At 41.4% G+C, this 72,089-nt stretch overlaps 1 protein-coding gene and 1 long non-coding RNA gene across 7 annotated transcripts; one reads left to right on the top strand and one right to left on the bottom strand.

The window, feature by feature from the left end:
- Positions 1-24,475: 24,475 nt before the first annotated feature.
- SPATA18 (spermatogenesis associated 18) lies at positions 24,476-68,457 on the bottom strand. 6 transcript variants are annotated; one of them, XM_061420143.1, is made up of 14 exons: positions 68,146-68,456; positions 63,543-63,575; positions 50,303-50,408; positions 50,055-50,170; positions 47,220-47,326; positions 43,573-43,668; positions 41,167-41,412; positions 39,228-39,546; positions 36,604-36,762; positions 34,463-34,638; positions 30,672-30,795; positions 27,305-27,388; positions 24,978-25,023; positions 24,476-24,655 (listed from the first exon to the last, which is right to left on the bottom strand). In XM_061420143.1, the coding sequence occupies exons 1-14, from the start codon at positions 68,230-68,232 to the stop codon at positions 24,648-24,650; spliced, it is 1,707 nt and encodes a 568-aa protein (XP_061276127.1). In that variant the 5' UTR covers positions 68,233-68,456; the 3' UTR covers positions 24,476-24,647. The 6 variants fall into 6 exon arrangements, 5 of the variants coding, with proteins under 5 accessions (XP_061276127.1, XP_061276131.1, XP_061276130.1 ...); XM_061420147.1 differs by lacking the exon at positions 43,573-43,668 and having other exon boundaries at positions 68,146-68,457; XM_061420146.1 differs by lacking the exon at positions 63,543-63,575 and having other exon boundaries at positions 68,146-68,454.
- Positions 68,458-68,558: 101 nt separating this feature from the next.
- LOC133249538 (uncharacterized) lies at positions 68,559-69,544 on the top strand. Its single transcript, XR_009737000.1, has 2 exons — positions 68,559-68,907; positions 69,422-69,544. It is a non-coding gene; the product is annotated as an uncharacterized LOC133249538 (long non-coding RNA).
- Positions 69,545-72,089: the final 2,545 nt, after the last annotated feature.

The following is a 72,089-nucleotide window of genomic DNA, read 5'->3' as shown; positions in this document are numbered from 1 at the left end:
CATCAATAATCATCATTCATTTTGACATTTTTTCCCATATATCTTCTCATCTCATCCCCAGTTTCCCCTTATTGTTAACATCTGACATTAGTGTGGTGCTTGTGTTACAACTGATGTGTTAATATTCAGTTCAGTTCAGTTCATTTCAGTCACTCAGTCATGTCCAACTCTTTGTGACCCCATGAACCACAGCACACCAGGCCTCCCTGTCCATCACCAACTCCCGGAGTTCACCCAAACCCATGTCCATTGAGTCGGTGATGCCATCCAACCATCTCATCCTCTGTCATCCCCTTCTCCTCCTGCCCTCAATCTTTCCCAGCATCAGGGTCTTTTCAAATGAGTCAGCTCTTCGCATCAGGTGGCCAAAGTATTGGAGTTTCAGCTTCAGCATCAGTCCTTCCAATGAATATTCAGGACTGATTTCCTTTAAGAGCTAATATTAATACATTATTATTAATTAAAATCCATAGTTACATTAAGATTCACTGCATTATACCTTCTACTAGTTTTGACAAATGTATGATGACATGTATTTCCCATTATAGTATCAAACAGAATAGTTTCACTGCCCTAAAAAGTCCCTGTGCTCCAATTCATCCCTCCTTTCCTCCCCCTGGTCTCTGGCAACCACTGACCTTTTTACAGTCTCCATAGTTTTGTCTTTTCCAGAATGTCATGTAGTTAGAATCATACAGTATGTAGCCTTTTCAGACAGACTCATTTTAGCATTTTCTATTTGTTTGCAATGTGCTACTTTTCCTAAATGATCTCATTTAACCCCATAGGGTGCTGTAATTATGCTTAGCTTACAGAGGAGAGAAGTGAATTCCTAAAAGACGTTAATTGGCCCAAGGACACGCAGCTAATGAGTGCTAAGTCTTGAGAAACTCTGGCCTTTCTAATTTTAGAGTCCAAACTCTTAATTATTACAGGAAAAGTTGCAAAGTGGTGATCCAAAGGTTGCATTCAGCCTGCAGTTTTGTTTCATTTGGCTCACCTGCTATTTTAAATACCAGAAAATTTCAGCTTTTCTTTTAAAAATTGTAGGATGTGGCAGTTTAAGTTCTCACACTGCAGTTGTCTTAGTCAACTTGGCTGTTATAACAAAATAGCAGGGACTGGGTGGTTTAAACAATGTTTATTTCTCACTGTTCTGGAGGCTAGAAGTCTCAGATCAAGGTGCTAATAAACTAAGAAGCAAGAGTTTACCTCCTTGAAAGGAGGATGGACTGGCTGAAGGAGTGATACTCTTAATGAAAAACACCATGATGGATTCTGATCCTGAGAAAGTGGGTCTGGAGGCACATTGAGAATAGAGGGTAGAGAGAACCAAGCTAGAGGAGTGTGGAGTCCCTGTAGGCAGCTCAGGACTTATGGGAGTCAAGGAAAAGAGGGGAGATTATGAGAGAAGAGCTAGCAAAGCGGCATGAAGCCTGGACGTTATACAATGTGGCAGGCTAGTGAGATATGCTGGTGGTGATAGGTGTCTTAAAACATCCAAGTGTTGGCAAGGATGGGGAGAAATTAAAACCTTTGCACACTTTAATGGGAACTCAGAATGTTGAAGTTACTATAGAAAGCAATATGGAAGTTCTCAAAAATATATAGAGACAACCCTAATGGCCAGATGAATATATAAAGAAAATGCGAGATACATATTTGTGTGTGTGTGTGTGTGTGTGTGTATGTGGGGGAGGGGGGTGGTGGCTTCCCAGGCAGCACTAGTGGTAAAGAACCCACCTGCCAAGACAGGAGAATAAGAGATGTGGGTTCAATCCCTGAGTCAGGAAGATTCCCTGGAAGAGGGCATGGCAACCCACTCCAACATCCTTATCTGGAGAATCCCATGGACAGAGGAGCCTGGTGGGCTACATTTCATAGGGTCGCAAAGAGTTGAGCATGACTAAAGAGAGAGAGAATACAAAATATCATTCAGCCTTTTATTTTTTTTTTTATTTTTATTTTTTTTGTGTAATAAAGTTTTATTAAAGTATAAAGGAGATAGAGAAAGCTTCTGACATAGGCATCAGAAGGGGGCAGAAAGAGTACCCGCTTGCGAGTGTTAACAATGAAGTTATATAATCCAAAGAATATCTGGAGGTTGTAAAGACCTCATCAGACCTACTCCCATAATTTACATTTTAAGATAACACTGTCCTTAGGCAAGATACATCCTTGTAAAGACCAGGTCTACTCCCATAATTAACATTTTAAGATAACAGAAGGTTGAATCCAAAGACTGTCCTTAGGCAGGATACATTATTGTTATATAATCCTAAGGAATGTGGAGAAAGAAAAAAGTTTGTCCTTTCTTCCTCCTTGAGAATTCCAGACCCCTCTCTCCTTGGGGACCCCTAGACTCCCTATCAACCTGCCTAGGAACTGACTCTCTCATTCCCCCTTTTCTTTTAGGAGAATTATGTTGCCTAGGGAAAGGGCGTCATTCTCGTTCCGTAACTACTTCCGAGCTGACAAGGGGCGTTGTCCCTAAATTGGTGAGGCAACATATTCTCCTAATCCTCATATTGAGGATATCTGATCCAGGGACCCCAAATAGTAGTTGGAGGAAACTACAGCAGTAGCAGGAGTTTGAGCAACCATTTGTAACTTAAAAGCTTTCATGCGGCTAGAAACAATTCCAGTTATACAATTATAGATGTAGGGAGCAAAGAGCAAAAACAAAACAATCAGAATCAAAATTAAAAGTCACATAAAAGGAAGATGGGATCAGAGTCATTTTGTTAGATGTATTCTTGAAGGACTTAGGCTGGCGCGTTCTAAGCCTTTAAACTATGGCAAATTGGCAGATATAGAACAGAAGGAGAAAGAAGCTCCTGGTAAATTCCTAGATAGACTGAGAGAAGGCCTTCGCAGATTCACTGAGACTGATCCCGAAAGTGAAGAGGGAAAAATGATCTTAAAGGATAGATTTCTCACTCAGTCGGATCCAGATGTCCACCGTAAGCTATTAATACAGGCGTATGGACCAAATCAGTCTTTAGATACTCTGTTACAACTGGCTCAGACAGTCTATTATGGTAGGGAATATGAGGAAAAGAAAGAAAGGCAAAAAAGGACAAAGGAAAAGGCGGAAGCCTTTGCCATGGCTATGAAAAATGTTTGTAAACAGCCTGAGAAAAATGCCCAGAGGGGCCCAGGTGAAAAGGGATGGGCTGGCTCTTACTGTGGAAAGGAGGGGCACCTCAAGCGGGATTGCCCTCAGGCATCTAAGCTGCCCCCGGCTCCATGTCCGGTCTGCAAAGGACCACACTGGAAGAGAGACTGCCCCCAGAGGTGTAGGTCTCCCGGGTCGGACTCTCAAGACAATCAGGACTGAAGGTGCCCGGGGGTCCCCACACAAACTCCCATCCTAAATACATTCAGCCTTTTAAAAAAGAGGAAATGCCATCATTTGTGACAACATGGATGAAACTAGAGGACATTACATTAAGTAAAACAAGGCAATCATAGGAAAAACGTGCACACCACCTAAATGAAAAGTGTTAGTCGCTCAGTCGTGTCGGACTCTTTGTGACCCTGTGGACTGTAGCCCACCTGGCTCCTCCGTCCATAGGATTCTCCAGACAAGAATACTAGAGTGGGTAGCCTATCCCTTCTTTAGGGGATCTTTCCAAGCCAGGAATCGAACACGTCTCCTGCATTGCAGGCGGATTCTCACCAGCTGAGCTACCAGGGAAGTCCCACCTAAATGAGGTATTTAAGAATAGTCAAACTCATAAATCAACTGTACTCCAAGAAAAAAAAAAAAATAAGAATATAAAATGGTAAAACTCATCGAAATCAAGAATAGGATGGTTGTTGCCAGGGGCTAGGGAAGAGGAAAATGGGGAGTTGTTTTTCAAAAGGTATAAAGTTTCTGTTACACAAGATGAATAAGTTCTAGAGATCTGCTGTATAATACAGTACCTATAGCTAACAACACGGTACCATGTACTTCAAAATATGTTAATAGGATAGATCTCATGAAGTGTTCTTACTGGAAAAAGCAAAATGCAAAAAGAACACAGGAAATTTTGGGAGGTAAGGTATATGTTTAGTACCTTGGAATGATATTACAGGTGTATGCATGTGTCCAAAGTCATCAAGATATGGACTTTGCTGCTGCTGCTGCTAAGTCGCTTCAGTTGTGTCCGACTCTGTGCGACCCTAGAGACAGCAGGTAGCCCACCAGGCTCCCCTGTCCCTGGGATTCTCCAGGCAAGAACACAGGAGTGGGTTGCCATTTCCTTCTCCAATGCATGAAAGTGAAAAGTGAAAGTGAAGTCGCTCAGTCGTGTCCGACTGTTAGCGACCCCATGGACTGCAGCCCACCAGGCTCCTCTGTCCATGGATTTTCCAGGCAAGAGTAGTGGATTGAGGTGCCATTGCCTTCTCTGAGATATAGACGTTAAATATATACAATTTTTGTGTATCAATTTATCTCAGTAAAGTTAGAAAAGAATAAAACTATTTGATATGCAATTGTACACTGATTACTGTGTTGTGTGGTGTTGTGAAGCTCTCACATACTAATTCATAGACCTTTAGTAGAAGTTCTACTACAGGACTTCCCTGAAGGGACAGTGGATAAGAATCTGCCTGCCAATTCAGGGGACATGGTTCAATCCCTGGTCCAGGAAGATTTCACATGCCTCAGGAAACTAAAGGTTGTGTGCCACAACTCCTGAGCCCCTATACCGCAATTACTGAAGCACGTGCCCCTACAGCCTGTGTTCCGCCACGAGAGGAGATAGCAGTGAGAAGCCCATGCACTGCGACTAGAGAGTAGCCCCAGTTCACAACTAGAGAAAGCCCTTGCACAGCATTGAAGATTCAGTGCAACCAAAAATAAATTTTTAAAAATTAAAAAAAAAAACTTTTACTATAGTTCACAGTTGTGTATTCACAAGTGTTTGGGAGAGCGCAATCAAGATGAAGATTCTACGTTTGGAGTAGTATGGGGCAGAGAAAATTGAAACACCACCAAGATTCAGAATGTAAAACAAGACCTCAGAGGACACAGGAAATGGCAATGAATTTCAGAATCTTGAGTGGACACTGAACTTAACTTGAGGTCTTTATTTGTAGGTTAGGCCACTCCTGTCTAGATCATAAGGGCTCAGGGGACCTCAGATGATATCTGAGTTACACAACCATTGTGTTTAATCAAGAATTTCCCACTGAAATCTCCCAGCTGGTTCCATTTGCCCTGCCCCAGGCAAACGCAAACCACAGGTATTTGACGCTAGTTGGGGAACAGGGTGTCCAGACAGAATGAATGTGTGGGCCTTGAGAGTGTACTTTCCCAACAACCTCTGCAATTAAAGGAATTTGTCACTCAAGATTTGAGTAAGTAGTTGTATGAGAGAAGATGGAATCTGTTTGAGGTTTCTACATGAAGTATAAATAACATAAATCCTTAAATTGCACTAAACTTTTTACGTTTAAAAGTATGTCTTCAGAGAACAGGGTATTTTGCCATCGTGACCTGGTGGAAATTTTTATCTCAAGCTCTTGATATTAAGAACTATTTCTCTATGTGATTTAATCAGCATGATATAAATATTGATAAATTTCCATAAACCATGTTTCAGAAAACATAATTGAGCCAACATAACAGAAATTATATTCAGCTGTGAGTAAACAGATACCTGGGAAAAAAATAGTATATTAATCACACAAGAATGAATTCTACTGTGTAAAAGAAGTCTAGAGTCAGGCTCTCCAGGTGTCATACTGTGAGGCAGAGTTTATCACTTCCATATAAATACAGGAGCTTGCTTTGCATATCAGATTAGGAAGAGGCCATCTGTGAATTCACTGGAACTGCTGAACACTTGAATAATCTAAGGGTCCAAGTGTTCTGCTTCCTTCCATAGTTGCTGTCTCATGTGAGTCTCACTCAAGGTAGTTCTGGAGACATTACCACCTCCTTTGCACATATCTGGAAAGATGGAAGATGTGGGTCATAAACCAGGAAGTGGCAGTTCTCTTTCCACTGAGCAAATGAATATGAAAAGCTCCAGATTCGCCACCAAAGACTGAAAAAAAAAGCTTTTCTGGGACAATGGTCTCTCTTCATGGGCACTGCTCTCTAGACACACTTGAGGTTTCTCACTTCGACCGAAGAGTAAGTCTCTGGGCAGAGAACCCTACGGTCACCACCACCAAGCAAGATCTGGGACAAACAACCCAGCTGCCCTCTGTTTCAGGGTTCTGTTTCTCCCTAAGCCTCCACAACTCTATTAAAACTCCAGACCCCACTTCTCATTTCATTGTGTGCCAAGAACAATTTATTTGTAGCTTTCTCAACTCCCACAAGGTCTCACTGGAGCTCTGTTCGTCTGATTTAATTAAAAGTCTTGAAAAAACTCATATACAGGACTTAATCTGTAACAATATTCATTATTCTCTCACTAAGTTGCTGGAAAACCCTTCGTAAACCCGGTGAACTCAACAGACTGCAGATCTAACCATATGACCATCCAAAAATTCCTTCTCATTTCCTAAACTAGCTCTATAGCCAGGTTCAGGGTCAAAGGAAACCCCAAAATCTCACGCAACTTTTCCAGGGCCCAAAGATGTGAGCCGTGTCTCCTTTAAGATGGACTGGAAACCTAGCCTGGAAATGATGTTTCTAAATCAGATTCTCTCAGTCTGTGGGATCCAGCTGCTCGGATTTCAAGAGGATGACTTCTTGGGGCCTTCAGATCTTATTTCACATCAAGCGAAGTCTGGTCTTGATTAACGTTGCAGCGAGGAAAGCATATGGCCATCAGAGGGGCAGAGGCTGGGTAATCAGCCCCTGCAGGTTCACACTGCAGAGAGTAAGAGGCATAAACTGTCTGCCGCTCACTGAAGCTGGGCTCCAAATGAAACACGAGCTCGCACTTTTCCTGTGTTTATATATTTGAGTTAATTGAGTTTTTAATTAGAAGAGTGAGTCGAGCCAGGAGAGGGATTTAGTGAGCTCAGTATTAAAATAACACATTGCTGAGGCCCATTTTCTCCAACTCCGACAGAATAAGTGTGGGGACGCTTTGCTGTCGTATATCTTAATAGAAAAGATGAGGGGTGGCGGGGGGAGGTGCTGGAGCTGAGACCGTTCACAAGTTACTAAGCGTTTGCATCTGCAGAGTGGAAGGAATGATGCCTTCAGCTCTCAAATTCCGTTAGGACTAGACAAAACACTGCTTCTAGGGAACACTGCAAGAACTAGCCGTACCAAGAGGAAATGGAGCCTCTCTTCCTTTCATCACAGCTCCAGACCAGACCAGAAATTACACTGGTTACTTCTACAGACATGGTACGGGGAGAGCCTTTGCGCAGAGGTCTCATTACAGAAGGAATCAGTTCACAGGTCTTGTCCTAAATGCTCAGACTTCTTTATGCTGCAGGAGAAAACCTTGAGGGGTAAAGTTCCCCAGATTCATAAATTCTTTGCTTTGTATTATAATGGTGTAGAATATGTCTATATAGTACGATAGGATTGCAGTGGGGTGCTCCTGTTATTTAAGATGTCTGCTTTTTTTCCTGCCAAAACAATGTGCTCTTCAGTCCCCTCTCTTATGCGCAATACTGAACTGCTATTTCTCAAAAATATTAAATCTTTCTAAAGAAACAGCAGTGATGTGTTTCCACCAAAGCTGGTAGGAGAACCAGGTCTGACCTGACCATCTATACACCCTACAGTGGGTTTTCCTTGGCTCAGTGTCCTGTCTTCACTGACAGCTTCTCACAAGTAAAGTCCAAGGATTCCTAGGAGTGTCCCTGCCTGATACCTGAAAACTAGAAATTCAGAACCTGGCAATCAGGGGAAAGGGCCACAGCACTGAGGAAGAAGGGACGGGGCTGGAGCAGGGTATAAGGAGACAGGATGCTGAGCATTGTCAGCAAGAGACAGCTTAACTTTTCCAGCTGCTTCTTCAATGTTCTATTGAGACTGGGGTTCTCAACACATTTATCTAGTACCTGTTCTGCTTTGTTTCAAATTTAGTTCTTATAAACCTCCCATTTTATCCATCAAAGTGAGTCTCTGGGAAGTTAAATGAATTGCCCGAGTTCACAAAGGAAACCACAGGCAGAGTAGGAATTCCCAGCCCCAAAGAACTGAAGCCTGGGCAGTAGTTCCACAGATCAAAGAGCCTGCTCAGAGGGTCAAGGGTTGGTTCAGGGCTCAGGCAGTTCTGGGGGACAAGGGGAAGGGGAGGAGACAAGAAGGAATGGACACTTTGGCTGCCGCCTCAGAGGGACCAGCAAACGATGAGACTTCCAGACTCACCCAGTAATCTGCCACTCCTCTGAGCCATGATTTTTATCCTACCAGTTTCACCCCTGTCCCGTGCCCCCCTTCACACACATCTCTTTTATCCACTCAAAGCGTTCTCTCCCTCGTCCTGGATCCCAAAGGGAACTCCCACCTGCTGGTTGGAAAGCCTTGTTGCAACAAAAGATTCTTCTTAGGCTGAAATCCCAGGAGAGAGAGAAGGGGGAAGATGGGAGAGGAGAGAAGATAAGGAACTCAGACCGATGCCATATTTCTTCAAGAGGGTGCCTCAACAGGGGCTACCATCTGGGGGTAACTCCTTGTCTTCCTTCTGTACCTTCTTGCTCCTGCTAGCTCTCCCTCCAAGGCCCTGCATTCCTCAACAGAAACCCAGCCCTGCAGAGTCCTAGCTAGTGTCTGTCCTGCAGCCCCAACATGAATGGAGGAGCAGCCACCTCGTGGATGAGACCATTCCTCTAACCCAGGGACATGCCCTGTGGGGCAATGGTGGAAGCTCTCACCCACCCAGTGTCTCCAGGGTGGAGACTCACAGCCTTGGGGGGAATGTCTCCCACTTCCCTGAGATATGGGGTTGAAAGCTAGAATACCCTCAAGCACTTCGCTTGACTTCAAGGGAGAAAACTCCTAAGATTTTTTTTTTCTGTTCCAGGCATCATTGTACCCCACTTTTGAAGTTCTGGACTGAGAATTATTTTAAAACTCGCATCAGCTCAATTTTCATGCTGTTCTACTTGAAGGCAAATATTTTACTTCATAAGGCATTAGTGATTGTTTTTTCAAAGACTCAGCCTGGAAAGAGTCTCCCTGGACCCTTCCTCTCTGAGGCAGAGTCCCAGCAGGCTGACTTTACATATTCAGAATAAAGCTGCCCAAGGCCAGGTCTCCAGCCTTCATCAGTATGTCTTTGCATGTGGTACAGAATGTGTGTCCGTGTGCTTGTGTGCAATACAGAGTCTCTCACTTGGGCTGGTTCTGGAATGCCCATCTGTTGGTCATATACTCGCAGAGAAAGGAGCCTAGTGCAAAAAAAAATCAGTGTCTACATGTCAGTCGTACCTCCCAACCCCCTCGGTAAACTCTAGCCCTGCATTTTGCACAGAGCGTCAGGAGTCTGCCTTGCTCAAAGCTGAGCCAGAGGGAAAGTGAGGGAGGAGATAACCCAGCTCTTTTCTCTCGGTAAAACCCAGAGAAGTGTTTTACTAACGGAAACAGTGCCATACGAGTCCCATTTAGTGTCCACATCGGTTGGTGCGGCTTCTTTACAGCTCAGAGACACCCTAAAGGAGCCACCTCTGTGGTTAAAATTCCCTCATTGGACACTGCTGTGGAGTTGGGGCGGGCACTGAAGTTAGGGCTCTGCTGGGAGTCCTGTTAAGCACGTTTCCACTGGTGGAGGGAATCATCACACCCACAACAAGGAGCAGGAGCAAAGGGAATCCTCCAGACATGAAGGACCTCTTTTCTAGTCAGAGTTTCTGGTAATAAAAGCAACCCCCTCATCAGGCGAGGTGGCTGACCGTCTTCTCTAAGAGCCTCAGTTGACAGACTGGCTTTGCATTTTGCACCTGTATGTGTGTGTTACTTTGCCTTCGAAGACCTTAAACTTGAAGAAATTATAATGCCACCCCCCCACCCTCATATAATTCAATATTTTTCACAGTCTAAAAACTTAAGGAACTTTAACAAAATTCTGATTTGTTTTCCCTAAAGCTAGTTATAGTATTTTTTGAAAATGACAGACACTAAATTGTTTTATTTGGGGGGTGACCTTGCTTTGCTGATATACCCTAGTTCATGTTCAGTGTGACTGACAGCAGCCCAGGGTTTGTCCTGGGCCTCTGCTTCAAGTTTAAAAATCATAACAGACTTTTATCTGTTATAAAAGGCCTCAGGGTTATAAGCATACATAGTTCTGCAGGTTCTTGGGAAGAAGGAAAAAATCAGCTTTATTTTGTTTTCAATAACTCTATTATCACAATTAAGAATATTTAGGAATTAACGAGTTCAGTTAAACATATTTCTGGCTCTTAGGAACGAGGTTTCCAAGAGAGAGGCTTAGTGGGGCATCAGTATTATCTGCGAAGTGGATGACTTTCCAGTTTGTTTCTATAGTTCTCATTGTTCTTCAAGGCAGAGATCACTCAAGTGCTGGTGTATACTGAAACATCCTGCAATTGCTGGAGGGCCATCTCTTCTCAAGGCAACTCTCCAGTACACAGAGACTAAAGTCAAATGAAATACATATTTCAGAATGTCCCATCAAAGAGCCGACAATGGAATTGCATCCAGTAACTAACTACACCCCCATCTGTGACTTTCAAAGAAATGTCTCTCTTCTTGACACAAGATGGTGAATATCAGAGATTCTGTTTTGCTCAAATAAAACTGTTCCTGTGTTACTAAATCTCTTTGCATTTTTATTCACAGTGCCCTTGATTAGAAATGCCTTTCAGGTCCACCCGTACAGGAGTCCACACATCAGACTGGCGCTTCCATCTTATTGTCCATGTTGGTCTGAAACAGTCCTAGAAATCAAAAGGAAGTTTATTGATTAGACCTGTGTAACACAGGTCACATGATCAGAAACCGAAGGTGGGCAAATCCTCATTATTTCTTAGATTTAGCATTTTTTTGTTTTTGTGGCTACAGAGGAAAGTTGCTGATAAATGCAGCTTCATGTGATACAAGAAACTTGCTACTTTTGGTCTTGTTTTGTTTCCAATCTGATTCATTGAAAAGAAACAGATTACAATGAGATTTAATCATCAAAGCCCAGAGATACTAGCCATATTGAATTAATTTGCAGACACTTCAGACAATTCAAATCATGGATTCAGAACCCATAAGAATGTATTATCAATATCATCCTGTCTTTATTTAAAAGGCAAACACTTTGCTCATCGTGGATTTTTCCCCTTAACTTTGACTTTTTTTTAATATTGCATTAAAATATTTTATTACTGAGTTTTTGGTACCTATTAATAGTACAACTGCTATCACTTGCCTCTCCCTAGTCCAGACCCTAGTGCATACTTTTCCTAAGAATCTCAGAAGGAAGACAGAAGCCCTGTTTGAAGAATATGGTTATATAAGGTTTATATCCTCCTCAATAGGGAAACAGCAAAAATGGTTCTGAAAATCTCTTAAATGAGACCTTCCAAGACTTTGAAGATGCCACTAAACCAATACTAAAGCCACCTTCTCTTGTGCAAGTTTACTGTAAGTTTCACTTTTGAGCAATGCACAGTTCTAGGGGACACCGTTCTGTTTTTTGTTTTTGTTTTGTCTACACTGGGTCTTCGCTGCTACATTCAGGTTTCTCTAGTTGTGGTGAGCAGGGGCTTCTCATTGCGGTGGCTTCTCTTGCTGCAAAGAACAGCAGCTCTGCAGCAGGTGGGATCTTTCTGGACCAGAAATCAAACCCATGTGCCCTGCACTGGCAGATGGATTCCTAACCACTGGACCACCAAGGAAGACCAGGTGCCACAGCTCTCATCATAGTCTAATCAGTGCTGCTCAGGACTGCTGCCAGTTCACAAGCTACTGATTTCAGGTCCATCATTAAATAACGAGCTTGCATCAAAATTTAAATCCACTGTGTCCCTAAGCATGCTGTTTAGTGCAGCTTTTTGGTTTGTTTTTTCCCTCAGCAATACTTTCTCAGTGAAGGAAAGTGCATTGATTTATATTCTGATCCCAGCTCCTTGTCAACTTGCACTTTGAATAGCAGTTATCCAAATGAGAGGGGCTCCCTGTGGATGTGAAAAGCCAAATCTGCGCAACTGAACATGGACGCTGTGTTTTCACCTCTCCTTGCCTTTTTATAGTTCTGGTAGCAAAACTAGGAACAAAGAGATGTCTTTGAAAACAGCCCCCTTTCAACCCTTCTTTAATCCTCACCCCTTTTCCCTACATCTTTAACATTCAAAACTTTCCCTTTCCCTTTCTAGGGCAAAGGTTCTATTACACTATTTTGGTTTAAGAGTGATAGGTACCTTTCCCACAAGGACTTCTGTCCTCCTGGGACCAAGCACAATGTCTATTTATTAAAAATTAAATACGGAGTAGACAGATGCTCTATTGTTAAAACTAAATACAGATAAGCTCTAGGCTCGCTGATGGCTTACAACATTAATTAACAGCATCCTTGTTATTGATAATAAACCCACAGCAAGGAAGAGTTTCTTTTCCCAGCCATCAGTGACAATATCCTAAAACCGCTATATCTCTGAGGATACTGGAAAATAGGGGATTGACCACTTTCCCCAAAAGTCTGACTGAGGTGATACAGAGCCGAAAGAATTGGATTGAAGTCTCGTAAAGGAAGAGGAAGTAGAAAGTCTGTCATCAAATTTTGCTTGGAGACTAGAATTTTAACCTAAACTTAGATGTGTGGCCATTGACAGAAGGGATAGTTCCCATAGTGAGACTTTCACTGACTGTAAAGATGTAAATTTTAAGATCAATGTTCTCTGAAAAATTGTTAAAAAATAAAGTAGAAAAAAAAAAACAAAACACAGTAGGTCTAGAGGCCAAAATGGAAGTTTACATTTGTTAAATTGAAATATAGTTAATTTACAATGTTGTAGTAGTTTCAAGCATATAGCATAGTGATTCAGTTATACATACATATATATATACACACATATTTTCATATTCTTTTCCATTATAAATTATTACAAAATAATGAGTACAGTTCCCTGTGCTGTACAGTAGGTCTTTGTTGTTTATCTATTTTATATATTAGATCAGATCAGATCAGTTGCTCAGTCATGTCCGACTCTTTGCGACCCCATGAATCACAGCACGCCAGGCCTCCCTGTCCATCACCAACTCCTGGAGTTCACTCAAACTCACGTCCATCGAGTCAGTAATGCCATCCAGCCATCTCATCCTCTGTCGTCCCCTTCTCCTCTTGCCCCCAATCCCTCCCAGCATCAGAGTCTTTTCCAATGAGTCAACTCTTCACATGACGTGGCCAAAGTACTGGAGTTTCAGCTTTAGCATCATTCCTTCCAAAGAAATCCCAGGGCTGATCTCCTTCAGAATGGACTGGTTGGATCTCCTTGCAGTCCAAGGGACTCTCAAGAGTCTTCTCCAAAACCACAGTTCAAAAGCATCAATTATTCGGCGCTCAGCCTTCTTCACAGTCCAACTCTCACATCCATACATGACCACAGGAAAAACCATAGCCTTGACTAGACGGACCTTAGTTGGCAAAGTAATGTCTCTGCTTTTGAACATGCTATCTAGGTTGGTCATAACTTTCCTTCCAAGGAGTAAGCGACTTTTAATTTCATGGCTGCAGTCACCATCTGTAGTGATTTTGGAGCCCAGAAAAATAAAGTCTGACACTGTTTGCACTGTTTCCCCATCTATTTCCCATGAAGTGATGGGACCAGATGCCATGATCTTCGTTTTCTGAATGTTGAGCTTTAAGCCAACTTTTTCACTCTCCACTTTCACTTTCATCAAGAGGCTTTTGAGTTCCTCTTCACTTTCTGCCATAAGGGTGGTGTCATCTGCATATCTGAGGTTATTGATATTTCTCCCAGCAATCTTGATTCCAGCTTGTGTTTCTTCCAGTCCAGCGTTTCTCATGATGTACTCTGCATAAAAGTTAAACAAACAGGGTGACAATATACAGCCTTGATGTACTCCTTTTCCTATTTGGAACCAGTCTGTTGTTCCATGTCCAGTTCTAACTGTTGCTTCCTGACCTGCATACAAATTTCTCAAGAGGCAGATCAGGTGGTCTGGTATTCCCTTCTCTTTCAGAATTTTCCACAGTTTATTGTGATCCACACAGTCAAAGGCTTTGGCATAGTCAATAAAGCAGAAATAGATGTTTTTCTGGAACTCTCTTGCTTTTTCCATGATCCAGCGGATGTTGGCAATTTGATCTCTGGTTCCTCTGCCTTTTCTTTTCTTTCTTTCTTTTTTTTTTTTTTGAATGTTAATTTTTTTTAATTTTATTTTATTTTTAAACTTTACATATTGTATTAGTTTTGCCAAATATCAAAATGAATCTGCCACAGGTATACATGTGTTCCCCATCCTGAACCCTCTGCCTTTTCTAAAACCAGCTTGAACATCTGGAAGTTCACAGTTCACGTATTGCTAAAGCCTGGCTTGGAGAATTTTGAGCATTACTTTACTAGCGTGTGAGATGAGTGCATTTGTGTGGTAGTTTGAGCATTCTTTGGCATTGCCTTTCTTTGGGATTGCAATGAAAACCGACCTTTTCCAGTCCTGTGGCCACTGCTGAGTTTTCCAAATTTGCTGGCATATTGAGTGCAGCACTTTCACAGCATCATCTTTCAGGATTTGGAATAGCTCAACTGGAATTCCATCACCTCCACTAGCTTTGTTCGTAGTGATGCTTTCTAAGGCCCACTTGATTTCACATTCCAGGATGTCTGGCTCTAGGTCAGTGATCACATCATCGTGATTATCTGGGTCGTGAAGATCTTCTTTGTACAGTTCTTCTGTGTATTCTTGCCATCTCTTCTTAATATCTTCTGTTTCTGTTAGGTCCATACCATTTCTGTCCTTTATCGAGCCCATCTTTGCATGAAATGTTCCTTTGGTATCTCTGATTTTCTTGAAGAGATCCCTAGTCTTTCCCATTCTGTTGTTTTCCTCTATTTCTTTGCATTGATCGCTGAAGAAGGCTTATATTTTAATCCCAAACTCCTAATTTATCTCCTTGCCCCTCACTCTGGAACTCTACATTTTTGACAGGAAACATTTCTGCTTCTGCAAAGATTTATTTTTTAATAAAGTTTTAATTAATGCTATAAAATTTTCTTCCTTTCATTGGGGAATTTTTCAAATGCTCACAATATTATTCTGGTGAGTTCCTGTAATTTTGTAGACAGTTTCTCAGCAATATTATTCTATCTTCCAGGTGAAAACTGAATTATTTGTTTGGAATAATCCTAAGGGTTTCTGAAACTGACCTCCCTGCTCAGGATGGACCTGGGGAGTTTGGACCATGGGAAAAGCTAACAGTTTGAGAAACCTTGGAGATCTTAAAGGATCATTAAACCTTCAGTTTCTCCTACTCCATGTTTAAGAGCAAAGAGCTATATGCTATATATAGTATAGCAAAGAGCTGTATTATATAAATATAATAAAAATATTTATTAAGGAATTGAATTATTTTAGTAAGAACTCCAAATTAACAAGATGATGGTGTTAGGTTGCATAAAGAAATTTTAAAGTCAACACAGAGAAAGCTTTGTTCTAGCACAGGAATTGCTTCTTGAGCCTTGGGGATCAAACGCATAAATCCTTCATTAGGTATAATGATAGCTATATAACACTTCACGTTTTCTATCACACTCTGTATTTTATGCCTGGCCATTCTCCATCAATTTAAGTTGTTCTCCAAATTTATGTACAGCAGTAAAACTAGTAACTAAATTACAGATTTTACCAAAGGAAAAGATTTTACTATTCTCTAGCGAGTCTTAGTACCGAGGACCAATAGCCTCTTATTTCTTAAGCAATGTTGCCATCTGGTGGCTACCTCTATACATATCCCAAACCTAACTGAACTAAGGAGACCTTGAGATTGGAATTGATTTATAGTGCAGAATTTCTTTTAATTGTGAATCAAATTGGTTAAAGAGGAGGCGATTATCTCTCCTCCCCAATTTTACATTGATTATTGTTTTTTTGTCTTTTGGCCACATTTGGCTATTCACTGAACAAAAGCTAAACCAAACAAGGAAAACATTAAGAAGAAAATTAATCATTATTTCCACCAAAGCACCATGTATTTCAAATATTGGCATGTTCAATTTGGCTCCGCTATATCAATTTTTTTCCTGGAGATTTTCAGAACTTTCTTTTCAACACTAAGACACCGAAGTGATGAGAGATGATATTGGGGCCTGAAAACAGAAAAAGTGCTTTAGTCTTTACAAATATAAACTGCTGCTGCTGCTGCTAAGTCGCTTCAGTCGTGTCCGATTCTGTGCGACCCCATAGAGGGCAGCCCACCAGGCTCCCCCGTCCCTGGGATTCTCTAGACAAGAACACTGGAGTGGGTTGCCATTTCCTTCTCCAGAATATAAACTGAGACAGGTTCATTTCTGATTTTCTCTTTGGGACATTTGGTGAGTAAACAGAAAAGGCCAAATTTGCCTCCTCTATTTAACATTTGGGAAAATTCCAGTTGAGGTGGGCCACCTGTGAGGTCTAAATGCTTGGATGTCAGTTTCACTCTCTTTTAGATTTTCTCTAGAGACTCATATGAATAATAATAAAGCTGTTCCTAAGTCTGACTCATCCAGGTGACTAGCTCCATTTGGCAGACAACGATGACTAGGTGAACTGTGGCCAACGGGGACCCGTTATTCTGTGACTCTTTCATAATACGCAGTGAACACGGGGTGGAAGGGAACGACTTATGAAATACACATTCTGACAGCTCAACAAAGAAGCCATCCAAATAAGAAGTGCAAGAGAGGACATTTTTAACCTCTAGGGAAGAAAAGTAAAATTTCTCTTCTCTTTTGTTCTCTTTTATTGAAAATCTAATTATATAGCAACATTTTTATATGTATGTATACAGATGAAGTGGAGAAGGCAATGGCACCCCACTCCAGTACTCTTGCCTGGAAAATCCCATGGACGGAGGAGCCTGGTAGGCTGCAGTCCATGGGGTCCATAAGAGTCGGACACGACTGAGTGGCTTCACTTTCACGTTTCACTTTCATGCATTGGAGAAGGAAATGGCAACCCACTCCAGTGTTCTTACCTGGAGAATCCCAGGGACGGGGAAGCCTGGTGGGCTGTCATCTCTGGGGTCGCGCAGAGTCAGACATGACTGAAGCGACTTAGCAGCAGCAGCATACAGATGAAGAGTGCATATACTAAATTGTCAGTAGGGCTTCCCTGGTGGCTCAGAGGTTAAAGCGTCTGCCTGCATTGTAGGAGACCTGGGTTCGATCCCTGGGTTGGGAAGATCCCCTGGAGAAGGAAATGGCAACCCACTCCAGTATTCTTACCTGGAGAATCCCATGGATGGAGGAGCCTGGTGGGCTACAGTCCACGGGGTCGCAAAGAGTTGGACACAACTGAGCAACCACTCACTCACTCACTACCTATTATTGGAGTACAGTAAATAATTTAATATTCTCAGAGGCTTTTAAATTAATTTATTATTTTCCATTTAGAAAGTAAAGGACAGCATAATACATGCAATAAATTATTTCTGTAATATTCTGCTTGTAAGTCATTAAGCCAGACCTAGACCAGTGTTTTTCAAACTTGTCTGCTGATGTTAAAATACAGATGCCCCTGGAGATTCTGATTCAGTGTGCATGGAGTGGCATCCAAGAATCTCTCCTTGACTAGTTTGCCAAGTGATTTTCATCATCAAACAAATTTGGAAAGTATTAGTCAACATTTTTACTGAAGTGACTAAAGATGTAAGCATAATCACTACTCAGACTTACTGGAAGTTGAGTATAATTTAAGAATTGTCATTTTTAATAACCCAAATATTCAAAACTTTAGAAAATAATTATTTAAAAGTTTTTACAAAATTCATGCTTTATATGAATAAGGATGCAAATTCATCTTTATAAGGAATGCAATTTGGTGTGTTCTAATTTTGAATAATATCCATTTGTCTCTTTCATCGATTCATAATTACATTAAAGTTTAGGTACCTGTTTGTAAGAAGTGTAAATGGATTTTCACTAGAGAGATTAACTTGGAAAACAAAAGCCTGAAAAAGAAAACAGAAGAGAACAAGAGAGAGAAAATAGAAGTGAAGGTTAAGGTATAACATGTAAGGGATTAAAGGAGAAACATGGAATGCTGGAAAAGCAACACTGACATAAACACTGAGTTCAAGGGAATCTTACTTTATGATACAATTTATAGAAGGGTGAAAAAAACAAGAGGAAAGGCTAAGCAAAAGTATAAAGATATAGACATAAATAAATAAGAGATTTCCATTCTGAGCCTTTTATTCCATAGTAAATTTATTGGGTGAAAAGTCTGTTTATCTGTGACAAGAGTCAGAATTCTTCCCTCCCTTGTAAAAGCTGATAAAACCTAACTCCTAGTGGTCACAGCATCTGTGATTCTAGAAAACAGTAGGTCTTAGGAAGCATTTCCTGAAATAGGTCTTTCAGAACAGCACCTCTTCAAGAACTCCATGAAGAAAAAGGCTTCCATGGAAAAATAAATTTGGAGAACCTACACGACATTCTCCTTGAAGTTCCCCACAAACAGTAGAAGAGTCAAGGCTCTGAAGAATCCCAGAGAGACGATTTGTGTGAAGACCAGGGAACACATTGCAGGGCTGGGTTCCCTGGTCTAAGAAGATGGAAGCAGCCCCAGCATTCCAACACCAGCAGTCATTGCAGAAGGGTCCACTTCATCCAGTGGCACTCAAGATCTTCTGACAACTACAACCTTTTCAAAAATATACTTCACATCACATTGCAAGACATTATTTTGGTTGTTTCACTAAAATTATAGCTTAAACTATACTGAAATGAAGCTTTAACATACTCATTTATCATATTTTTTGTTGCTCACCTAATAGGAGATGGAGTTAGCTGCCTGGCTGACATACTAATTGCCAGTGATATTATGGAAAGTATGATGTTCATTCTGGCAACATTAAGAGAAAATTTTTGAGGATGAAATTACCCAATCACATTACATTTGAAAGAAGAAAATTCATTCCTGCCTCATTTTCAAGGCCCCTATTCACTCACTGCGTTAAGGCTTCACCGCTTTGGTATTTAAATGGCATATATTGAATGTCACTTATCCATATGGCCCCTGGACTCATATTTCAATGATCTAATGCAGTTTGGAATACTAGTTTCTTAGAATCTCTATAACACATTACCCTTAATTGTAGGTATGATATTATTTAAAGTCACACTACTAAGAAGTCTTTCATTTGACTCAAAATGTATAGAATGCTATTGGCAGCAATCTGCCTCATGAAGGATCCACAGGGTGCCTAAAAGTGAATTATAATGGTCCGCAACTTGCCTCGTTTTTTAGGGATATAGTAGGTGGAACACAAAGTAGGGGAACAAGAAGTGTTAGACGGATCTCTGAGCCCCTCTCCCCACACTCATTTTATTGTTCATGATGATCTTAGGATTATAGTTTCAGTGTATACCTGTTAAAAGACTAATTCACCTGTGGATGACATAAACTGAGTTACATTCTCTCATGAAGTTCACCATGCTTCTCCTATTGTGGTAGGAGAAGTTCTTGCATAACTTTCTTGTATATAGATATTTGTCCTCAAATTAATTCAATTGATATGTAGCTCTCTTTTAAATTTACTCTACTGACTTATTTTTCTCTTTCTTCCATCATATATGCTATGACAGGAAAAACAAAGGAATGTAATTGAACATGACATTAAGCTCAGAAGAGCCAGAACCTTGTCTATCAGTGTATCCCTAGCAGTGTATACTGTATCTATCACCCAGGAGAAGCTCATTGAACTTGCGAGTGTATGAATGAAAGAACAAACAAACAAAGCAATAAACAAAAGAAATGATGCAGTAGACCATCGAGGAACAAAAGAAAACATGATGAACTATTATTTTGAAATAAAAAGCCTTGAAGGAAGACTGTATGGTGAACTTGATGAATGGTTTCCTTACCTTTTTTACAGTGTGGATCACAACAAACTGTGCAAAATTCTTAAAGAGATGGGAATACCAGACCACTCGACCTGTCTCCTGAGAAATCTGTATGCAGGTAAAGAAGCAACAGTTAAGACTGGGCATGGAACAACAGACTGGTTCCAAATCGGGAAAGGAGTACATCAAGGCTGTATATTGTCATCCTGCTTATTTAACTTATATGCAGAATACATCATGAGAAATGCAGGGCTGGATGAAGCACAAGCTGGAATCAAGATTGCTGGGAGAATTATCAATAACCTCAGATATGCAGATGACAGAAAGTGAAGAGGAACTAAAGAGCCTCTTGATGAAAGTGAAAGAGGAGAGTGAAAAAGTTGGCTTAAAACTCAACTTTCAGAAAACTAAGATCATGGCACCCAGTCTCATCATTTCATGGCAAATAGATGGGGAAACAATGGAAGCAGTGACAGACTTAATTTTTGGGGGCTCCAAAATCACTGCAGATGGTGACTGCGGCCATGAAATTAAAAGATGCTTGCTCCTTGGAAGAAAAGCTATGACCAACCTAGACAGCAAATTAAAAAACAGAACAAAGGTCCATCTAGTCAAAGCTATGGTTTTTCCAGTGGTCATGTATGGATGTGAGTTGGACTATAAAGAAAGCTGAGCGCAGAAGAACTGATGCTTTTGAACTATAGTGTTGGAGAAGACTCTTGAGTCCCTTGGGCTGTAAGGAGATCCAACCAGTCAATCCTAAAGGAAATCAGTCCTGAATATTCATTGGAAGGACTGATGCTGAAGCTGAAACTCCAATACTTTGGCCACCTGATGTGAAGAACTGACTGATTGGAAAAGACCCTGATGCTGGGGAAGATTGAAGGTGGGAAGAGAAGGGGACGACAGAGGATGAGATAGTTGGATGGCATCACTGACTCGATGGACATGAGTTTAAGTAAGCCCCAGGAGTTGGTGATGGACAGGGAAGCCTGGCGTGCTGCAGTCCATGGGGTTGCAAAGAGACAGACACCACTGAGAGACTGAACTGAACTGACACCTGGATTCCTTGTGGGGAGCAACTGAAATCATGTGCGTGAAAACTATAAAAACAGTATAGAACTACTCAGGAAGTGTGTCTCGAATATGAAGACAATGAATTGTGAATAAACTAAAGCTGACAATTAAGCTATAGCAAGAACTGCAGCATCACAGAGTCAACCCCAGAGCAGAGGTGCTGCTGATATTTTTTGAGGGCATTTGCAGCCATGGTTCAGGCCTCAGAGAAGGGAGGTAGATGAAGGGAATCTGCAAGGGGAGCATATCATTGCAAAGAACTTATAGGTACAGAATTTTTTTCTTGATTTTATTATTAGAGGTTAAACTGATAATACAATAACTAACATTTACCCAGGTTACAATAAAAGTTTATCATTTTTCAAAGTCACCAAGGTTAAGGTGCATGCCTTGATGAAATGAGTATAGGTCAGCCGCCTTCTGTTTTTGGACCCTTTCCACAAATTATTCTAGACTAACTGTCAGGCCCCGTGCAGTTACAGTTCAAATCAAAGACTTGGGAAATGGCAAGCGGCCTGACATGATACAGAGCAAATAAACTGAGTACATACAACATTTTTCCCAACCAGGTGCATTCCCACATTTCAGTCCTAAAAAAAATTCTGATACGTAGGCATTCTCATTACTTAGTGAGATTTTAGAAAAGACCTTTTAGCCCATAACACAAAGTAATTGATTTATGGTTTTAATATACACCAGCTTTGCCAGGCATGTATTTACTATGCAAATCAAGGCACTGCCGTAAGTTATTATTCAAGACTTCACCAAGAGTTGTTCACCATTTCAGAAAACCCCTGGCATCAGTGTTTCTGACGTCACCAATACAACACACACTGATCTGCATTTGTAGCTGGTAATTCTACATACAGGTGCAAGTGTCTGATGACTTCACTGTATCTTCTAGGATCATTATACCCAAGCCTTTTCGTTGAAATACATTCTTTTATTAAAATACATTATTAAAATACATTTATTGAAATACATTGTTTTATTAAAAATTTCCCTTTTTTCTGTTTATATTACAGCTTGAGTACTGTATCCACTGTTTAAAAGCATATATGCCTATAATCATACTAATTTTGAACTTCATTTCAAAATAGCCAGAATACATATTATGAAAGGAGGCACTGAGTCTGGGAGGGCTGACAGAACTACCGATCCCATCCACCTGCTTCAGTGAAACTGAGGCTCAGAGAGGTGCAGTAACTTGCTTCAGGCCACCAAGCAAGCTGAGGACCAAGTCAAAACTGGGTCTGCCTGGACACTGAGCTCTTCTATCAGCACTGGGCCCTGCCTCAAAATGATGACTACACAAATGCAGAGGGGAGAACAATTAAGCTTGCACTTCAGAATAAATTGGTGGCTCAGACTGTAAAGAATCTGCCTGCAACGTGGGAGACCCAGGTTTGATCCCTGGGTCAGGAAGATCCCCTGGAGGAGGGCATGGCAACCCACTCCAGTGTTCTTGCCTGGAGAATCCATGGACAGAGGAGCCTGGTGAGCTGCAGTCCATGGGGTCACAAAGAGTCGGACACGACTGAGTGACTAACACTTCCACTTTCACTTTCAGAATAAATTGGTGACCATTAGACCAAGGGGTGGAGGCTAAAGAGGTCTCTCCCTTGCCTGTGTCCCAACACAAGAGACAGATGCTTTAGAGAAGTTTTCCTTTTTGTTATCTGAGGGGGTTTTCGTTTTGTTTTTTATTTGTTTTCACCTAAATAGCCCCAGCTGCTGGTTCTGGCTGAACTTATGCGAACTGAGCTGTGACCAATTTGGCGCTTCTCTCTAAAAGGCACAAGGCAAAAGTTGCTGTTTTCGAAGCTTGCATTTAAAGACGGCATTAAAATGGACAAAAAAAAAAGCAAAAACAACATTACTTATCATTCCATCAAGAGCTTGAACTTCTTCAACAGTACTTCACAGTGAAGAAATCAAGGGAGAGACGTTCTATTTAAAAGCTACAAATGGTTCCCTTAGCTTTTAGCCTTGAGTTTCAGTTTCAGTCAGATGGAGTTCTTTTTTTCTTTTTAAGATTTAAAAAAAACTTTTTCTTCTTTAGTACATTTTTCTAAATTGAATTTTTCACACAGCAAAAATCAAAAATAGTGCTATTTTATTTTTTAATTGTTTAGCATAGCTAAATGTCATGTATTAATCAGCTATTCAATGAGAACTCTTCTGCATTTCAGGCATGTCCCTTTCTTTATTTTTTTAATGGAAACACATTTCATTTTAGATACAGCAGTGTGTACAAGTCAATCCCAAACTCCTAATCTATCCCTCCCCCTCCCCACCCTTCTCCCAGTGTAACCATAAATCTGTTCTGTAAGTCTGGTGAGTCTGTTTCTGCTTTGTAAATAAGTTCATTTGTATCATTTTTTAGGTTCCATGTGTAAGCAATATCACACAATGTTTATCTTTCTGTCTGACTTACCTCACTTAGCATATGGTAATCTGCAAGTCCACCCGTGTTACTACAAATGGCATTCGTTCATTCTTTTAATGCCTGGGTAGTATTCCATTGAATGTATGTACCAGTCTCCTTTACCCATTCATCTGTTGATGTATACTAAGGTTGCTTCCATGTCTTGGCTGTTGTAAATAGTGCTGCTATGAACACTGGGGTGCATGTGTCCTTTCGAATACATGTTTTTCACTGGTTGGATGCCTAAGAGTGGGATTGCTGGGTTATATCGGTAGCTCTATTTTTACTTTCTTAAGGAACCTCCATACTGTTCTCCATAGTGACTGCATCAGTCTACATTCCCATCATTGGTGTCAGATGGAGTTCTTAGGAGATCTGAGTTTATAACCAACTAAGAAGAATAGGTAAAAGATGTCAGAATGTCAGGTAACTTTTATATTTAACATGTACATTAAAACTGCATTCAGAAACATTCCCAGGAGATAAACACAAGGTAACTAACATAGTCTCCAAGTTAGCTCCTACCCAAATCACCACTCCACATTTATGAAGCAAGAGAACTCTCTCAAGTAGGTAGCTTCAACCAACAGTGCTCAACTAAACCAAACTGGGCACTTCACTTCGCAGTAGGAAAATAGAAGACAACCAATGAACTATACTTTCCTAAATCATCATGTACATGTAGCCTGACGTCCCTGTTATGCTATAAGTTCCCCAACTTGAGACTGGGGCTCTCTTCCAAGTCCCCAAAGAAAATAAAAACACCCCAGATTGTTTCCCAGCTAAATCTAAAACCGGCAATTATAATATTTATGATCACTCTGCAAATTGAAACGACTCTTCTTGTCTTTTGGACATAGCACAGTAAAAGTTTTTCACTTAAGTTGTTATAAAAGAGCCTTGTGTTTCAGATTGAGAATCCTGAACCTGTATAATGGACTTTGCTTCAAATGAATATGATCCTAAACACCTAGGCAATAGTTTTTATCAAATTAATGGAATCTGTATCTATAAAAATAAAATAAAATGCAATGTATCTGCAGTTACAAATGCACTAAGCCAAAACATTTAACTCTCTGTGTGAAGTGATACACAGAAGTGCCTTGTCACATTAGCTTAAGTGAGGTCTGAGGCAACACAGCAGGCAGGTGGAAGAGCTGGGTAAGCTGGCCATTGGAGTGTCCTGGGCAGAGGAAAATGGCTGGTGGTTTTAAAACCCTAGGGAGAAAAAGAAAGGACTCATTATTATGGTTGATTTTTTAGACTTTCTTTTAAGAAGACCTAAACAAAAGATGGGTGGTTAATCCAAGTTTGAAAGTGAAAATGTTAGTCGCTCAGTCGTGTCCAACTCTTTGGGACCCTATGGACCTTATGGACTGTAGCCTGCCAGTCTCCAGGAAGCAAAACATTCATATTGCTGCTCCATGCTGAGTACTAAGAGAAGTACTCAGAAACAGAATTAAAAATTAAATTAATTAAATTAAATTAAATTAAAAATTAAAAAACAGAAACCTTGCTCCACCTAGACAATCCCACTTACTTGGCAATCCACATCTTATTGGAGAAGGACTCCGGCTTCGAGATATCTGGAAAATATAAAAGTGTAATGTGAATTACACAGTAGATGAAGCTCAAACAATGAATCCTTTTGATGTTTTTTCCCTAAATCCAGCTAAACAGTTGCTCTGAAGCAGTTTAGAGCTATGGTGGATTTGCCCTGAAGTTTTTGCCCTATGATTCCTTTTATACTTCCCGAAGTGCATGTATACTCAACTTAGCTTAAATTATTCATTATTAATTAAAAGCTGGGCTCAATGGCCTGGGTTTTGTTGGCTTTTGTGGTGGTGGTTGTTAACAGTTGCTAAACATTTTTTGAGATTGGATGCTCACTGGCCATACTGAATTCCATGACTTCCAGAAGGTATTATTATAATTATGAAGATTAATTAAGGCTAAAATTATCAAACAGTCTCTGGCACATCCTTTATATGAATTATCTCATGTGTCCAAAATGCTGCCTATTAAAGGGAGTCCCTGGGAAGCCAGAAAATACTCACATGTCAAATCTCACCTTTGCTTTCAATGAGCAAAAGCCAGCTATCCCAGTTACCTACAAGCCTGACACGGCTCAGAAATAATTGACTGCAGGCATCATTCTTACTCTGAGCTTTCACTTTAAATAGACACTAGCAAAGATAGAGGCTGCTCTGCCTATGAAATCTCAAACAAGTCAATCAGATTAACCAAAAATATTTGTACCAGTCTTATTGTAAGGAGATGATGGCAGAAAGGGACAGAATTTTGGCAATAGTTTCACCTTTGAGAATGCATTTATTCTTATAAAAAGTTTTAAGTTTGTTTACCCGGGGGACAAAAGAAAGAGAGAGGAAGGGCTCAAACATGTATAGGTAGTTGTCACAGAGGGACGCTGCCCATTGATAAATCTTCCAGTCAGTGTCCAGAGTTAAAATGTGTCGTGACTATAAGGACAAGTGGCTAATATTGCTCTTGCTTCTGATATAACACTTCCTCTTAGGATGAGGAGAATTTTTATTCTTCCAGTACAAAACTCATAAGATGTCTCTTTATCAGCCCATTAAGTGTACAATCCTTTTGCTTTTACCTATGGTAAATATTTATTCAGCAATAAGGATAATTAAGTTATATTAAAATCTGCAAGCGCAGAAGAACCATATCTGACACGCCTTTGCATTCTCAGGCCATTTTATTCCTATGGATAGTCTTCCCCAACCCATAAAAACTCTGTAAGATCATATACCACCTCCCCCATGAACCAAATCCAGAGGGAATCACTGCCTCCTCTAACAGCTTTAGTACATGGTGCCTCTTTCATGGACTCTATCATATACCACATTCAGTTACTTTGTTTAAATCATACTGATCTTCCCATACTGATCTTCCTATTGAAACCCATTCAGGAAAGAGAACATGTTTTAATTATTTTTGTGTTGCCCCTCTCCTCCTAGTCTAGCATCCACACGGTACAGAAGAAATGTTTGATAAGAACTTTATTAAACATAATGTTTTGCTGAGAAGGGTTTAGAAGTGTAGGGGGCTAGAGTTGCATCACTAGAGATAATTTCAGAGAAATGGAGCCTTGACAAATGCGATCCTCCTTCTTCACCACTCTCCCCAAAACTAGGTTGAACAAATATTCAAAGAATTTTTATTTGAAGGAAAAGCAAATTGTTAGCCTATCTGGTATCCACATGTCTTAGTCCAGACACGTATTAAAAAGGCATTAACTAAATATTATGACTGAATGAGTGAACAGTGGTGATTCATAATAATGTTAGGTTTGGGGGATGTTATCACCACAGTCTTCAGAAGTGTTTTTGCTTTTTTTTTTTTCTTTGACAGACTTATTAGTAATCCTAAGAACAAATATGCAAGACTAATCTTAATTCTTCCTACTTTGAAATTTGGAGGAAAATCAATACCTGCAATTCCCTTTATACAGTATTGAAATCCAGATCATTTGAGCAACTTCTCCAAGCTCATACAAGAAGTTCTAGAGGAACCAGGGACTGGTGTGTGCAGAGATCAGTTGACTAAGATGTCCCATTCTCTGTTCAGAAAACTGATAGATAACTAATAGCCCATTTTCATTTAAAGATAAAAATAAAGCAATAAAACGCCTAATAAATAAAAAAAAATAACTACCTCTATTTCCTTCTTTCTAGAATGATAAATTCCTTAGCCCAAGATCAGATAGAAATTAACCTAAGGTGACTACAGCAGGTTCTCTTTCTACCTCCAGACTTACCATCACCTCTTTTATAGGTAACTGTGGATGAAAAAATACATACGATGATTTTGTGTAAAAACAATGAGACAGATACATACCATGCCTAAACCAATACGGGTACGAGGGCAGATAGGGCTTAAACTCCTGCTTCGACATCGACTTACAGATCGCACTGAATTCCACTGGGAAAAAAAAGAAAGAAAGAAAAATAGTCAGTGGTTTGTAAGAGCCCATGTGGCTTAAAACAATACTTATATCCCATAGAATGTACAAGAAATTTTCTGACATGATTACACTTGCCTGGTACTGGTCATCAGCATGAGGTGCACTAATTTCTTATAGCTGCACAATATTTGACAATAATTCTAGGATATTTCTCAATAAAATCTCCTTACAATGAACTTTGGGATATCCAAATTCTTGGTGCTAATGGAACTGTTGCAAGAAGGGAGACCCCTTCCAGGGCCTGAAACTGGGCTCTTGTCTAACACTCGGAAATGAATTGTCCGAGGAGACACATGAGTTGACAAAGCAAGAGATTTTATTGGGAAAGGGCACCCGGGTGGAGGGCAGTAGGGTAAGGGAACCCAGGAGAACAGCTCTGCCATGTGGCTCACAGTCTTGGGTTTTATGGTGATGGGATTAGTTTCCAGGTTGTCTTTAGCCAATCATTCTGACTCAAGAGTCTTTCCTGGTGGTGCAAGCCTTGTTCAGCCAAGATGGATGCCAGAGAGGAGGATTCTGGGAGGTGGTCGGACATGTGGTGTCTCCTTTTGACCTTTCCCGAACTCTTCCATTTGGTGGTGGCTTATTAGTTCCATGTTCCTTACCAGGACCTCCTGTCATAAAACAACGCATGCAAATGGTTACTATGGTGCCTGGTCAGGGTGGGTGGTTTCAATCAGTGTGCCTCCCCTAACAACTCCTCCCTGAGAGACTTCATACTCAAGGTACTTCTTGGGAATTGGGGCGCAGATCTCTTTCTTCTATAACTTCTTCCTGCTGCGCATGGGCGTATGCCTGCCTAGCAGAGCAGAAGTCTCTCTCTACCTGATCTAAGTCAAGGTATTTTTTGCCTAAAACCAGCATTCACCCTTGTAATAGCAGCAATTTAGTTCAAAACTGTTGGCTCCTCTCAGAGATGAAATAGAAAGGGGCCAAACAGGAGACCTAACAGGATGGTCATCTCTGGTCCCTAGAAACATTTGGGGTGAGGTCTGCAGGGTTTGTGACTTTTTTATTTTTTATTTTTTAGATTGATTGGTTTTTTAGATTGATTGCATGAGTTGTTTTATGACAGGAGGTCCTGGTAAGGAACATGGAGCTAATAAGCCACCACCAAATGGAAGAGTTTGGGAAAGGTTAAAAGGAGACACCACATGTCTGACCACCTCCCAGAATCCTCCTCTCTGGCATCCATCCTTGTTCTTGGCTGAACAAGGCTTGCACCTCCAGGAAAGACTCTTGAGTCAGAATGATTGGCTAAAGACAACCTGGAAACTAATCCCATCACCATAAAACCCAAGACTGTGAGCCACATGGCAGAGCTGTTCTCCTGGGTTCCCTTACCCTACTGCCCTCCACCCGGGTGCCCTTTCCCAATAAAATCTCTTGCTTTGTCAACTCATGTGTCTCCTCGGACAATTCATTTCCGAGTGTTAGACAAGAGCCCAGTTTCAGGCCCTGGAAGGGGTCCCCCTTCCTACAACAGAACTCTGTTTTGATGCAGAAGCTGTTAGAAATTACGTTCAAGTTTCCAAGTGTTGGAGACTGTAAGCTCCATGTGGGCAGGAATTTGCGGCTGTTTTGTTCATTGCTGGATCCCAAGCACCTAAACAGAGTGCTTGGGTCATAAACAACTACCAAATAAAATGAATTAATGAGTGAGTGCATGAGTGAATCACCACTGTGGACCTTCTACTCTCTAACTAAATCAAGGCTCAAAAAAGAAAACTCTATTTTCTACAATGAGATTTTACTAGTCAAAGTCTTCTTATCAGATCCTTTCATTCAACCCTTTCCTTTTCTGCTTTTGATTTTAGGGTATTTTCTTTAAGTTTGGGAGTTTCAACTTGGGTAAATACTGATGGTGCACTTAAGGAGAGAGACAAAGGAAGTTAAAAGGCAATTGCTATTTGATGTAGAACATAGAAATAGTGGCTCCTCCCCTTCCAAACTATACTGCAGACAGTCTACATTAAGAGTTTCTTAACAAAGGGTGATTGTTTTAAGGGCAAGAAGCAGTTTTATGAGCTTACTTCATGTGAGCATGTGCAATTCTCAAGTCAACACAACCAATTTCTACAGCCTCAGTTTCCATAGCACAGAATAGTTCACTGAGATACTATTTGCTCTAGTGAGATGTTTAAGCTGCAAAAACCCTTTTCTTAAGTTCTTTTAAAATATACTACTCTGCTTCTCACGCTCTGCATGTGAAAAGCTGCCATGAAACACTTCCTGTCTTCTCCAAGTCAAAGAGAACAGGAACTGAGACCACTCAGATGGTGGCTTTGCTCTGGACCCAGGAGCTTCTCTCCAGAATTCACTTACCTCCTTCTAGGAAGGGCAGGGTAAAACTCCATAATGGGAAACGTGCTGAATATCCAAGCATCCACAGCAACCAGTTCCAACACCCATTCCCCACCTTAGCACACACATGTTCACACACTTGCATACCTAATATTCCACTTTGAAGGCTTTCCAATTATTTGACATGTTCAAAGCATTCTACAGCTGATGTATATAGGAAACTGATTGACTACTCTCTCCCCACCTCCTCTGCCCTCTTTTTCTCCATCCCTCCCCTCCTTACACATCATACCAAGGAGAGAAAAACAGGACACGTTCCACACAGGACATATTTCCAAACAGAGAACTGTCGGTAAAATTTGACCGTGTTCTGAAAGTTAATCAATCACTTTTAAATGCTTAGAATTATAGAATGCCTCCAACAGGTGAGCTCGAAGGCTTTGCCTTTATAATAGCATACTATTTATAAGATGAAGAAGGCAACTAGAACCAGTTCTATCTTATAAAGAGGCTTTCCAGGTGGCTCAGTGGTAAAGAATGACCTGCCAAGGAAGGAAATGTGGGTTCAATCCCTGGGTCGGGAAGATCCCCTGGAGGAGGAAATGGCAAGCACTCCAGTATTCTTGCCTGGGATGTCCCAGAGGAGCCTGGTGGGCCATGGGGTGGTAAAGAGTCAGACATGACTTAGCAACTAAACCACCTCCATCTTACAAACAAAGCAATAGACAAAGAAAAGACTGCCAGGAAATTCTGAAGACTCATGAGTCAAAGAAAAGAATCTGTTTTTTCACAACCAGTCCCATTCCTCTCCTTTGTATGAAATCTTATCAAACAACCCTTATGAACTTCTCTTATACAATCTTTGGGTTTTTAAACGTTCTCGAACTTGTGAATCAAACACTTGGGATGAATTGTCACTACACAAGGCCACCGTACAAAAGCCCCTCTCCTGGTGACAGCTTCTCCCTTCATGATGACACAGTCATTCTCCATGAGAGCGGGCCACACATGATAGAAGACCAAGGGAGCCGTGAAATCAGAGTCATAGCTTCGACGGTACCTGTTATGAACACACAAAAGAACAAGAAAGAGAGGTTAAGCAGTTATGTAACCTAACCGGGAGGGGAGGGTCATCAGTGTAAAATTCTCATCTTTTATTCTGCTCAAACCTGGATAAATATGGATTCCGATTCTATTATTAAAGAGACAGTTGTGGGCTCCTAGAATAGGAACCAGTTATAACAAGGACCCAACATGAGCTCACTAAGAAAAAGTCATGTCATAGAGAACAGACTGGGGTTGCCAAGAGGGAGGAGGTTGGGGGAGGAGTGGAGCGGGAGGCTGCTGTTAGCAGATGCAAAATAGTATATTTAGATGGATAAACAACAGTGTCCTACTGTATAGCACAGGGAACTATATTCAACACCCTATGATAACCATCTGGAAAAGAATATTTTTAAAAAATGTAAATATATATATGTATAATTGAATCACTGTGCTGTACAGCAGAAATTAATACAACATTGTGGAAGTCCAATGTGCCATCCATTGCATAATGGAGCAACCCTAACACAACGCTGCAAATCAACTATATTTCAATTAAAAAATTAACATCATGTTGATATGTGGCAAAACCAATACAATATTGTAAAGTTAAAAAAATTTTTTAAAAGTGGGGAAAAAATTAACAATAACAACAACAAAAACTCAAATCATGTCAGACTAATCTTGTTCCTACTCAGGATTACAAGAATTGTAATTCAGGGAAATGCTAGAGATGGAGAGCATCTGAAGTCCCATAAGCCACCTACAAGATTTCTTGTGTTATCTTTGTGGACAAAATAAGAAAAATATAGGTGGATTATTAACTTAAGTAGGTGGATTAGACACTGGTTCAATAATCATGTGCAAAATGGGTAGTTAATGAGTCAACGAGAATGAAGGTGCCCAGGGCTCACTTGCTCGCGCTCTCTCTCTCCCTCTCTCTCAATCCTGGGGTAAGTCAACATGTTCATCAATGACTCCCATGAAATACAGGAAAAATGTTCAAAGGTGGGGAGTGGGTAGGGAAAAAGAAACAGATGAGTGTATCAAGAAAATAGTTCAAGAGGTTGGAACTATAAGCTAAATCTACTAAGATAACAACATAATGTGGACATATATGAGGTCCTACAGTTGAGTCTAAAAAGCATGTAACTGGGTTCAGGAGGGAGGGGACATATGTATACCTATGACTGATTCATGTTGATATATGGCAGAAACCAACACAATATCATAAAGCAATTGTCCTCCAATTAAAAATAAATAAATTTTTAACAAATAAAAAGCATGTGACTGCACAGATGATTGGCTCAATCGCAGTAAAAATAAAAAATTTTTTAAAAACAGGTTTTAGTTGAACTCAAAATGAGCCAACAGTGTTCTATGGCTGGAAAAAAAAGAAAAGAAAAGCTACTATAAATTAGAAGACTTAATGGAGGATAAAAATGGTGATAGCCCCTCTATTCTGGTTAGGTCAAACTTGGGGTTTACGTTCAATGTGGACACTTTTTAAAATTTGTATTTACTTTTAATTGAAGGATAATTGCTTTACTATATTGGTTTGATTTCTTCCATACATCAACATGAACTAGCCATGGGTATACATATGTCCCCTCCCTCTTGAGTCTCCCTCCCACCTCCCACCCTTTCCCACCCCTCTAGGTTGTTACAGAGCCCCAGTTTGAGCCTCATTTACCTTGAGTCATATAGCAAATTTCCACTGGCTCTCTATCTTACATATGGTAGTGTATATGCTTCTATGCTACTCTCTCCATTCATCTCATCCTCTCCTTCCCCCCCCACCCCACCCTTGTCCGTAAGTCTGTTCTTTATGTCTGCATCTCCACTGCTGCCCTGCAAACAGGTTCATCAGTGGCATCTTTCTAGATTCCATATACATGCATTAGTGTATGGTATTTGCTTTTCTTTTTCTGACTTACTTCACTGTATAACATGCTCTAGATTCGTCCACCTCTTTAGAACTGACTCAAATGTGTTCCTTTTTATGACTGAGCAATATTCCATTGTATATATGTAAGTGTGGACACTCTTTTTTTTTAAGGAATACTCAGACAAACATGGAGCACAGACCAAGAGAACCAGTCTAAATGTGAGGTCTCAAAAATCCCTTCAAATGAAAAAAATCTAAAACCATGAGGCTGGAGAAGGATGAGTATTTGATTTCAAATGTGTGAAAGGCTATCAGGGTAAGAATAAAAACAAACAAACAAAAAAAGGTTTAGTCTTGTTCTGTGAAACCCTAGGGTAGAACCAAATAAATTCAGTCATTATTAGGAACTCCAGTCTGAGCTCACAGCCATCCAGGAGGACAGGCCACAGTGCCCCAAGAGACAGCATGTTACAGCAGGTATGTAGACTAAAATGGGTGAATACTTCTCAGTAGTTAGGCAGAAGATCTGAATGGACATTTTTCCGAAGAAGATATACAGATGGCCAACAGATACATGGAAAGATGTTCAACATCATTAATCACAGAGAAATCAAAATCACAATGAGCTATCACCTCACACCTGTTAGAAGAGTTGTTATCAAAAAGATAAGAAGTGCTGGCAAGGATGTGGAGAAAAGGGAACCCTTGTGCCCTATTGATGGGAATGTAAATTGGTATAGCCATTATGAAAAACTGTATGGAGGTTTCTCAAAAAACTAAAAACAGAATTACCATATGATCCAGGAATTCCACTTCTAGATATTTATCCAAAGAAAACTAAACTCTAACTTGAAAAGATACATGCATCCCCATGTTCACTGCAGCATTATTTACAATAGCCAAGATGGACACTTAACTGTTCATTGATGGATTAATGGTTAAAGAAGTTGTAGTATATATACAATGGTATACTATTTAGCTATAAAAAAGAAAACGAAATCTTGCCAATTGAGACAACATGGATGAACCCAAAAGGCATTATGAAATAAGTCAGACAGAGAAAGACAAATATCATACAATCTTACTTATACGTGGAATCTAAAACAAACAAAACCAAGCTCACAGATACAAAGAACAGATTAGTGGTTGTCAGAGGTGCGGGGTGTGCGAAATGGGTTAGAGAGGTCAAAAGGTACAAACTTTCAGTTACAAAATAAGTCATGCAGATGTATAACTGTTAACAATATAGTTAATCATACTGTACTGCAAATTTGAAAGTTGCTTAGAGAATAGATCTTACAAGTTCTCATTGCAAGAAACAAATTTTTGTAACTATGTATGGTGACAGATGTTAAGTAGACTTTTCACGGTAATCATTTCACAATATATACAAATATAGAATCGTGTTGTAGAAGTGAAACTAATATAACACTAAATGTCAATTATACCTCTATAAAAAATTTTAGACAATAAAAAGTAATGCATATTTGTATTTACATAGCACTTTTCTTTTAAAGTGTTCCAGAGTCCAGGTGCTCCTTAGTTCTCCCCAAAACCAATATACTCAATGGAAATCATAAGGTCTCCTCTGAATCACATTTGGCCGAGAAGGAAAATGACCCCAGGAGAGGGCCCCACTCTGTAGTGCAGAGAAGTATATGGCAGGGCTTGGAAATCAGGTAATATCTGTTGACTTCCCCACCCAGAGTTCTTTTCCCTGAATTGTTCCCAGGAAATAAAGACAATATCATTTATTTATAAAGAATCCCTTAGCTTCTGCTTCTATGTCTCTTACTTGCAATCATTAAAAATTTCTCCATCAGCCCCAAATGCAATATCCAGGGGTGGTTCTAAAGTCTGCATTGCAAAGGCAATGCAACATATCTCCTGGATGAAGTTACTGAGGAGGCAAAAGTCAACTTCAGGAGGGAATGAAATCTTGGGATTGACATTCATGGCTCGGATCACATCCTGAAAAACAAAAAGATGGCATCATCTTGTTACGAACCTGTGAAAGATACACTGACAATCCCTAAGGTTGTTATGACTGATGGGACGTGGGAAAAGGGCACATGAGTGAAAATAAGCTAAACTAGAAAAGGAGTGTATGTGCTGAAAGGAGGAAGACTCCTTAACAAAGAGGAGGAGAGATGACAGAGGACAAATGGCATACTAAAGGCCAAGAAAGTCTTCCCAGAAAACTAAAGTAAAAACTCTTAATAGCTTTTATTTATTATTTCCTACTATTTTTCTATTCTGGGCAAGTTATACAACTACCAGCACAAAACTCTGCCTTGTTCATAATCTGTAATAATACCAATTATAATCGTTCAGCCTCAGTCACTCAGTCGTGTCTGACTCTTTGAGACCCATGGACTGTAGCCTGCCATGGGATTTTCAAGCCAAGAGTACTGGAGTAGGTTCCCATTTCCTCCTCCAGGAGAACTTCCTGACCCAGGGATAAAACCCACAACTCCTGCATTGGCAGGCAGAGTCTGCCGCTGAGCCACCTGGGAAGCCCAACAATTATAATCTTGCTCTTACCGAGAGTTTTTTTTTTTGCTAAGAAAATTACTTGCTTCCTTTCATTTAATCCTCTCACAAACTCTGTGGGCTCATGACCATTTTGCTCCCACTTAAGGATTAGAAAATCTAAGTACAGAAAAGTAAACGAGCAAGGTCACACAGCTAGTAAGTGTCTGCGCAGAGCCAGGATGCAAATCCATAGCTATCTTTCCCAAAATCATTGCTCTTAAGCACTACGATATTCTGTCTTCCAACCTTAAGGGCCTGTCTGAAGAATAGAACTACAAAGCTCAAAATAGTTTCCCCATAAAATGTCTAAGGAAGAAAACAGCCAATAATGACTGGTTCTATAAAGCACATTGGATGCTGCTCATTCCTGCTCTTTCATTATGTAGAAGTGAGAGAGTCAATCCCTAGGCAGGTTGATAAGAAGTCTGGGGCTCCCGAGGAGGGAACAAAGGGTCTGAGGCTCTCAAGGAGGAGAAAAGGACAAACATTTTTTTCTACATTGCTTTGTCTTAGTCAATATAACAATGTATCTTACTCAAGGATATGTTTCTCCTTAACAAGAACCCGCTGACTAATCTTGTTACCTTAAAACCTGTATACTGTGGGAGTGGGTCTAGTTCAATTCATTTCAGTTCAGTCGCTCAGTCGTGTCCGACTCCTGGCAACCCCATCGACTGCAGCACGCCAGGCTTCCCTGTCCATCAACAACTCCAGGAGCTTACTCAAACTCATGTCCATTGAGCCAGTGATGCCATCCAACCATCTCATCCTCTGTCATCCCCTTCTCCTCCTGCCCTCCATCTTTCCCAGCATCAGGGTCTTTTCAAATGGGTCAGTTTTTCTCATCAAGTGGCCAAAGTATTGGAGTTTCAGCTTCAGAATTAGTCCTTCCAATGAATATTCAGGACTGATTTTCTTTACGATGGACTGGTTGGATCTCTTTGCAGTCCAAGGGACTCTCAAGAGTCTTCTCCAACACCACAGTTCAAAAGCGTCAATTCTTCAGCACTCAGTTTTCTTTATAGTCCAACTCTCACATCCATACATGACAATTGGAAAACCCAATTTAAGATGTATGTTGTGGGAGTGGGTCTGATAAAAGTATATAAGGCCTCGCTAAGACTAGTGAGGAGGGCACTCTCCATCCCCCTTCTGACGTCTATGTCAGAAGCTTTCTCTGTCCATTTTCATACTTTAATAAAACTCTGCTACATCAAAGTTCTTGAGTGATCAAGCCTGCTCCCTGGTCCCAAAGTTAAATCTTCTTCAGAGATCACAAATCCGACATCGTTCACCATAAACTATCAGAAGTGATAGTAAGCACTGGATGGACTTCTGAGTTATTAGTATTCAATGCAGCAGCTGTGGCAAACCAGTCCCAATAAAAGACCCAACACTTACATTAACACTGCTTTGGGAATCATATAGATCAAGATGACAGATGATATAATCCGAGACAGCATCCTCAAAGTCATTTGACCCCGCACAAGATGGCGTCAGTGATTTCCTCACACGGATCTTGAAGTGTCTGAACGCCATTTTGGCCACATGGAATGCCTCCTGCACATAAAATACAGCCCGTGTATTTGGTGGGAGGAGGGAGTAAAGAGGTCCAAAGGAACAAAGAAAGAATACCAAAAAAATTCAGCATCATATTGGACTTCTGAAAACTAAACCCTGCAGTCAAAACTATTTTTAATCTGGGGGAAAATACACAACTAAATTTTGGAAAGTGCATAAATACATTTCTATCCATCATCTATTAGATTATCTATATTCACTAATTTTGAGACCATTGACCATTGTTCTGATAACCCTGATTTCAAGAAGCAGGACAATGCAGGCATTCAAGGAAATAAAATCACCTGTGGTTACATAAATACTTGAAGTATGCCAGTTGATGCTTTGTCCCCACAGCATGATCGTATTACTAGTCAAGAAATAAGAGAAAGTGATCAATCTAGTGGTCATGTCATACAAAGATACATATTGAGCATCTGGCATGTTTCCTGGCAGATATTGATTCAAAACATATTTATTTAATATCTGTTATGTAGCAGGCATAGGAAAACCTCAATTATGCATGAAAGATATGGCCTCTACAATTACAGAACTTTTAACAAATCAGTATGTGATTTTTAACTATATAACCCAGGGCTTGGCAAACTTTTTTCTGTAAGAAGCCAAATGGTAAGCATTTTAGGCTTTGTGGGTCCAAATGCTTTTGTCACTATTTTTTTTTTTAAACAGTCCTTTAAAATGTAAGAGTATCCTTGTATAATAGCTCCTGGGTGGTATTTCTCTTAGAATTACAGGCCAGAACCAGATACGGCCCAGGGGTCATAGTTTGCTGACTCCTAATATATAATAAACATAGGATAAAATTCAAAAGATTCTGATAATTCTTCTCTTACATCAATATTTTGTTTTGTTTTGTAATATTTAATTGTCGGGAGCTGCATTAGGCATTACTGACAAAATGGAGGCATGGCCCTAGACCCCCTCTTCATTCCACAGGCACAGACCCGGGATGAAGGAGTTAGGCCTTGTAATTCTGACTTGTCTTTTCCTCTCCTCGGCTGAGTTGACTGAAAAGGAATATTAAGGTGCTTATTGTTCTTGAGAGGAGCATGAGAAGGCACAAAGCTTTCTGCAGCTGTGCTCAGAAAATAATTCATAAAGTTAATCATTGACATTTGTTCAAAGACTTTTACAAAAGAGGGTTCCAGGATGAGCACGTAGGCTGTAGCTTGAGGCCATGGGAGGGATTGCTATCTGAAGCCTATTTGTGAGGAAAATGTTTATGGCAAAGGAGTTTACTGAATTTAGGGCTTAGAAATAATTAAAACAGTTAGAAGTTAAAGATTTAAGGAATGTTGTAAAGTTAGCATATTTTACTATAGTTTATAGAAGTTAGGAATTTTTAGAAACACTATAGCTAGAAGCCTTTCTAAGAGATAGTGAGCTCAAGGATGTTAGGGGCAAACAGGATTTAGGAAGATAAGTAGTAAACTGAGGAATGTAGCATGAGTTACAATGTAATCACAAGTTAACTATAGGACACATTAGAGGAGGCAGATAATAGATGATAAGGCTGATTCCAAGGGAATCACTGAAGCAGGAACTCTGTTTGAAGAGCAACAATAATTTATGGAGATAATAAATCTGGAAGAGGGGGAACTGAAAATGTCAAACCTCTGGCCTAATGTTTTTGTAAAAGTATAAAAGAGAATCTTAAACTTGAAATAAACAGGCAGTCCAGAAGAAAACTGAGAGGCTGCCTCATCGCCAACACCGTTCATCTCTTCAGGTTGACTCCCTGGCTGCTGGAGCTGGACTCCAGCATTTAATTGTTCTCATAACAGGCTCTTAGTATCTCAATATGGTACCCATAGAACTGAAGATTATATATAAGCACTCCTTAATTTTCCATATTCAAATAGCTGTTATATTAGCAATTTCAGTAACTGCTCTTCATTAAATAAAAGAATTAACATATTCAGAGCCTTTTGATTTATCTAAGAATGGAAGATAACCAATCAAATGTTTGTTCTTGATTAGCTGCTAAGTTGTGTCCAACTCTTTTGCAACCCCATGGGCTGTAGCCCTCCAGATTCCTCTGTCCATGGGATTTCCCAGGCAAGAATATTGGAGTGGGTTGCCATTTCCTTCTCCAGGGGATCCTCCCCTACCCAGAGATCAAACCTCCATTGGCAGATGGGCTCTTTACCACTGAACCACCAGGTAAGCCCATAAGAAAAGGTTACTTAGTGTGAAAAATAATTCATTGCAAATATTTGTAATAAGTGGATGGAAGGAAAGTAAGAAGGAAGGAGAGAAAAAGAAAAAACAGAAGAAGAGAGCAAAGAGGAAAGAAGGGAGGGAAGAAACGGAAGCCCACCCTCCTTCGGTGATCTCAGGCTCTACGAGTCTTCTTGAGTGTCCTGTTGAGGTTATCCAGGTTTTCCCGCCCGCTTTGCCCAGGAACCACGGAAGCGCAGCGACCTATCGCGAGGCTCACTTACCACAGTCGCGATGTAGATGATCCGCTGCACCGTCTCGGCTTTGTCGATGCAGCGCCGCAGCAGGCACTGTGCATCCAGGCGGCCCTGGGAATAGGCATCGCTGAACCGGGACAGCAGGGCGGCTTTGCGCGCCACGCTGGACAGTTTGGCGCGATTCGGGGACGGGGTCCTGGCCTTGGCAGAGGAGGGGCTGGTGGATCTGCTTCGGCTGTGACTGTGGCTGCGGCTGTGGCTGCGGCTGTGGCTCCGGCTGTGGCTGCGGCTGTGGCTGTGGCTGCGGCTGCAAGGAGCAGGACTAGGAGACCTGCTCCTGGCGGACCTGTTGGTGAGCAGGAATCAGGCAAGGAAGTGCTCCGATTCCCTCCTCCCTTCTGTTCCTACACTCCAGCTGCTTCTCTCCCCATAAACCAGAAGCCACCGGAGGCAGAGGCAAGGAGAGCAGCTCCCGGTGAGAGGCACTGTGTCTCCTCAAAGGAAAAACAGTACTCTATATTTGCCTGATGCATTAGAATTTATAACTCACTTTCACTCACTCAGCACATCAGTTTACCCTTCAAACAGCCAGGTAAGGTCACCATTGATTGCTGGTCATTTTACAGATGAGGAGGTTGAGGCTCATAAACGCTAGGAGGGCTGCCCTAGAGTAACATAGCTAGCAAGAGCCAGAGTTAAAGAAGTCAGATTTCGCACCCTGACCTTGGGCGACTGACACATCACTGAGCTTTCTGGTATAAAATGAGATAAACAGATTGAACAATGAGAAAGAAAATGTGTTTTCCTTCTATAACAATGAAACCATTTGCAGTCATGTCTCCTCTCCAGATCCTCCATTTTCACCTACATAATTTGTGCCCTATTTTAGGATGGTGGTGGGGGTTGGAAGAATATGGGGAGGTACTTGGGGAATCGAAAAGCATTGTGTCAGTGAAAGGTATTATATATTGCTATCAAGTACATAATAAATGATCAGACTAGCTAGTCCTAAGGGAAAGTTTTGTGGAAGGAACTATGGGGCAAAAGGTGGGGCAAAAGGTAGTGCAAAGCAGCCTCTCTGAAGGTGGAAGGTGGAGGTGGGGGGGGGGGGCTTCATTTATAGTGTTTGCCAATTTCCACAGTGCAACACTCTCACCGTAGGCAATTTCAAACTATTCATGTGATGTCACTGAACCTGGAGTTAAGTAAAAATGCACAGAATCGGTCCCCAGGAGCTAGTACCAGCTGGCACCTGCACCACACTGATGGAGCGATTCCCCAAAATGAAAGATTAAGGTGACATTTAAGGAAATGGAGAGCTGGGGTAGGCGTGGCTTTGATGTTAGCCTGAATCTGGGCACACTGTGGGGCTGGCCGGGAAGAGGGAAGTGTTAAAGAGCACAAGAAAAGGCAGAGAAACATACTTAACACTGAATGACCTTTCTTAACATATTGTCCATCAGTAGAGGCAATTTCACATTCCCTTACCTACCCACCACACCTGACAAAGTGAGATGTAAAAAGGAAATGCCTGGCAGTAAAGTGATGGTGGGTTATCTCTGGAGAGAGGACTCCTAGGACTCAGAGAACAGGATCCTCCTATCATGAACAGTGTTTCAACACAGCCATCAAGTGTTTCAACAGGAATACTGCCTTTTGCATTATAGGCACTCAAATCTGGTTTCAAGCCACAAACTTTCCTTTGCACATCTCAGTTCCATTCCATAAGCTTCGATGTCAGTCCAAAATTAATTAGTGCCCAAGTATTGTAAATCCAGGAGGTATTTTCTCTGGAAGGGAGCAGTTAGAGAAACCAGCCCTCTACAGTTCAAAATTTTCCATACTGTTGGGGTTTGGGTTCAGGATATCATTTTACTTTTGTTTTTTTCCTTTACTGAGCCAGGCTTTGATCACTAACTTGGCAAAAAGGGGCTTAAGTGAAAAGATCTGTGAAAGTTTGTCAGACCTTCCTTGGAGTACAGATTTTTCAGCAGACAGAACCGCTATCTCGTCCTTCAGTGTTCGGAGCTGTTTCTCATAATCGCACACAGCTTCTGCGTTCCGCTGGTTTGCGCTCCTCCTGTCCAGGTCAGAGACCCGCTGCTCTGAGCCCCGCAGCTCCACTCTCCTACGCTCGGAGCCCCGCTTCTCTGATCTCCTACGATCTGAGTTTCTGTGGCGAGATTCTTCCTGGGCTTGAAGAGATTTAAGCCTAAACAGAAACAAAGGTTTGAAAGAAGAGAGAGGTAGAGATGGAGGAAAGGTGATAAACTGCAATTGGCGTACTTAATGAGGCTACTCTATTTAGTGTGCCGTTACTGCCTTGGAAAACTCATGGAAATAGGAACAAGAACAAATTAACAGAATTGCCAGGGTCAGGGAACCACACCGTGTCTGCAGCTTGCATGGGAAGGCTCCCGAAGAAAAGATAGATGTGCAAATCTTCTAGCCAAAGCTGTGGGCAGAGTCATGAAATCCTTGCAGAGGCAAAGCAGAGTCATCCTACTCTATATTGGATGGCTTCACTGCACTAAACTCTGGAAGCAAGTAACCTCCAAAACCTACTCCTGAAGCTGGTCAAGACATGATCTATTCTTACTAGTGCTTCAGAATGTGGGGGGCTAGGTGTGGGAGAAACTTCACTGGAAATTGAATAACATCCACAGCACTAAGCAGATGTGTGGACCTATAAAAATAATGTACTACAGAAAGGAGCAAAGCTTTAGAAATAAAATGGGCATCCTCATTACATACAAAGAGTGACCATCATACCCAGGGAGAAAAAGTCATAAGAAGAGAACATGGTGTGATGAAAATGACAATGGTGTTAAAAGAAAAGGGAAGGGGCAAGATTAAAGAGGATACAGAAGAATGAAAATGCAGTAGCAGAATTAAACGCTGCCCTAGAAACAGTGAAGAACAGAGTAGGTGCTATAGGAATTGCTGAGTAATAGGACATAAAGAATTTGAGAAGCTTTATCAGCTAGAAAAATAAGAGATTGAAACGATGATGAGAGGGGAGTTAGAAGTGGAAAACAAAGACGTGCTCCAAGCTAAAATTTATGGATGTTCCTTAAGAAATCAGAACAACTGGAACATGTATGAAGACAGTAGAAATGTGTATATATGTATTTTACTACAACTGCTCTTTTGGGGGAAAAAAATCAAAGTTAAGATTTTAAAAAGTATAACTTTAAAGGATCACTGTTTATTTTCCCCTTCTAGAAATTTATCTTTAGAGACTAACAATCTGAAATTTAAACTAAGATTTGCCACAAAAATTATTTCTAATGTTGAAAATTGGCATCAAAGTAAATATTTAATATTAGGGAAATAAATAAGGAAATATGATGGATCTATTTAAAACTAAGCTCTGCTTTATTTTTTCTTGGTAATAGAAAAAAATATTAAATGAAAAAATGGGTCCACAACTGTATACTTATATTTTGTTGTCTTTATTTTTAATGAACTAATTGGAAGAAATAGCCAATGGTGACAGTGAACTGGCTCTGGAATTATGAGAGGTTTTTGGTTCCTTTCTGCTATGCTTTGAAGATTTTCTATAGTAGATAGGCAAGTAGATGGGGAAACAATGGAAAACAGTGACAGATTTTATTTTCCTGGGCTCCAAAATCACTGCAGATGGTGACTGCAGCCATGAAATTAAAAGACACTTGCTCCTTGGAAGAAAAGCTATGACCAACCTAGACAGCATATTAAAAAGCAGAGACACTGCCAACAAAGGTCCATCTAGTCAAAGCTACGGTTTTTCCACTGGTCATGTATGGATGTGAGAGTTGGACTATAAAGAAAGCTGACCACCAAAGAACTGATGCTTCTGAACTGTGGTCTTGGAGAAAACTCTTGAGAGTCCCTTGGACTGCAAAGAGATCAAACCAGTCAATCCTAAAGGAAATCAGTCCTGAATAGTCATTGGAAGGACTGATGCTGAAGCTGAAGCTCCAATACTTTGGCCATGTGATGCAAAGAACTAACTCATTTGAAAAGACACTGATGCTGGGAAAGATTTAAGGCGGGAGGAAAAGGGGACAACAGAGGATGAGATAGTTGGATAGCATCACCGACTCAATGGACATGAGTTTGAGTAAGCTCCAGGAGTTGGTGATGGACAGAGAAGCCTGGCATGCTGCAGTCCATGAGGTCACAAAGAGTTGGACATGACTGAGAGACTGAACTGAACTGAACTGACTGCTTTTGTAATAAGAAAAGTATATAAAATATTAATAAAAATATTGCTGCCTCTCCTCTTTGTGGACAGATTCTTTTGTATTGTCATGGAGCACCAAAAAAGCTAAATTCAAAGATTAATTAGCAGCCTGCAATAATCCTGTCATTTTTTTTTTTTTCTTACTGCTTTTTTAGCTGATTTATTTCCTCCTCTGCAGCCAAAAGGGATATGGCAGATCTGTTCTTGGGTTCTTCAAGAGTCTTTTCAGTCTCAGCCATACTGTAAGAGAAATCAGTAACTAAAGACAGACTTTCCAAAACTGGCAGACTTTTTAAATCAAAGCATAGTTTCTCTTGGGAACTTTTGCCATATGCTATAAATTCAACATAAACAAGAACAAATTATAATACATCTGCATTCAATCAGATGATATTAAAAATAATATGTCACACTGGTATGCAAAAACGTGCTAGCATCTTTCCTCAATGTCAAACACAAAGAAATTTCAGTGCTACTACCCCTACAAGACTACATAATAATTACTGATATTAGAATATAAAGTTCAAAGAAACTTGTTCAATCTCTTCATCTCATCCTCCTAATTCATCTTCTCTAATTACAGTAAATCCCCAGGTTGCTTCTCTCTATAAAATCCCCATTTTTCTGTAATACATTAATACCTATTCTTATTATTTTGCACTGTAGCATTGTATTTGACTTAATTTTCCCAGAGTTACTAAATATAAAAATTTATTTGCCTACCTATAAAGAAAGTATTCTACAATTACACTCAACTACCAAGTATCTCATGTGTTCCTCCCTCCTGCCTCTGACTTCCACCACTAATCAAGGACAATTTTCCTGCAGAGGGAAGACTGGATGAGGGGAGCCTGGCATGAGATGAGGGTGGAGCGAGAGGTAGGGTCAGATCACACAGGGCTGGGAGAGCTCCAAGAAGGAATTTAGAATTTTTTTTCTAAGTACAAAAAGGGGTGGCTAAGAGGCTTTAAGCTGGATGTGGGGGAGTTACTTGCTATAATAAAAATATATTTCTATTTCCTGTGTGGAAAATGGATGGTAGTAGAGTAAGAACAGACCCAGGGGAGCCAGTTGGAAGGCAACTGAGGTGAGAGCTTACAGAGGTTTGACTGAGAGCAGCAGTAGTAATATAGAAAGGACCATGTGCAGGACATGTTTAGGAGGTAGATTCCACTGGATCCTCCAACAGATTGGACACAGGAAATGAGAACAGGTGAGGTTTCTAACCAGAGTCCCAGCATAAAATATAGTGGTCTTCTCTTGTCTGCTGCTGCTGCTGCTAAGTTGCTTCAGTTGTGTCCGACTCTGTGCGACCCCATAGACAGCAGCCCACCAGGCTCCCTTGTCCCTGGGATTCTCAAGGCAAGAACACTGGAGTGGATTGCCATTTCCTTCCCTTGTCTACGGCTCATCAAACCTGGACAGACCTGTCCCCATTCTATTGGAATTGGCTCCTTTGGAACTGAGTCACACACAAACTGGACTCTGCAAGGTTAGACCTGGGAACCTCCTTAGATGCGCCCTTCATTCCACAGTAGATAGCATCCTGGATTTAGAGACAATGAAACAGAGTAGTGGAGGAGAGAGCTGGCTACCATTAAACCTGGGTGAACAGCCTCCATCATTTCTGATGCCTTAAGAAATAGAATATGAACCACAAACGGGTTAAACCAAAACAAAAGTAGGAAATTTAGGGGAAAAAACAAGCACTTTACTGTGTGCAACTTTCAAATGGGGGAGGGGAGTGTACACACAGGTAGAGTATAAGTACAAATGATAAAGTAAACAGGGCAAAGGGCCTATGAAAGGGTACATAGGTGTTTTTACTACTATTCTTGTAAATTTTCTGTATTTGACATTATTTCCAGATAAACGCTTTAAAAAAAAAATCCAAGCAGTCATAGCTTTTGGTCCATAATACCTCTTATGGGTAACTACACAGCTATGGTGACAAGAGAAGGAGGTAGGAATTCCTGGTTCCTATGGGTGCTGCCTGAAGTCAAGAACCAGAAAGGTCACAAAGATTTGCCTCATAACCAGAGGCAGCAGCAGAAGCCATCGAATGCCCCAGGAAACCTAACAACAGCATCCATCAGCACAAGACTCTAGCACCCAGGCAGAACCAAGGCAGCAAGAAGCCAGAGGGAAGTACAATACCCAAAGCCCCTCTCCTCCAGCACCAGGAGAATGCAAAAGCATCCCTCCACCCCTAGACAGCCATCTAAGGAAGGAGGAGGACAGTGAGACCCCTTGAAAGGGCAAACACAGCCCCTAACAGAAGTCCGAACTTGGAATTAACTGAAGATTTACACAAAAAGAACTATGATAAACCAGAAAAGAAGTGGCAGGGTTAAGGCTCCTCTTTGCTGCTGCTACTGCTGCTAAGTCGCTTCAGTTGTGTCTGACTCTGTGTGACCCCATAGACGGCAGCCCACCAGGCTCCCCCGTCCCTGGGATTCTCCAGACAAGAACACTGGAGTGGGTTGCCATTTCCTTCTCCGGTGCATGAAAGTGAAAAGTGAAAGTGAAGTCGCTCAGTCGTACCTGACTCTTAGCAACCCCATGAAATGCAGTCTACCAGGCTCCTCCATCCATGGGACTTTCCAGGCAAGAGTACTGGAGTGGGGCCATTTCCTTCTCGGAAAAATGTTAATAGGCATAAACTAATAGGTGATTTTCACCTTTGTACTTTTATTATATGCATCTTGAGAAGGAAATGTGTATAACTTTTATAATTGGGCAAAACTAAATCAATCGATCAATAGAGATGTTTTCTTAGAAGGAAATCTCAGCAGAGAACAAGGCAGAATACCATATGGTATTCACTGTAAGCACCCTGTAGTATGGTAGTCGCTCAGTCGGTCAGACTCTTTGCAACCCCATGAACTGTAGCCCGCCCACTCCTCTGTCCATGGGATTCTCCAGGCAAGAATACTGGAGTGGGTTGCCATTTCCTTCTCCAATGCATTAAAGTGAAACGTGAAAGTGAAGTCGCTTAGTCGTGTCCAACTCTTAGCGACCCCACGGACTGCACTCTACCAGGCTCCTGCGTCCAGCCCTAACTAGTGACAAAAGAATCCTTTGCTGCCCTCTGCTGGTCAGCCATGGAGCAATGCTGCCGTGGGAGAAACACCTTATGATGGATTTTTGTTAGACAAGTTGAAGCAGTTGCATCACATTTGTCTGTCTCCCTCAAGTACAAACCCAAAGTCTGCAATTTTCATTGCAGTGATTACTTGAGCTTGCTGCCCTGGCTTTGCACATAGCATACATCTGAGGTCCATTATTGCCTGACAGTACTTAACTTTTTCAAATTACACTTTTGTATCTCAAAAGTATTCCAAAATTTTGAATGCTTCTTAGTCAGGAATACATAGACCTTAAATGACAGACAGATGCAGACTGCTTCATTTTACTTTTTCTCTCTTTCTCTTATTTTTTCTCTTTACCTGATCTTTCACTCTTTTCCTATCTGCATCTTTTCTTATTTTCCTTCCCAAAGGTAGAATTGCATGTTACAATCTTTCTTTTTTATAAATATGGACTGATAGTGGGCCTATGAAGAAGGAGGAACCTCAGGAATGGAGCCAAGGGAACCAGAGTCTTAGGGATCATAACATAGAAATCCCATCCCCAAATTCAAAGACACTGACTCCCAACTCATACACACACACATCATGTTACGTATTTGCAAATATCTACATTTTACATGAGCCAATATTTTCCTTTTAAACTTAAATATTAAGAATAAGCAATTCTTTTTGAAAGAAGATAACTTGCATTCCTCTTACTCGTCTTGAACCTGGTTGAGTTGATTACGAGTTGCACTCAAATCAGCATCTAATTGTTGTATGTCTCGAGTACCAGACTCCTTATGTCTGTCCTTATCGAATGTGTCCTGGAATGATAAAAAAATAAAAAATAAAAACAGAGTCTGAAAACATGAAGCCACATGGACAGCAAAAACATTACGCTGGACAAAAGAAGTCAAGCCAAAAGGGCATGTAATGTATTGTTTCATTTTTGTGAATTTTCCGTGCAGGCATAATGAACCTAGAGTGATAAAAATCCAAAGGGTGATTGCCCTAAGGGCGGAGGGAGGGAACTGGGAAGTGGCACAAGGGAATGAGCTGAAGGAATGGAAATGTTTTGTATCTCAATAGGGATGTGAGTTACAAGGATATATCCATTTGTCAAAATTCATCAACCTATGGTTTTCACTGCAGGTAAGTGATACCTCAGATTTTTTAAAAAGACATCAAAATATCATTCTACATCTTTATGTAGAATAACATCTACAGGGGGTAAAAATCTAAGAGACTTTTTTTTTCCCATATAAAAACTTTCTTTAATGAAAACTGACATCTACAGAGCACTTCCTACATGGAGGTTTTTTCCCATGCTTATCACGTTTAACTAACAATGACCCTATTAGGTAAGCAAAAGCATTGTTCCCATTTAGCAACTGAGGAAACTGAGACCTAATAGGCTGGACAATCTACCTAGGACCTAAGAAGGTGGACAAGGATTCTGTCAAGTGATCTCTAAGCAGGAATCCTTCACCCACTACCTCATAAGGCCCTCTTGCTTAGAACACAGCTATGGTGGTCTTAGAACGCAGCCTGGTCTTAGAACAGGTCATAGAACACAGCTATGGTCTTAGAACACAGCCTGATCTAAGTTGTTCATCTTTTGAAAGAAATTTATACGAATCCAAAAAACATTGAAAATCAAGGTTACCAATGTTTTGCTTATCCAGACATAGTGATACCCGTGCCTTACCAGTGGTCCCCAACCTTTTTGGCTCCAGTGACCAGTTTCATGGAAGACAATTTTCCCACGGACCCTGGGGTGGGGGATGGTTTCAGGATGATTCAAGTGCATTACATTTATCGTGCACTTTATTTCTATTATTATTACATCAATTCCACCTCAGATCATCAGGCATTAGATCCTGGAGGTTGGGGGCCTCTGCTTTGAGCAAAGTATGTGTTCTCTTTTCAGTCTGGTCCTCAACTATTAAAACACTACCACTGCTGCGTGGAAACCACCAATATATCAACCACAATGATGACACTCTCTTGATCAGTCTACCAGGATTGAGTTTTCTTATCTGGGAAGTTTCCAATTAGGTAATTCATTTAATTTTACTTTTTCAGAATACTGAGCTGCCCCCCCTTTTAATGATCCCTTTCTCTTATGACTCCCCTCCCCTCCCCCATGATACCCTGTCAGGGTGACTAACTTGTCTTTTTTTTTTTTTTTAATTTATTTATTTTAATTGGAGGCTACTTACTTTACAATATTGTAGTGGTTTTGCCATACATTGACATGAATCAGCCATGGGTGTACATGTGTTCCTCATCCCTCCCCATCCCATCCCTCTGGGTTGTCCCATGCACCAGCCCTGAGCACCCTGTCTCATGCAACGAACCTGGACTGGCGGTCTGTTTCACATATGATAATATCCATGTTTCAATGCTATTCTCTCAAATCATCCCACTCTCGCCTTCTCCCACAGAGTCCAAAGGACTGTTCTATACATCTGTGTCTCTTTTGCTGTCTTGCATATAGGGTTATTGTTACCATCTTTCTAAATTCCATATATATGTTTTAGTATACCATATTGGTGTTTTTCTTTCTGGCTTACTTCACTCTGTATAATAGGCTCCAGTTTCATCCACCTCATTAGAACTGATTCAAATGTATTCTTTTTAATGGCTAAGTAATATTCCATTGTGTATATGTACCACAGCTTTCTTTATCCATTCGTCTGCTGATGGACATCTAGGTTGCTTCCATGTCCTGGCTATTGTAAATAGTGCTGCAATAAACATTGGGGTACATGTGTCTCTTTCAATTCTGGTTTCCTCAGTGTGTATGCCCAGCAGTGGGATTGCTGGGTCGTATGGCAGTTCTATTTCCAGTTTTTTAAGGAACCTCCACACTGCTCTCCATAGTGGCTGTACTAGTTTGCATTCCCACCAACAGTGTAAGAGGGTTCCCTTTTCTCCACAACCTCTCCAGCATTTATTGCTTGTAGACTTTTGGATCACAGCCATTCTGATTGGCGTGAAATGGTACCTCATTGTGGTTTTGATTTGCATTTCTCTGATAATGAGGGATGTTGAGCATCTTTTCATGTGTTTGTTAGCCATCTGTATGTCTTCTTTGGAGAAATGTCTGTTTATTTCTTTGGCCCATTTTTTGATTGGGTCGTTTATTTTTCTGGAATTGAGCTGCAGGAGTTGTTTGTATATTTTTGAGATAACTTGTCATTTTAAAGTTACTATTTAATGCCTACAGTGGGTGCATCAATGTCCCAAATACAGACCATCACCAGACCCTTTTCATAGCTGAGGAAGCAGAGGCTCCTTGAGTTGACTGAAGCCATACCACCAGGAAGTAGGCAAGGCTGAGATTTTAATGCTGATCTGTCTTAAGAGAAAACTCAATCCATTATGCTACATACTACGATAATAGAAACTCACCTTTCCAACCCAGGTCTCAGTTCCCTAACTAGAACTGAGACCCTCACTAGGTAAAAAGCCTTATCTTATGTATGTTTGAGTTCCCAGAGCCTGATCAGGTGCTGAATACTGAGGATGATCCTTTAGTATCCCTACCTGTAAAGAAGGGACCTTGCTGTCCACAGGTTTTCCCAGGGAAGCAGCTGTAAAGGAGGCCTCCAGCCAAGGCAAAAGGCGTGATTTGATTGTTTCCACACCATCATAATGTCCTCCTGGAAGAATCCACAGACCAGGTGAGCGAGAGAAAGCCAACCACATCCACCCAGGCACAGAGCAAAGGGAAGGGAAAAGGAAAAGAAGGCAAAGAGGGGAGAACCAGAGGGAGACGCACGGGCTGTTCTCACCTTCTTGGGCTGCTATAGTGAGGATCCCAAAGAGTTGTCCCTGCACTTTGGCAACTTGTTCAATGAGTTCAAGGCAGTGATTTAGATTTTGATCACATGAGTTCGCCTGCAAAGCCAGAATGGCAGACATCAGTTCAATTTCATCCTTCTGGGACCCACTGCACGGTGGACATACGTGTCACTTTATGGACATATGTATCCCTTTACACAAGGGCCAGCTGACACTGGCATGCTCCCAGGGCAGAGACTGCTGTGTGCTCACAAAACACACTTGCACCCCACTCCAGTACTCTCGCCTGGAAAATCCCATGGATGGAGGAGCCTGGTAGGCTGCAGTCCATGGGGTCGCTAAGAGCCGGACACGACTGGGTGACTTCACTTTCACTTTTCACTTTCATGCATTGGAGAAGGAAATGGCAACCCGCTCCAGTGTTCTTGCCTGGAGAATCCCAGGGACGGTGGAGCCTGATGGGCTGCCGTCTATGGGGCCGCACAGAGTCGGACACGACTGAAGCCACTTAGCAGCAGCAGCAGCAGCTAAGTGCCAGGCACTGTCCATGCTTTATGTAGGTAAACTCAGAAAATCCACACCATAGGTACTGTAGAAGATTAGGAGGACTATTGTCATCATTGCCATTTTTAGATGAGAAAACTGAGACCCAGAGAGGTTAAGTAATATGCCCAGGGGTACTTAGCTAGTATGATGTCAGAACTGAGACCTGCTTCCAGAGTCCATGCTCTTGACTACTAAACTATACTGACATTTGGATCATGATTAGTGCCAGAAGAAGGAGGGGGAGGATTGGATTATGTGACAAAAAGTGAGTTAGGAGGGCAGTCAGGGAAGCCTCTCTGAGGAGGAGTCACTGGAGCTAAGTCTCAGATTCAGAGCACCAGAGAAAGAGCAGGCCAGGCTGTGGGAACACCAAGGCAGAGACCCAATGGCAGGAAGGAATCTGGCGACCTTGAACCAGAGGTAAGTGCGTGTGGCAGAGGATAGGTGGTCAGAGAGGTTGGCAGGACAGATTCTGCGGGCACCCTGCAGGCCGGGTAAGCAGTCGGGATGGAAGGGACTCGTAACTGAGAGGAAGATGCTGGTTAACTTTCCATGCCTGGTTAACGGTATCTGGGACTAGCTCTATTGTAACACTTATAAGAAGAAATGGACACAATCAAAATCTCTCATTCTTCTATCCCCTTCTCCTAAAAAGTCTATGAGCTGTTTTGGTTCGATTTTGACCATGAGTTTTCTTTTTTAAAGACTTTGTCTTTCTCATCAATCACTAGTATCCATGGCAAATCAAAGGCCCCAAAGATTTGATGAATGAGTGACTGAGTGACTATCATAATATGGGCATGATCAGGACATACGGGACCCACAGTCTGATCAGCTTTCTCCATTCCTTCCTTGTTGAACCAGCAACTCCTTGCCCTTGCTATTTCATTCCTGCACTTACCACAGTGAACTTCATTTCCCCAGTTACAGCCTTTTGCCCTCTGACTGGATCATGCCATGTGCTAAGTGGACAGAGAATAGGCTTGGGAGTCAAGCAGACCTGAGTATCTCAGCTCTGCTACCTGCCACTGTTCTGTGTAATTCTGCACAGGTTGCTTAGCCTCTATGAGCCCATATCCCAACCTGGAAAATGAAGATTATGGCTTGCAGAGTGTTAAGAGAATCAAATCAAAATAATGCACTTTCTGCACCTTCAAGATGTAGCCCCTGTAAGATGTAGCACCTGTAAGATGCTGCACAGAACTGAAGGGAGCAACGGACTGAGTAATAGGGCAGACCCTAGTTCAGATCCAGTTCTCCACTTATTAGCTTATTCCCTTAGAGAAGACATTTTTAAAATGCTCTTCCGTTCACTGGAATTTAGAAGGTGGATGATCTCACCAGCTAGCATAGGTGCAGAGTAGAGAAGGTATATAATAATTAGTATTATTATAGTATTATTACTATAGGTTTCTGTGCCTTGACCAGTGCCCGGCACACTGTAGGGGTCCAATGTTTATCGAATGAGTTTGCACACACCACTAACATAGAGAATATACCGTGTCAGACTGCTTCTGATCCCAAGACGTGTCACAACACGTTGCCCGTTTCTAACACAATGCATTGCACAAGACACTCAACCTGCCATTGTCACAGTACTCTACCAAACAGTTACTCCCCACAAGATAAACAGAGCAAAGATATGAACTAATTACGTGCTTGCGTGCGTGCTCAGTCACTTCAGTCGTGTTTGACTCTTTGCGACCCTATGGACTATAGCCCATCGGCTCCTCTGTCCATGAGATTCTTAAGGCAAGAACACTGGAGTGGGTTGCCAAGCCCTCCTCCAGGGGATCTTCCCAACCCAGGGATCAAACTCTAGTCTCTTTCATCTCCTGCATTAGTAGGTAGATTCTTTACTACTAGTGCCATCTGAGAAGTCCATGAACTAAATTGTACTGTCTCCTAATTCCAAATCTCATTCACTTATAAATCCTTGAATTCTTTTAATTCCTAAGCCTTGGGCTGGCAGCTCAGGGAACAAAACTACATTAAAAAATAAAAAGTTGCCTGCTGTCAATGAACTCAACAGCTGGGGAAGCAGGATAGAGAGTAGGAAACACACAGGGGATAAATAATTCCCTTAGAGTTTACTAAGTGCTCTAAGAAGATAGTGAGGTGTAAAAGAAGTAAAATATACTCTGGTACCGGGTGATGGGTGGGAGGTTAAGACACTTTGAGCAGAGGAAGAGCAAATATTATTATCAAGGCAAGAAGCCACAAGGCATATTGTATGGGAGAGGAGAATACAAGGTCCAGAGACTAAGTAAAACAGGACTTTGTCACATGAAGAGCTCTGGGCTCTATCCAATCACTGAAAAGTTTAATGAGGCAAGTGGAGGGTTCACTTTGATTTCACAAAAATGACTGGCAGAAGCAGACCAGATAATTGGATTAGAGAGTGCATCTGGGAAGGAAGTAGGCAGTTGTAAGCATCTAGCTGAGAGATTCTGAGAGCTGTGGAGGTGACAATACTCCTTCCCAGCTCTGGAATCACATCTGTGTTGGCCACGGTCCCACTGATCCTAGCATTACCTGAGGAGGAAGTCAGGTGGTTTGGGAAGAGGTAAGAGGTATGTGAGGGAGAATGCTCTTTCCAGACGGTTTAAGGAGTCTGGGCTTTCCTGGTGGCTCAGATGGTCAAGAAACTGCCTGCAATGCAAGAGACCCGGGTTCAATCCCTGGATCAGGAAGATCTACTGGGGAACGGAATGGCTACCCACTCCAGTATTCTTGCCTGGAGAATTCTATGGACAGAGGAGTCTGGCGTGCTGCAGTCCATGCAAAGAGTTGGACATGACTTAGTGACTGAACAACAACAATAGCTCCTTCTAAAAAAATTTAATGAAAGAGAAAACAGTTACATCACAATTATTAATAAGAATTATTTATGAAAACTTTACTTCATTTATATAAAGTATAAGGGGGTATATGGTGTTGAGGGTATGGTGTTGGAGAAGACTTGAGAGTCCGCGGACTACAAGGAGATCAAACCAGTCCATCCTAAAGGAAATCAACCCTGAATATTCATTGGAAGGACTGATGCTGAAGCTGAAGCTCCAATACTTTCGCCACCTGACTCAAAGAGCCAACTCATTGGAAAAGATCCTGATGCTGGGGAAGATTGAAGGCAGGAGGAGAAGAGGATGACAGAGAATGAGATGGCTGGGTGGCATCACTGACTCAATGGACAAGAGTTAAGCAAGTTCAGGAGATGGTGAAGGACAGGGAAGCCCAGCATGCTGCAGTCTATGGGGATGCAAAGAGTCAGACACAAATGAGTGACTGAACAACAACAAAGGGGGTACGTGTGCTATGTTGTAAAGTAAAATGCATTAACTTTGTGCGTAAGTTTTAACAATACTATCCCAGGGAATAGGGTTTTGGCTGTGTTGAAAATTACTGATTTGGGCAATGAGGAGCCCCAAAACAATCCCATGAAGAGTTGTATAAAAATTGGATTGGAGGGAGGCATGGAGAAAGGTAGGAAATCAATAAGAATATGCCATGCTGCTGGTGTGGAACTTTGCTGGGGGCCAGCGTGAGGCACTCCACCCATGGCAAAGGTCATGAGGAAGGAGGCTCAACATACGCAAAGGCGGGATTGAGCCTCAGGAGTCCCCCTGGAAATCCTCGAGCATCTACCCCCATAACCAAAGTCTGCCTACTTTACTACTTTGTGCTCTCACCTACACCTCTGACTTTACGGGGGGCTGTCCCCCACCACCTCTTTCGGAGAAGGAGCTAACTTAGAGCTCCAGTTAATAATAATTCCTGGGCATGACAAGAGTGTTTTAACCTACAAACTCCTCTGAAGGTTCTCTAGCCTGCCTGACAGGCTTGTCCAGCCACATGTGATTGCTCACAGCCTCCCAACTGTGAGAGGCACAAGATGCTTTAAACCTTCTAAAAACAGGTTCCTTAGAAAAATTAGAAAACCATTAGTATAAATATAATGGGCTGATTAGAAATTGTATTGGTGAAGGGTTTTTCATTTGTTGAGCCAATGTTTGTTGCTAAGTCTCCACATCTCCTGCCCTTACACACATTAATGAATATATAGAAGAAATAAGTATTAACCTTTGATATAAATCACGTTAGACCTTAGGCTAAGTAAATTCTTTCCTTAATTAAAACCCACTACACCCTCACCCTATAGGAATGTAACTTTATCTGGTACCTTCGGAAGGTGGAGTCTTTTTAAGAATAATCACCCCTGGAGAAATAAGTGTCCTGGTTGACTGACCGCTGTCACAAGGAGAGGGTCATAAATTGTCAGCAGGCCCCCTGGCCAGAAGATGATGTAACACCCCTAAGACCTCTGTATACATTTGTATGAAGCACCTGACTTTGATAAAAGTCAGGACTGCTGAACCCACGTGACTTTTGCATAACATCTCAGTGTATAAAAGTAGACCATGGAAAATAAAGAATTGGGATCAGTTCCTCGAAAGACTGGTCTTCCCATGTCTCTCTCTCTCTCAAACTCTGGCTGAGTCTCCATCTGGAGCGCGGAACCCGCCATGCTTACTAATTATGCCTGGGCTTCTAAGATCCGACCGGGGAGGCCTCAGTGTCTCCTCTCCTTCGGGAGAACGGAAGGACGCCTGCGGCCTACATAAGTGGTGCAAGCTTCTTGTCTTGAAGTTTTATTGGTTTCTCGCGTAAACCAAGCTACTCAGCCTCTTTTCTCCACTGAATTTTCCTGCTGAGCTATCCTCATTCTATTACTCTTTATATCTCTAATTAATATCTAATTGAAGCTATTGTATCCTGATCCTTGCCGATGCTGTCCCCGCTTCGAACTCCCTGGATCAGCCGGGGCTGGGCCCCAGCAGAACTTACACAAGGAAACTTCAGATTTATTCTAGTGGCTTTGTGAAGATAGGAAAGCTAGAAGTAACAGAAAGGAGTGTCATATTCCAGAATATAACCACCAGCATTACTAACATTTTTTTTTAAATGTTCTTTTGAAGGGAAAAAAAACCCTGTGTATTGGAGATAGGCTACTAGCCTCCTTTTGTAAGCATGATGGCTGCAAAAATACTGTGAGTTGTGAGGGAAAGAATTCTCTGCACAGCAAGCAGCTGCTTTGTCAGTATGTCTCCTCCCTTACTCTCCTGCAGCTGTAGGCATTATTGCTACAAAGCTCATGTGAGATCTGCCTTAACCATAGGCCAGAAGTTAGTTTCCCCACATATGTAAGATATGATTGGAGTTTGAATAAGAGCAACTGCAGCTAAAGGGGAAAGGTGGGAGATATTTGAGACTTTTAAAAGGTGAACTCCTCAGGGCTTGATGAACCCATTTACAAGGTGTGATGGAGACAGAGGAGATCGGGTTTCTGACTTGGGCCACAGGGGAGATTGTGATGCTGTTGCCTAATCAGAGGCCACAAGTAGAGAAGCAACAAGACCGGAGGGAGGGAAACTCATCCTGTTTGCTTCATGTTGACTCAGAGGATCTGGCCATCCACATGGAGCTGTCTGGAAGGCAGGTGGCCAGCCATTCAGGTCGGGAGCTCTGGAGAAAGGTCAAGGCTGGAGATAAATCTTGGAGTCATCAACATCTGGGAAGTAGCTAAAGCCATAAAATTGGATGAAAGTGTCAGTATGTTTGACTCTTTGCGACCCCATGTACTATAACCCACCAGGCTCCTCGTCCATGAAATTCTCCAGGCAAGAATACTGCTGGAGTGGGTTGCCTTTCCCTTCTCCAGGGAATCTTCCTGACCCAGGGGTCAAATCCAGGTCTCCTGCATTGCAGGCAGATTCTTTACTATCTGAGCTACAGGAGAAGTCCAATAAAAGTGGATAAGATGTGTCAACTGCTGCAGAGAAATCAAGGAGATAAGGACTATGGAAAAAAAAAAAGAGAGAGAGATTAGACTTGACCTGACCATTAGGTGGAGCAGTTACAGCAGAATGTTTTGGGGAAAGGATACTTGATGTTGTTCCAGATCATTCCAGGTTGAGGAACAAATGGGAGTTAAAGAAGCAAAGACAGTGAAGACAGATTAGTCTTTCAAGAAGTTTTGCAGTGTGGGGAAGGAGAGATACAGAACAGAGGCTTTGTTCCCACCCCTTTAGTGTTATCACTCTCTAGCCCAGACCAAACCTTCTGACCAACTGAGCTTAAATGTTGCCTTATTTCCAAGGTTCTTCATAAGGTGCCTCTGCATGACTTCTGCTGCCTCACTTCCTCCAGCAGCTCTCTCCACTCCCACACAAACCTATTTCGCTAGTGTACGTGTGCCGTGGGCACAAGATCAACAATCCTTTGATCCCTTTCAATTCCTATACTTCTGAACAGCCTTGACCTTATTAACATTTCTCACGAGACCCCAGTCATCGCAGCCTGTGTTGAAATGGCTCTCTCATCATACTATTCTATTCTTAACTTGAATCACCTACACAATATTGGAAAGAGAGAAAATTTTCACCCCAGTTCAGTTCAGTTCACTCGCTCAGTCGTGTCCGACTCTTTTCGACCCCATGAACCACAGCACGCCAGGCCTCCCTGTCCATCACCAACTCCTGGAGTCTACCCAAACCCATGTCCATTGAATCGGTGATGCCATCCAACCATCTCATTCTCCACAAATATTAATAATAAAACATACCATTAAATATTTTTAATCAACTTGCAAATTTCAATTTGAAAAGCTATTCAAATCTATCAATTTTAGTACAAAATATAGTTATTTCCACTTAGAGAAACTTTACATTCATATACACAAAATATGCTTCATCTGTATTAGATAAGAAACTGTGCAAAAGGATTTATCATAGTATCCTTTAAAATATGAAAGTTACAATCATTTAATAATGATCTGCCTGATATTTTTGGAGAAGGCGATGGCACCCCACTCCAGTACTCTCGCCTGGAAAATCCCATGGACGGAGGACCTTGGTAGCCTGCAGTCCATGGGGTCGCAAAGAGTCGGACACGACTGAGTGACTTCACTTTCACTTTTCACTTTCATGCACTGGAGAAGGAAATTGCAACTCACTCCAGTGTTCTTGCAGCCTGATATTTTTATTTTTTAATACTCTTCTTTTTTTTTAATTTTATTTTATTTTTAAACTTTACATAATTGTATTAGTTTCGCCAAATATCAAAATGAATCCGCCACAGGTATACATGTGTTCCCCATCCTGAACCCTCCTCCCTCCTCCCTCCCCATACCATCCCTCTGGGTTGTCCCAATGCACTAGCCCCAAGCATCCAGTATCGTGCATCGAACCTGGACTGGCATCTCGTTTCATACATGATATTTTACATGTTTCAATGCCATTCTCCCAAATCTTCCCACCCTCTCCCTCTCCCACAGAGTCCATAAGACTGTTCTATACATCAGTGTCTCTTTTGCTGTCTCGTACACAGGGTTATTGTTACCATCTTTCTAAATTCCATATATATGCGTTATAGAAAAAGAATGCCATTTCCAAACACGCCAATTAGCGAATATGTACAGGAGCAAGGAAAAAAGATGATCATATTAGGAAGGATGTGGAGTCTAGTCTGAGGGGTGGCATTTCTCAGGTCTTTGCAGCTGACCCTGGAAATTCACATATGGAAAGCAAAGCCCTAATTTCTATCTTCCTTCCCCATTCCAATCTCCCCACTGCCACCACTGACTGGGGTATGTATTTTTAGAGGGTGGATGGGGGAAGGATGGCAGGAAACAGACACTGCAAGTCAGTGGAATGTCCTTCCCTCCTTCTGTAGGAGATAACAGAATGGACTTGACAAGCAAAAGAGCTAGGTTCAAAACCAAGTTCTAAAGTGGAGTGGCCTTGGGCAAGCAAGCTGCCCTCTTGGGATTTGGAGGGCAAATCCACGGATTAGACTCCACATCCTTCCTAATGATTATCTCTTTTCCTTGTTCCTGTACGTATTCGCTAATTGGCGTGTTTGGAAATGGCATTCTTGTTCTATGTAAAATGACTTTTTTTTAAAGAAGAGTATTAAAAAATAAAAATATCAGGCAAATCATTATTAAATGATTGTAACTTTCATATTTTAAAGGATACTGTGATAAATCCTTTTGCACAGTTTCTTATCTAATACAGATGAATAGAATACAGATGTGTAAAATACAGAAAATAAAGCCTGCTATTTCATAGATTCTTATAAAGCTTAAAGGCAATAATGCACAAAGAGTGGTTTAAGGGCTTTCAATAACTGTTTAAACACTCGTTTTAAGGGATTAAGAGGTACTACTATGAGTAAACTACTATGAATAAAATAGACATTGTACTGCAACAAGCATTGGGGTACATGCATCTGTTTCAATTATGGTTTTCTCAGGGTATATGCCCAGTGGTGGGATTGTTGGGTCATATGGCAGTTCTATTCCTAGTTTTTAAAGGAATCTCCATATTGTTCTCCATGGTGCCTGTATCAATTTACATTCCCACCAACAGTGCCAGATGGGGACAGAGATGGGAAAGGGGACATATGTATACCTGTGACTGACTCATGTTGATGTATGGCAGAAACCAACACAATATTGTAAAGCAATTATCCTCCAATTAAAAAAAATCAAAAATAAATAAATAAGCTACAAGGATATTATGTACAGCATAGGGAATATAGCCAATATTCAATAATTATAAATAGAGCATAGCCTTCAAAAATTGTGAATCACTATATTATATACCTGAAACTTATGTAACACTATACATCAACTATACCTTAAAAAAGTCTTTTAAATGAAGTCCTCTGCAAAGTAAAAGTAAAAATGCTGGTTATAACAGGCTATAACTGCTTCTAGAAAGGTGCCCATTTGTGGGCAGCCTTTCAAGCAGCTCTATTTTGAAATCAACCCTCTGTTCTACATCATTGAGGCTGACCCTGCCACACACTCACTGCCTCCACAACAAAGTTTTTAAACTGCGATCCTGAATTTTATTTTTTCCTTAATATATATATTTTATTGAAGTACAGTTGACTTACAGTGTTTCAGGTGCACAGCAAGGTAACTCAGTTATACATATACATTGTTTATATTATTTTTCAGATTACTTTCCATTATAGGTTATTACAAAATATTGACTATAGTTTCCCGTGCTATACAGTTAACCTTTGTTGCTTGTGTTGAATATCTATTTTTTCCTGAATTTTAGATATAAGAAAGAGGAGGATTATATCTCAACGATTTAGGAACAGCTTCTATTTAGGCTTTCCCAATGGATTTTGGAGGCAAGCATGGCAACCCATTCCAGTATTCTTGCCAGGAAAATACTATGGACAGAGGAGTCTGGCAGGCTATAGTCCATGGGGTCTCAAAGAGTCAGACATGACTGAAGCAACTGAGCATGCACACACTGGATTTTAGTGTCTTGATCCATAATTAATATTCCTACTGGACTTATTTTGTTACTTCTTCTCCTTTAATATTAAACAATGGTGATGTTTACATTAACCAGTTTGTCCAAGATGAAAAATAAGGAGAATCAAATTTAAAAGTTGGTAGACTCTTTGTTAAAAAGAAAATAGTCTTCCTTAACTATTTGTCAATTATTTTGTAGCCATGAATTTATCATTAGTAACTGTGGCAGAAGGAGTGGTACCCATTAAGTATTCCACGTGCTTTTCCACATTTCTCAGGCTCCCTTATAGTTAGACAGCAGCCACACAACTAAGTCTGCCCAAGGGACAATGAGTGCAAGGGCTGTGTATGATGTAGGAGCAGGGCAAGTTCTCCATTCCCTCTATTCCCCTTACAGAACCTTCAGGGTCCGGTAATGAGGCAGCTGCTCCATCTGATGGAGGGCACCTGAAACTGAGCCAGTGACAGACAAGAGCTACCATCAGACTTTGCATGAATGGGAAAGAAATCTCTATTCTGTCAAGACACTAAGGTTTGGCATTTATTCATTACTGGCCAGTAATGCACCCGTCCCCTGGCCCCCACCACCCCATCTCCTTGGCCTTATCTCATGTCCACTCCCTGCCTGGAAGTATTCCCAGTCCCCCGAGATATGCTAGCTTTTTCATGCTTCCCAGCTTCTTGCACACATCCTTTCCTCTCTCCCTTGTCCTCTTCTCCAGCTAGAATTTCATTACCAAGATGCAGCTGACATTTCTATTCCCAGAACCTAGCATAGACAAGACATATTGTAAAAAAAAATTGTCTGAGGAATAAACGTACACTGCAGAAAAAGGTGAATATAGAGTATCTCACCCAAACCTTTATACATACCAGGAGCTAAGTAACCATTTGTTCAATTAATTCTTAAACTCTTAATACTTGGCTCAGTTATTGGTTGAACAAGAAGGAATTCTCTTTGGCTGTTCCACTAACATTCTCAATAACCACAAAGGAGGAAAACTAACTCTGCAATTCATGTGTTTACCACAACCCGTCCCTGAGTCTCCAATGGAGTCCAGGTTTTAAAGACCAAGTAATGCACCATCACTGCAGATGGTGGCTGCAGCCATGAAATTAAGAGACACTTGCTCCTTGGAAGAAAAGCTATGATCAACCTAGACAGCATACTAAAAAACAGAGACATCACTTTGCCAACAAAGGTCTGTCTAGTCAGAGCTATCGTTTTTCCAGTAGTCATGCACAGATGTGAGAGTTGGACTATAAAGCTGAGCACCAAAGAATTAATGCTTTTGAACTGTGGTGTTGGAGAAAACTCTTGAGAGTCCCCTGGACTGCAAGATCAAACCAGTCCGTCCTAAAGGAAATCAGTCCTGAATATTCATTGGAAGGACCGATGTTGAAGTTGAAACTCCAATACTTTGGCCACCTGATGCGAAGATATGACTCATTTGAAAAGACCCTGATGCTGGGAAAGACTAAAGGCGGGCGGAGAAGGGGACAACAGAAGATGAGATGGTTGGATGACATCACCGACTCAATGAGTTTGAGCAAGCTCCGGGAGTTGGTGATGGACAGGGAAGCCTGATGTGCTGTGGTCCATGGGGTCGCAAAGAGTCAGACACAACTGAGCGACTGAACTGAAGGAGATAAAGGTCCTGAAGGGAAGAAAAGTGTTCTCTATAAATTTAATAACTAGTTGAACCCTCAAGAATGTAGAAGGGGAGGAGTGAAGGGGGGTCAGGGAATCTGTTTGAAGACACCATAGCAATGACAACCACCTTTTGAGAGGGTAACAGGTAGGGAGGGTAGAGGTGCCCCCAGGCGGCAGGAGGAAGTAAACTGCAAGTGGCAGACTTTTGTTTCCTTCTGTGTTGAGGAAACAGGTTCTGCCTAAGACCAACCTTTTTTATCTTTTCTCAAACCTTGGGCTGATAATGGCTCAGCAAACCAGTACTCATACTAATTGTTTTATGGCTGGGGATGACACACCTTGGCCATCCTATCTCAAAAATGCTTATTGTGGGAGAGGGGCCTGATGAAACTCCCTCAGCCTTGAGGTGTTTCTTTATCTGATTAGAAGCTAGCTAACAGACATAAAATGCCTTGGCACTCTTTCTGTTCCCTTCTGATGTCTATGTTAGAAGCTTTCCCTATCTCTGCTATACTTCATTAAAACTGCTACACAAAAGGCTCCAAGTAATCAAGTCTCGTCTCTGACCCTGGATCAAAATCCTCTCTTCCAGAGGTCACGAATCCTGGCGTAACACACAGCTCGCAGTAGCAACCTTTCACTTTTGTATTTAGAATCAGGCATGTTTTGGCATAAAAACAGGCTCTATTTCAATCACAGAGATTATTCTAAAACAAACAGAGGACACTTCTTTAAGAGCTCGTTTTTATGTGCTGATATTTAATATGTTGTTTACACTTGTTAGTACAGAATTCTATAGCACAAGGGAAGGGTAATGCAAGAGAAGCATTACCTCCCTATATAATACTTTTAGTTTCTCCCCACTGCCCTCAGGATAAAGTCCGAACTCCATAACACACCACCAAGGCACCCGTCCCCTGGCCCCCACCACCCCATCTCCTTGGCCTTATCTCATGTCCACTCCCTGCCTGGAAGTATTCCCAGTCCCCCGAGATATGCTAGCTTTTTCATGCTTCCCAGCTTCTTGCACACATCCTTTCCTCTCTCCCTTGTCCTCTTCTCCAGCTAGAATTTCATTACCAAGATGCAGCTGACATTTCTATTCCCAGAACCTAGCATAGACAAGACATATTGTAAAAAAAAATTGTCTGAGGAATAAACGTACACTGCAGAAAAAGTGTGAATATAGAGTATCTCACCCAAACCTTTATACATACCAGGAGCTAAGTAACCATTTGTTCAATTAATTCTTAAACTCTTAATACTTGGCTCAGTTATTGGTTGAACAAGAAGGAATTCTCTTTGGCTGTTCCACTAACATTCTCAATAACCACAAAGGAGGAAAACTAACTCTGCAATTCATGTGTTTACCACAACCCGTCCCTGAGTCTCCAATGGAGTCCAGGTTTTAAAGACCAAGTAATGCAATAATTCAGCATCTCTTTAATAACGAAAAGAAAATGAGGTGGTGCTGTTTGCTGTTGTTTTTAGGATTTGCTTCTCTGGGAGGGGAGTGGGTTGGAAAATATTTCTTCCTGAAGTTAGGATAAATATAACTTAAAAAAATAAAATCAAGCAAGAAACAGTTTTGCCAAAGGCCCAGAAGATTGGTAGATGTTGTAAGGTTAAAAACAAGCCAAAAGATAAAAAACAAAGGCTTCAGGGCAGAAAATTATATTTTAAAAGAACTTACTGTTTCTGACAACGTAGGAATCAAGGAAACAGACTGTGTATGAGACGGTGGTGATGGCCGGATAAAGGCAGAAGGGATAGGAATGGATAAAGAAGGAAATTATATTAGAGAAATTAAGAAGAAAAACTAAATAGCATCTAATTGTTAATCCAAATGATGGCTAGTTTGGAAAACAATCAAAATTCTGCATTGTGTTTTAGAATTAATCTGTTCAAGTTATTTATCTATTTCACTTGAAAATAACTTTTCCCAAAGGAATAACTTTAACCATGTTCCTAATTCTAGAGGAATATACACGGTCTTTTCTTTTGCTTGAGTTTATCAGAAATCAACTAATGTGGTCACAGTCAGAAAAGTCAACCTTCCATAGCACACATAATTTGAAGCTTTTAAGGAAAAAACATAGTTCTCTACAACCAATATTTTAATAAATATAATTTGCTACAATGAGTACTCTTCATCTTAAGGATTCAAGGCCAAAGTCTTTGGAACTAATAAAATAACATTGCAGTATCACAGGAAAACCCTTAGCAATTGACTGAAACTCAAACTGTAGATGACAAGATGTTGAATAAGTCTCAATGTAACCTAAATGTTGGTAGGTGCTGTAAAGAGATTTTCTCATCATCTTTCTTTAAGCGCCACACCCCCACCACCCACCACACACACACACTGTTCAGAACGCTTGCACCCTCTCACTTGTGCTCCTGATCGTTAATCCTGGCTTCTGGTTTCAATTTTAAGAAAAGTTGAATTAAAGATGTTTGGGGATCATTTCTGGGCTTCCCTGCTGGCTCAGGGGTAAAGAATCTGTCAGCAATGCAGGAGATGCAGGAGATTCCCGTTTGGTCCCTGCGTCAGGAAGATCCCCTGGAGGAGGGCATGGCAATCCACTTCAATAGTCTTGCCTGGAGAACCCCATGGACAGAGGAGCCTAGTGGGCTATGGTCCATAGGGTCACAAAGAGTTGAACACGACTGAAGCATCTGAACACACAAGGCACACACAGGGATCATTTCTAATTTTACACTGAATATGAGGTTTGTCAGAAATGAGTCCAAGGAACTGGGTGTCTGGGAGAAAGGTGGTGGCATTCAGCCAGTCATGATTTATTGAGCAACTACTAGGGGCCAAACGGAGAAGGCAATGGCACCCCACTCCAGTACTCTTGCCTGGAAAATCCCATGGACCGAGGAGCCTGGAAGGCCGCAGTCCATGGGGTCGCTAAGAGTCAGACACAACTGAGCGACTTCCCTTTCACTTTTCACTTTCATGCATTGGAGAGGAAATGGCAAGCCACTCCAGTGTTCTTGCCTGGAGAATCCCAGGGACTCAGGAGCCTGATGAGCTTCTGTCTATGGGGTCACACAGAGTTGGACACAACTGAAGTGACTTAGCAGGGGCCAAAAGTGGAATGAAACAGAAATCTCTGCCGTCTGAAGCTTACCTTTTAGGGTGTGTTGGGGGAGGGGAGGGAAGGAAGACTAATCAACAAAATAAAAGAGTAAATCAGTAAAAATTAGAAGGGGTAGATATTATGGAAGAAATAAAGCAGAGAAGGGGCACAGTGGTTCCAGGGGTGAGGGTGGCTGCTCAGTCCAATACAGTCGCCACTGGTCATATGTAACTAGTTGAATTCAAACTAGACTTCAATGAAGTTAAAACTTCAGTTCCTCAGTTTGCACTCATTGAATTTCAAATGCTTATTGGCCACCATGTTGGACAGTGATGATATAAAGATATATATAGAATGCATCCATCATCATGGAAAGTTCTTTCAGACAGTTCTACTCTACAAAGAGCAAGGAGTCTAGTATTGCTGGAGTGGTTGAGCAAGGGACAGGGTAAGAGATAACATCACAGAGTTTAAAGGAGCACAGTTGTACAGGAGTTTGATGGCCATTGCAGGAACTTTTTTTCTGAGATATGAAGTTTGGAGAGTTTTGCCATAGGAGTAACTTAATCTGACTTGGTATTTAGAAGAATTACTTTGGGTTATTTTTTTTTAAGTCACCCAAATAAAAGATGACCAAAGGTGTACAAGTGTGGCAGCAGAGGCAGGGACGGTGTGGAACATGCTCAGGTTCTGCACAAGCTTAGAAGCTAGTACCAACAGATTCTGCTGGTGAGAAAGTAGTGGAGTATGTCATGATAAAGACTGTAACTAAAGGAAAGAAGTCAGTGTTTGTGGCATGGGAGAAGCTATGGTCATCACACACTGATTTGACTTTGCAATGACAAAAGCACAACTGAAAATGTCCAATGGACATTTGGAGAAGTGAGAGCTCAGATGAGAAAAGGACCTGAGTATAGATAGGATATTCATCAGCATAGGGGTAAGAGATGAAACAGGAATGGAGGTGGAAGAGAAGGTTTCTAAAGTCTGCCCTTGAAGAACAACTATAAGAGAGGTGTGGGTAAGACAAGGAGACAAATAGAGTCTTAGAAAAATGCAGGTGTCGACAGCCAAATGCAATAGAGATGCCAGAAAGTTGAAGAGAAATGATGATGCCCAAGGAATGGCCACAAAATGTGGAAAGGCACTGATCTCTAAGAGTGCAGTCTCTACTAATTATATGTGTGTATTGGAGATGGGGAGAGCCACAATCTAAATATAAATGGTTTCGGTGAGAACAGAAGAATGGGGTGCATCACTGTTAGTGAGAAGAGAAAGTACAATAAACTGTGGCATTTCTCAGAACTTACAGGTCGTTTCTAAAACAATCATTTAATTTGGTCCAGCCACTACCAGTGTCATTTGTGTTCAACATTGTCTAGTGACAAACTGAATACACTTTTTAATGGTTCAAGTTAATTTAGGCCACAGGGCAAGAAAAATTGTATAAGAAGTAGCTTTAAGAAGGGAAAATACATGTATTAGGATTTGTTATTCTCATCCTTCTGAGATTAGGTAACAAGTAGCCACTTTTAAAGGTAGGTGGTGGGGGGAACCCAAGGCTTTGTGCTAATGGTGAATTTCAATTTTCCTGCAATTCTGATGGAGAAGGAATAATCAATATTGGTACTTTAAATGTGGGCAGATGGGGTAAACACTAGAAAAGAAGGCTAAGGAGAAAGCCATAGTGCTTTGAGCTCCCCTCCTCCCAGGAGCCTGGTTACAAGGTGGATAGGAAAGTCCAGGGACTCATGATGGCAGGCAGTTGCATTTTCCTGGTAGGATTTCAGAAACAAGCTAATCTAGACTCAAAAAATTGAGATCCAAAAAGCACCTTCACCCATGATCAATTCCAGTCTCCCAGTTAGCTGAGGAGGTACTGAGACCTAGAGGTTAAATAATTTGCCCCAAATGATTCAGTTTTTGTTGTTGTTGGTTGTTGTTGTTTAGTCACTAAGCCACCAGGCTTCTCTGTCCATGGGATTTTCCGGGCAAGAAAGAATACTGGTGTGGGTTGCCATTTCCTTCTCCAGGGGATCTTGCAGACCCAGGGAATGAACCAGCATCTCCTACACTGGCAGGTGGATTCTTTACCGCTGAGCCACCAGGGAAGCCCCAATGATTCAGCCAGCCAGTTCTCTGCAAAGTCAGACCTAAAAGCTGGCGGGGTGGAGCTGATTCTGGGTCCCTAGCTCTTTTTCCTGCATTGTTCTACTTGCTATGTGAGAATAGGACTCTCCTTTTTTTTGTTATTGTTCAGTCGCTAAGTCATGTCTGACTCTTTGAGACCCGATGGATTGTAGCCCTCCAGGCTCCTCTGTCCATGGGGATTCTCCAGACAAAAATACTCGAGTGGGTTGCCATGCCCTTCTCCAGGGGATCTTCCTGATCCAGGAATCAAACCGGAGTCTCTTGCATTGCAGATGGATTTTTTTTACCAGCTGAGCTACAGCATAGAACTCTTCTTTTTAAGACAGACCAACCGAAGCAAATTCTGCATTGGAGTTCTACTATCTGGACTCGGAGATGAACGGGAGCTGGAGTAGGGTGGGGGATGGAAGGAATTAATGAGATTTGAAGAACCCTATTGGGTTTGACGACAGAATATTGGCTTACAAATGCCTTGACAACAGGCTTTCTGAAATCTGCCCTGGTGTTGAAACTGCCTTACTTGCCATGCTCATCAGCGCACAAGTGAAACTCGCAAGGTTGACTAGTGTCCGTTTCATTGACTTCTGGGTACTAACTCCTGGGTATATTTCTATAAAAATCTTATCTCCAGAGTGGGAGACTTGCGGAAAGGCAAGAAGAGGGATGTAATAAATAATAATAATTCGAGTCGGGGTATGGGGGTGGACTGCAGGCAGAGGAGACTGGAGGAAGAGTGACAAGCCAGACCGGACCTGGGTTGCTCGCAGGGCTTTCCCGTTGCTAGGACCGCCAGCGTCCTTGGCTACCGCTCGCTAAAATAGGAGCTCTCCTCTGCTACGACCAGTCCAGCGCTTCGCGGACCGCGCCACCTCGCGTCAGAAGGAGAAAAAGGAATCGCATTTCCCCGCTTCCCTCGGTGCGGGTCCCAGAGAGGAATCAAAACTGCGGGACTTGGCAAAGCAGTCACCCGGAGGCCAGTCCTAAGAACCTCCCGCTGAGGGTTGTGCGAGGAACTAGAGAGAGGGCGAACCCCGGGGGTCTTCCCCTCTGACTCACGTTGTACTCCCTCAGCCAGGACTCTAGCTTGTCCTGCAACGATCGTAAAGCTTCGTTGGAGACCAGTCTCCTCAGGTTATCTGCCATCGCTCGCTCTTCCGCTCGGCCCGCTCTGGGAGATGGACTCGTGGACCGCGGGGTGGTGTGGCGGGAAAGGTGTTCTCTTCCTGAGGAGCTCAGAGCGCGGCTGGTGTTTCCATCCTCCCCGCTCGGGTCGGACGGGGCAGGGTTCGAGAAGCCGGGGGGAGGTGCCCTGGGCCACAGCCGCCGCGCCTCATTCGCTGCCCCGTGCGCGGTCTCCCGGCTCCCGCGCGGCCGCCGGGAGCCAGGACAATAAAATACCCAGGCGATTATTAAACAAACTTTGACGTGAGCGCGCGGCAGCTGGGGACGCGCGCGGCCCGTTTCCTTGGCAACGCCTGCGCCACCGCCCAGCCCTAGCCCAGCGCACTACCCGCCTGCAGCCCCGCCGCCCGCATCCCTCCTGCCTCCCCACCTCGACCCGCCCGCGGGTCCGGGGCACCGCCAGGACGCGCCATGCCGCTCTTCCTCATGCTACTGATGCTCAGCCTCATGCTGCTGCTGCTAGTGCTGCTGGTGGCCGAAAGCGAGAGCCCCCAAAGTCTGTGAGACTCTGGGTTGGGCCGGCGGCTGGAAGACGTTAAGACTTCAGATGGCAGCAGCCCGACCCTGATGGAGAGAGAGGCGCCCGCAGTGTGGCGATGCTGGGCAGCCGGAGGCCTCTTGTCTAGGAAAGCAAAGGTTCTTTCTTTCTAGACGTTTTTGGTTAGGCGGTGAAGAAAGCAGTTGTTTGGCTCCTTCCTATATTCTTTCACTTCTCAAGACTTTATTTCTTCCTTTGTAACATCTAGGATTTGGTGGGTGCCCAGCTAAATAGATTTTAGCTCCAGGATGTTCACAAATTAAAGTCAATCAGGTTTAAATAATATTTGGTTTGTTTTTAGAATCATTAAGCACTCTAAAGTTATTTAATTATGAATTCTCTAATTGAGATTTTGTGCAGGTTTAGAGCCGGTTTTGGCACTATTTCAAAAGGTGTATTAAGCCACAGTGGTAGTTTGGACTACTTAAGAAATGAAACCATTTCAACCATCATTAAGCACTTTAGTACCCGTATTTTCAATGTCGTCAAATAATGTGCAGATTGCAAATCATCCTAATCTATCTTTTTTAAAACGGAGCGGGTGGAAGCAGGACCTCAGCTAGCTAGTCGATTAGCTAGTTTAATTCAGTTTCTTCTTTTTTTTTTTTTCAGGTATTTAAGAGTTATGAACATTGAACATGTCCACTGATGGTAAACTTAAGACTTTTTGCCCTCACCCGCTTTTTTCCTCTTAATTAGTGGTTTTACTGTCCTCTGATAAAAATGAAAGGCTCATTCTGGAGTCTGTGTTCTTACTATCTTCTGTAGACCACAAAATAAGGACTATAAAAGTTCTCACCACAAGAAAAAAAACTTGTAACTATGTCTGGTGATAGATATCAATTAGACTGATTGTAGTGATTATTTCACGTTATATACAAATATTGAATCACTATGTTGTACGTAATGTATTATTTTAATTATATGTCAACAAAAAGAAGAAAGAATATAAAGAGAACACACATTTTATCATAGTGCAATAACAATTGCTAAACTACAAAAAATAAATGTTCATTACTGACTTTCTTTAAAAAATATAAAGAATGAGGAAGGCAATGAAGAAGCTTATAGATTTCTTAAGTTAATGCACATTTTTATAGATAATTGGAATCTTTGAACAGTCTGATTTACTTATTAATAAAAACCAAGTTGTAATATTTGCTTAGGTCAGACTCAGGGTTAAATCCTCCTCCTTACTGTTACACTTTAATTAACCTCTAGTCCTTGTTTATATCATCTTGCATGCCTGTGTGCTCAGTTGCTTCAGTCGTTTGGGACTCTTTTATGACTGTAGCCTGCCAGGCTCTTCTGTCCATGGGATTGTCCTGGCAAGAATACTGAATAGGTTACCATTTCCTCCTCCAGGGGATCTTCTCAACCTAGGGATCAAACAGCGTCTCCTGAGATGGATTCTGAGCCATCTAGGAAGCCCTTATATCATCTTACTATAGTTCCTACTTCACAGTGTTATTAAATAAGATCATTCATGTGAAGTGCAACACAGTGCTTGACATGTTATAGCAAATGTTATAAATTTGCTTCCTAAATGCTATGATTACTATTACTACACATGTACAATAGGTCACAGTACTAATATTAAACAGCGAAGGGTAGGTTGGAAACATATAAAGCAACAATAGGGCTGCTGATTGAGTAAATTATTCAATGGAATGTTTCACTATAGAAATCTCATTTTTGAACAGCTAGTATCTAGGAATTACTACTATATAATGTTAAATGAAAAAAAGCATGTCTCTAAATTATATATTGGAGAAGGCAATGACACCCCCACTCCAGTACTGTTGCCCAGAAAATCCCATGGATGGAGGAACCTGGTAGGCTGCAGTCCATGGGGTCGCTAAGAGTCGGACACGACTGAGCGACTTCCCTTTCACTTTCCACTTTCATGCATTGGAGAAGGAAATGGCAACCCACCCCAGTGTTCTTGCCTGGAGAATCCCATGGACGGAGAAGCCTGGTAGGCTGCAGTCCATGGGGTCGCATAGAGTCGGACACGACTGAAGTGACTTAGTAGTAGTAGTAGTAGTAAATTATATATATTGTCTTACATTATACAACATGAACCCAAGGCATGATTATGGATGATTTTAATTGGTTCCTTTATACTTTCCCAATTTTTCAAATTTCCACCATGAACACAAACTGCTTTTATGAAAACTTACTCAGAAACAGCTATCCAAAAACTTGATCACCTTCAAAAAAATGTTACTCAAAATATCAATATTTAAGCCAACTCAAAATAGAATATGCTTTGACCAAATGTTCATATTACTCATTTAATAGACGTATGGAGTCTTAGGATAGAATGAGCCTGAAATCACTTAGAATATGCTACCTGACCTTATCTCTACAAACTTGACCACCACAAGTAGATTCAAGACCCTTCAGGTTTCCCAGTCATTTCATACACCTCTTAGTTTCCATAGAGCTCTGGAGCATGGTTGTCCTTAGCAAGAACTTGATGCTTACTAATAACAAGCATAACTCTCAAGTACTCAAAACAAAGGAAATGTTTTACGTACTTATTCATTATTTATCCTCCTAAAATTTCCAAAAGAGGATCTCAGATCACTTACAGTAAAAGGTTTGTAGAAAACATCTTTGTTAGATTTAGAAAAAAATTAATGAAAAAAAAACAAATGTGCCCCCAGTTTAAGTCTGTGTACTAATATTGAGCCTTATTTTACATTTATTTTGGGGCTATGTGGCAGTCAAGAAAAAAAGGAAACTGGGTGGTATGATTACCATTTGATTTTTAAAGTACACATACCAATTTTTTGAATGAAAGCACATTTTTTGGTACCAGTCCTTAAATATGTTTATTCCTTTCCAAAGAGTATAGAATAACAGATGAATGTGTCCTTAATAACCTCTCCTTTGTAAAGAAAATACAGAAACAATCTTCATGTGACTTTCTTGCAGTCACCTTTGATCAATGCCAATGGGGGTAACACTAGAACACATGCCATCAAAGAGAGGGCCAAGCAATTGACACCCCATTTCTTAGCTCTCTGGTGATGTTACTTGATACAAGCTTAGAACTTCCATACCTGTAGGAATAAGTAGATGCCCTCATAAGTGCCCTTAATGATGATCCCAACATGGAACAACAGACTGGTTCCAAATAGGAAAAGGAGTACGTCAAGGTTGTATATTGTCACCGTGCTTATTTAACTTATATGCAGAGTACATCATGAGAAACGCTGGACTGGAAGAAGCACAAGCTGGAATCAAGATTGCTGGGAGAAATATCAATAAC

This window comes from Bos javanicus, chromosome 6 (genome assembly GCF_032452875.1).
Source record: "Bos javanicus breed banteng chromosome 6, ARS-OSU_banteng_1.0, whole genome shotgun sequence".
Classification (NCBI taxonomy): Eukaryota; Metazoa; Chordata; class Mammalia; order Artiodactyla; family Bovidae; genus Bos; species Bos javanicus.
The sequence above is the reverse complement of the archived record's forward strand: the minus strand, read 5'-3'. Positions and strand labels throughout refer to the sequence as shown.

Excerpts from the sequence above, each read along its gene's own strand:
- SPATA18 (XM_061420143.1), bottom strand. The coding sequence starts at position 68,232 with ATGGCAGATAACCTGAGGAGACTGGTCTCCAACGAAGCTTTACGATCG. Across the intron at positions 43,669-47,219 it reads CTCAACCAGGTTCAAGACGA|TATGGCTGAGACTGAAAAGA; the intron begins GTAAGAGGAATG and ends TTTCTCTTACAG. Across the intron at positions 41,413-43,572 it reads ATAAATCAGCTAAAAAAGCA|GCTTAAATCTCTTCAAGCCC; the intron begins GTAAGAAAAAAA and ends GTTTCTGTTTAG.